At 33.8% G+C, this 60,948-nt stretch overlaps 6 protein-coding genes and 1 pseudogene across 13 annotated transcripts; 3 read left to right on the top strand and 4 right to left on the bottom strand.

The window, feature by feature from the left end:
• Nucleotides 1-1,054: 1,054 nt before the first annotated feature.
• Nucleotides 1,055-5,346, top strand: LOC109156736 (LEAF RUST 10 DISEASE-RESISTANCE LOCUS RECEPTOR-LIKE PROTEIN KINASE-like 2.3). Its single transcript, XM_019304570.1, has 3 exons — nucleotides 1,055-1,748; nucleotides 3,964-4,005; nucleotides 4,129-5,346. Exons 1-3 carry the CDS (start codon nucleotides 1,055-1,057, stop codon nucleotides 5,217-5,219), a joined length of 1,827 nt encoding a protein of 608 aa, XP_019160115.1. The 3' UTR covers nucleotides 5,220-5,346.
• Nucleotides 5,347-7,164: 1,818 nt separating this feature from the next.
• On the bottom strand, nucleotides 7,165-8,154 carry LOC109156784 (aldehyde dehydrogenase family 7 member B4-like). Its single transcript, XM_019304627.1, has 3 exons — nucleotides 8,005-8,154; nucleotides 7,601-7,687; nucleotides 7,165-7,412 (listed from the first exon to the last, which is right to left on the bottom strand). The coding sequence occupies exons 1-3, from the start codon at nucleotides 8,137-8,139 to the stop codon at nucleotides 7,335-7,337; spliced, it is 300 nt and encodes a 99-aa protein (XP_019160172.1). The 5' UTR covers nucleotides 8,140-8,154; the 3' UTR covers nucleotides 7,165-7,334.
• A 4,906-nt stretch (nucleotides 8,155-13,060) lies between these two features.
• LOC109156782 lies at nucleotides 13,061-14,480 on the top strand (annotated as a pseudogene).
• Nucleotides 14,481-27,797: 13,317 nt separating this feature from the next.
• LOC109156929 (probable leucine-rich repeat receptor-like protein kinase At1g68400) lies at nucleotides 27,798-31,405 on the top strand. Its single transcript, XM_019304828.1, has 2 exons — nucleotides 27,798-29,289; nucleotides 30,558-31,405. Exons 1-2 carry the CDS (start codon nucleotides 27,945-27,947, stop codon nucleotides 31,214-31,216), a joined length of 2,004 nt encoding a protein of 667 aa, XP_019160373.1. The 5' UTR covers nucleotides 27,798-27,944; the 3' UTR covers nucleotides 31,217-31,405.
• A 6,454-nt stretch (nucleotides 31,406-37,859) lies between these two features.
• LOC109156717 lies at nucleotides 37,860-41,696 on the bottom strand. Its single transcript, XM_019304549.1, has 2 exons — nucleotides 41,103-41,696; nucleotides 37,860-38,533 (listed from the first exon to the last, which is right to left on the bottom strand). Exons 1-2 carry the CDS (start codon nucleotides 41,643-41,645, stop codon nucleotides 37,871-37,873), a joined length of 1,206 nt encoding a protein of 401 aa, XP_019160094.1. The 5' UTR covers nucleotides 41,646-41,696; the 3' UTR covers nucleotides 37,860-37,870.
• A 5,884-nt stretch (nucleotides 41,697-47,580) lies between these two features.
• LOC109156878 lies at nucleotides 47,581-54,431 on the bottom strand. Of its 4 annotated transcripts, none has more exons than XR_002050124.1 (13): nucleotides 54,059-54,431; nucleotides 53,380-53,527; nucleotides 52,921-53,075; nucleotides 52,554-52,736; nucleotides 51,499-51,574; nucleotides 50,924-51,001; nucleotides 50,737-50,822; nucleotides 49,899-49,972; nucleotides 49,534-49,579; nucleotides 49,225-49,334; nucleotides 48,800-48,974; nucleotides 48,149-48,270; nucleotides 47,886-47,978 (listed from the first exon to the last, which is right to left on the bottom strand). XR_002050124.1 is itself a non-coding variant. In XM_019304755.1 (12 exons), exons 1-12 carry the CDS (start codon nucleotides 54,317-54,319, stop codon nucleotides 47,781-47,783), a joined length of 1,590 nt encoding a protein of 529 aa, XP_019160300.1. In that variant the 5' UTR covers nucleotides 54,320-54,431; the 3' UTR covers nucleotides 47,581-47,780. The 4 variants fall into 4 exon arrangements, 2 of the variants coding, with proteins under 2 accessions (XP_019160300.1, XP_019160301.1); XR_002050125.1 differs by having other exon boundaries at nucleotides 47,888-47,978; nucleotides 48,153-48,270; XM_019304755.1 differs by lacking the exon at nucleotides 48,149-48,270 and having other exon boundaries at nucleotides 47,581-47,978.
• A 530-nt stretch (nucleotides 54,432-54,961) lies between these two features.
• LOC109156876 (U-box domain-containing protein 2-like) lies at nucleotides 54,962-59,715 on the bottom strand. 5 transcript variants are annotated; one of them, XM_019304750.1, is made up of 6 exons: nucleotides 59,487-59,715; nucleotides 59,272-59,375; nucleotides 58,749-59,014; nucleotides 58,311-58,440; nucleotides 55,571-58,221; nucleotides 54,962-55,053 (listed from the first exon to the last, which is right to left on the bottom strand). In XM_019304750.1, exons 2-6 carry the CDS (start codon nucleotides 59,333-59,335, stop codon nucleotides 55,003-55,005), a joined length of 3,162 nt encoding a protein of 1,053 aa, XP_019160295.1. In that variant the 5' UTR covers nucleotides 59,336-59,375; nucleotides 59,487-59,715; the 3' UTR covers nucleotides 54,962-55,002. The 5 variants fall into 5 exon arrangements, with proteins under 5 accessions (XP_019160295.1, XP_019160298.1, XP_019160296.1 ...); XM_019304753.1 differs by having other exon boundaries at nucleotides 58,749-59,008; XM_019304751.1 differs by having other exon boundaries at nucleotides 59,272-59,369.
• Nucleotides 59,716-60,948: the final 1,233 nt, after the last annotated feature.

Here is a 60,948-nt window from a genome sequence, read left to right as displayed (position 1 = left end):
GGTTTCTCCAGCAAAGGAGTAGGCAACCAGTGGCAGTGGCCTTCTCCTTCGCTGGAGAAGCCAGGGATTTGGGTCGCCGGTTTCTCCAGCGAAGGAGAAGGCAACCATTGCCTTCTCCTTCACTGGAGAAGGGTGTCGCCGGCGACTAATTTTTTTTTTTTTTTTTTTTTTTAAACACAAATGCAAGTGGGATTTGCGTTTTTTATTTGACCACTTCTGACATCAAACGCAAGTCCCAAACTCGTTTTTCATATTTTTGTTCACAAAAATAAATATTCAAATTTTGGAAAATAAGTAATTCTATCTTCACATTTTAGTCTTTTTCCGGTGTAGATTCTAGTTCAATGGACTAACTTGCCTTTTGAAGAAGCAACCTGAGAAGATTATTATCAGGTGATGAATCAGTTCCCATCATTTGATCCTTACGGAAGGAGGGGGTGTAGTAACCGCCCTCAATGGTAGCAAGGAAGCCAAGGAAGGTGAAAGGGAAAAAGATGGAGTATGAGAGAATGGTACGTTGAAACTGAGATCCATCAACGTCGTCTTCCAGTGGCAGTTGGCTTCAGCTGACGACATCGCTGTTTAAATAAATTTCCCAGTTTTCATATTTTTGCGTGTTTGTTAATTGGTTGGGGAAAGAAGGAAATGTAATCTGGATTTTTTATGCCAAGTTTTGCAATACAGTTAATCTTCTTCACTCTCCAGTCTCTACTTCTCTCCTCAATCCTCAAATTCTCTTCTCTTCTTCTTCTATCTCTGTTCATTGTATGAGTGTGTTACATATAATTTGCCCCGTTAACTGCGCTGCTAATCAGTAGTAGTCAAACTTGGAAATTGAGTAGCAAATTGGTTGTTTGCTGTTTCTAGCTAGCTTCTAAAGTCACGGCCAGAAGTCCGACTCAATCTACCTACTCTTTCAGCGCTGTGGTTGCATACTCGCGTGAAATATGCAACAGAGTGACCTCAAGTCAAGGTTGACCCTTTAAGTCTTTCTTTTGTTCTCCTCTTTCTATAACTCTCTTCTTCCATTGATAGAGGAGCTGAGGAAGCTGCTATGGCTATGCCCTTCCATCCCTGTTTCTTCTTTCTGATTCCCTTACTGGCCTTCCACTTTGCTCATGGAAAACACGAGTACCTATCTAATTGTCCCAAGGGATTCTCCTGTGGAAATCTCGGTTCTCTGGAGTTCCCTTTTGCTCACCACACAAACCCTCATTGTGGCTTAATCTCAGTAGATTGTGATGCTAAACCACTTGCAACACTCCAGTTGGAAACGGGAGGAGATTGGTATCAGATTGTGAGTATAAGCTGGGATGGCAATACAATCACCCTTGAAGACTCGAAGCTTCAAACGCTCTTCCGTAGCCGTAATTGCTCAATTTCAAACTACAGCGTCAAGTTTCCCAATTCTCCTTCTATCACTTTTGACAATTTGGAAGGAAACAAATTGCAACATAAATATATAAAATGCAAATACAGTGAAGCTGATGCTATCTGCGATTATGAAAGCTATAACTGTTTTTCTGAATTTAGTTTGTATCACAAAGGTGAATTGGTTTCAGAGAATCGCAAATGTGATTCTGCTAACTGTACCCTGTATCCAACTCCAATTGTTGTTGAACGAACAAGTGATCTGTTAACAACTCAATTTGGACTGTACTTTGAAGTTTCACCTGCTTGCAACCAATGTTACAATGGAGGAGGCCAATGTACATCAGATAGCAAAAATGAATTTCAATGTGCAAAAGGTAAGCATTCTTCATTCTTGATTTCTTGTCCTCACAGCTCATCTGATCTGCATGTTTATCTCTTTATCTTACTCTTATTTATGTTCAAATCTCGTAATACAAGAGATAGTGATTTTATTGTTAGAAAAAAGCATTTACAATACTATGTTAAAATAATACCCAATGTTGTTGTAAAAAAATAATACCTAACATTCTTGAAAATTAACCAGCATAGTGATAAAAAAGAGAGGTTTCTATAAGCAATTCGCTTGCTCATTTCGACTAGATGAGTAGCAACCTCACTTGTAGGACCAAAGAATATAAAATTTCACCCCTCTATCAACTCTCTTGTCTTTTCTACTTCTTGCATCAAACTCAAGTTGTAAAAGAACGATATCCTCTATTCCTCTAATATGGAATCAAGTAATTGACTAGTCACATTCAAAAAAGTAATTGACTAGTCACAAACTTACAATCTCCATATATATATATATATATATATATATATATATATATATATATATATATATATATATATATATATATATTCAATAGAGTTAATCCCAGCGGAAGTCTTTTGTCTTTGATGCCAATTTTAAATTTTGAACACTTTTGATCTGACTTTTTCATTAAAACCCTATTTTAAGCAAGGATATTTTTTTTTAATTATTTTCCCAATTAGTTAATTCTAGTGAAGGTCCCTTGTCCATTTTTGCAATTCAACACTCCTAACTCATATTTTGGATATTTTGCAATTCAACACTCCCGACTCATATTTTGGATTTTTTTGTCCTTGCAATGATTTTTTTCCAATAAAACCTTATTTTAAGAAAGTGTATTTTCCGATGACCAAGAAGTAGCATCTTTTTTTTTAACTCTACAACTATAGTAGATGAATCGTAGAATCATGGACTAAATCAATAGCGGTTAGACTAAAGCCAACTGGGTGGCGATATCCTGAACTTTCCATCTACATTGCAAAATGATCACTACGCAACCGGAGGTCCTCAAGTACTTAGCGTCGCCATTGATGAAGGACGATTTGGGGTCAGGTTGAAAGAGATGAAGACACGAGCCAAGTGGAGGAGATGGTGCAATCTACGACTGAAGAGACAAAAACCAAAAAAAAAAAAAAAAAAAAAAAAAACACTGCGTAGAAAACCAAAAAATAATAAAAATTAACAAGACAAAAATGTCCTTACCTAAAATAAGGTATCATCAAAAAAGTCATTGAAAGGTAGTGTTTAAAATCCTACCATGTTGGAGGCAACAAGTTGATAATACTTGAATTGCCACTTGAAAAACTTCACTTACAACCATGCGGCCCTTGTCACAATTTTTTTAAGATCATTTGAATTTCTTCAACCTTACTAAGCATGATTTTGGAGTTCACCATTTTATAGTAAAGGATTTCTTTAACATTACTAAGCACTATTACTCACCGTTGCAAAACTCCCACCTAGGCATCGATTAATCGGTGGTCTAGGCGGCTGGCCGGCTAGGCGACCGACTAGACCACCTAGGCCACTTAGGCCTTCTAGGCGCCGACTAGGCCTCCTATGCACTGACTAGGTCGCCTATCCTAGTCGACCGATTAGTTATTGTTCCCTTCTTTTTTAAATGGGTTATTTCACTCAAAAGTTAAAACAACATCATTTAGAGCGAAATAACCTTAAATTGTTCAAACTTTAGATGTTTTTTAGGTTAATATTTAATATTTTACTATTAACTATTAAAATATTAAATAGTTTATAATTATCAAGTCTTAAAAATTTTTAAACAAATTTTTAAAAAATAAAAAATACGCGGACGTCTAGGTGCCAATTAATCGCTGCCTAGGCGCTCTAGGCTCTAGGTGCCTCGATCCCGAGCGCCCAGTGATTTTTTTCAATCAAGCTATTACGTATATAAGGAGTGTTTGGCGAAAAGATAAAAACTTCAATGAAATTTCTATTTTTCTGCATAAAATGGTAAACCTATTGAAGTTTTTTATTCATTTCTCCACTCCAAAATATCTTCTCAAATTTGTCTGATCTATTCCTTTTCAAAAGTTCCCAAAACCAGCTATTAATCTCATTTTTCAATGAGATCTTCACTTAATTAGAAGATGTTTTTGATTGACTACAAGGACTATGGCTAGATTAGTTTATTCAATTCATCACTAATGGACAAACACTGCACCTATCAAAATGGGATTTATCTAACATTATGTTTCACTTGTTTAAAATAAGAACAGGAAACACAAGAAAGAGAAAGCTGAAACTAGTTCTAGTGACAGGTAAGTTTTGTCCACGTTTAACTTTACCCTTCATGTAACCATCATCAACTGACAACATTTTCTACATTTATGATCGAGCAAATGAGATCGACCTTGATACAAGTACTTTTTCTTCAATCTCAGGCGGAGCAGCACTGGTCCTTATATTCATGTTCATCCTACTACTCTTTATTACCAAGAAACTGTCATTTTGTTCTAAAATAAAGAAGTATCAAGAGACACCAGAGTTTTTAAACGGCCATGGCTTCCTTGCCCTTAAAAGATTCAGTTATTCAGAAGTAAAGAAAATCACAACTTCTTTCAAGGATGAACTTGGTCAAGGAGATTTTGGCTCTGTATATAAAGGAAAATTGCACAATGAAAACCTTGTGGCAGTTAAGGTTTTGAAGGAACTAAGAGCTAGTGGAGAAGATTTCGTCAATGAGGTGGCAAGTATTAGTAGGACTTCTCATGTCAATATTGTCACTCTAATTGGGTTTTGCATTGAAGGCAAAAAAAGAGCTCTTGTATATGAGTTCATGCCTAATGGATCCCTTGAGAAATTCATTTATAACAGTAATCTTTTGACTGGTCGTCAATTAGGATGGAACCTGTTATATCAAATTTCAATAGGCATAGCTCGTGGGTTAGAGTACTTACATCGTGGCTGCAACACTCGAATTCTACACTTGGATATAAAGCCTCATAATATTCTTCTAGATGAAGACTTCTCTCCTAAAATTTCAGATTTTGGTCTTGCAAAGTTATGCACCAAAAAAGAGAGCACCGTGTCAATCTTTGGTGCACGTGGAACTATTGGATATATTGCTCCAGAAGTTGTCTGCAAAAACATAGGAGGAGTTTCTCACAAGTCTGATGTTTACAGTTATGGGATGATGGTTCTTGAGATGGTTGGAGGAAGAAAGAACGTTGATGTTGGAGTTAGCCGCAACAGTAAAATATACTTTCCACATTGGATTTACTCACGACTTGTGTTAGATGATGAGCTTGGATTGATTGGAGTAATGAATGAAGAGGAGAATGAGTGTGCAAGAAAGATGGTAATAGTTAGTTTGTGGTGCATACAAACTGATCCATCAACTAGACCATCAATGTCAAAGGTTGTGGAGATGTTAGAAGGTAACCTAGAAAATTTGCAAATCCCTCCTCAACCTTACCTCTATTCTCCTGCAAGATCCGAGGAACAACATTCATCAGTTGTGTTTATAAGCTAGTACTTGATCTTTGGGTGCACTATATATAGTAATGCTTTTTCATGCATCACATTCTAGTTTTATTGATGTATTATAGTCTACTGAAGTATTATGGTTCCAAAGGACTTATTAGTGCACGAAGATAAGAGTTGAAAGAACTAGTTTTGAAGTATATATGTGAGTGAATTCCATTTTTAGTCCTACTGTTATAGGGGCATTTCCAATTTTAGTCCATTTTAATTTTTTTTGCCACTTTATAACCACTATTATTGAATGTGTTCCACTTTTAGTCCCACCATTAGTATCTCCATCAAGAGGCCGTGTATCTAGGGGTATTTTGACCTTTCTTCTCATCCAAGACTATGTTTGACTAAAGAAATGAGAACATTAAACCTAAAACCTAAGAAACCTCGCCGACCCATGTTGGAACGAACGAAACGATGTAGCTTTGGCTTCCCATTCTCGTTGTTCGAAGAGCCATCTTCGAATATCGGAGGAGGAGGACGAAGCGCCTGGATTAAAAGAGAAGAGACAAACATAAAAAGACCAAAATACCCTTTGATTATACGGCCTCTTGACGAAAATATTAACGGTGGACTAAAAGTGGAACACATTCAATAACAGTGGTTGTAAAGTGGCAAAAAAAATTAAAGTGGATTGAAATTGGAAACGCCCCTATAACAGTAGGACCAAAAATGGAATTCACTCTATATATGTGTATGTTCATCAGTCCTGTTAACAATTAAAGCAAAATAATGTGTATGTTGCGAGCTTAAACCTTTGTTTGCATAAACTAGTTTTATGAGTTACAATGAACACTCAAGCTAAGACTGATGAATAAATGTCCTTCATGTGTCTATTGATTATTGAATTACACCCTGTGGAAATTAAAAGGTCGAGGTCGTTTTAATTAGTTATTTTCTTTTGGCCTACTCTTAAATGCCATCTCCATTATTGGTGGAAAGCTATATATGGCTCGGCACTTTTTTTTTTTTTTTCATTACAAAGAAAGGGGTTAGGGTTACCCACATATACAATCTATGCTGAATTTTTTCATTACAAAGAAAGAGGGTTAGGTTACCCACATATACAATCTATGCCTTCAGCGAGACTTGAACCATAGACCTCCCACATAAGGGAGCAATTGGATACCAGTGGACCACAAGGTCCTTGGTATGGCTCGGGCGCTCGGCACTTTGTTTCTTCTTCCTTCTTCTCTTTTACTTAAATGGCCTATTACACTACTGGAAATCTCGCGTTTTCCGTCCAACAAATGTTGGACAGAAAACGCGATATATTGGTCGGAAACGAAGTTTCCGTCCAACATACCGACCAAAAGGAACGTTCGGAAAAACCTCCGTGGGAAATTCCGTCCAACTACAATTTTTGGTCGGAAATAGCGTCCAACCAACAAAAATTCGACAGAAATTCCGAAAAATAACCCACCATTTTTAAAACGTGGGAACTTCCGACCAACTTTGTGCGTTGGTCGGAAATTCCGTCCAACTACGTGCGTTGGTCGGAAATTTCGACCCAACGTTGGACAGAAAACTCACCTATTATATTTTGTTATTTTCCTTCCAACTGTTGGTAGGAAAATCCTAAATCATATGGAATATTTTTATTATTTTAATATTACCACAATTTTATTTATAACTGTTTTTAATAAATTATGTCATCAACAAATTAATGAACACACTAAATTGAAAATTGAAAATATATTTAAACATCAAAATTATTTACAACAAAAATTATGTTCATGTTCATAAAAAAAAAACATAAAAAATATATACTACTTGATTGATACTCCGTACTACTTAAGTATGAAAATATACTTATTTGATACTACATAAGTATGCTCGCTGCACCCAAATAAGCCTTCAAATCCGGCACTGTTTCAATGGCTTTGATCAATGCAGCATCCACAACCTCTTCAATGAAGTTGATCAAGTGTAGACCTTCACAAAAATGGAATTAACTTGTACATTATTGTTGGCAGGAGAACAAGTCAAGGAACAGTTTCATTGTTGCAGAAGAATAAGACTTTTTTGTTACACCACAGACTTAGTAAAGTAGACATACTTGAACCTCCCCAATTCCTTCGGGTAGTATTTTCCCCATTTCAAGTGAAACAAGTCAGTCAAAGTAGTGAAGTTTTGCTCTAAGTGCATCACCAATCTGCCTAACAATATCACCTCTTTTTGGTGCTGGAATCTGAGACAAAATAGAAATAATCAAGACATTTAGTTTACACTAAAGGAGTCAAGAAGAGATCAAGTACAAAATTAAGATGTTTTTCACACTGTAGGCACACAACTATGTGAGTGACAATACTTTAGGCAGGTGATTTTGACAAAAGTGAAGATAGGGTGACAAGATTGATATCATCGTGATGAATATACCTGCATCCACAGCTTTGCTGCTTCGTTACAAGCCTGCATGCCTTCTTCATAATCTTCAATTGAAGCTTCAACAACTTCGGCTATGGTCTGAGTTAATGAACACAAAAATAAAGATAAAAATAAACTATCAGCGCCGCAATCCATAAAAGGAACTTCTCCTTATTAACAAATAATTATCAACCATACTTGTCGAATCAATGAAATTCGGAACAATAAACTTCAAACAAATTAGGAACTCCAAAATTTTCGTGTAAAAAACACTCCGAAGTTCACTCATAGAACCAAATCATTTATGCAATTTGCCGTTATTGCCAATCTCCATCAACTATTCACTCCATTTTCTCATAATCTCACTGCCTGCTTTTCAAAATCAAAACGAAGAAAACTTAACTAAATGAACTGACCTCATTGTTGGCCGGATTTACAGTGGAGACCGTAGGTCCACTAGCCTTCCACGCCCCATTGACGTAGCAGCTGAGGTTTGTAGGGCCGATTCCGATCTCCTTGAGGAACTCATGCTCACGAGTTATAAACCACATTGGCACGAGTTATAAACCACATTAATTCATGTCATCACCAAAAAAAAAAACATGTATGCTTATATGAGATAGAGATTCTCAACTACCAAGAGTAATAGAGCCAACCACCCCCACAAAAAAAAAAATAAAAATAAATAAACACACACACCAACGATAACATTTTTTTCTTCTTACCATGCGGTTGTGAAGTCACCAAATGCCTAAGTTCTTGATTGTCTCTTCTATTTCCAGTGGTAAAATAAAGGCTCCAGAACTTTCTCCAGATCCTGAATCTTAACCTTATATCTCTTATTAATTTATGTCAGATTCCATTGATGACATTGACATGTGTATAATCAATACGCAATAGCATGTTAAAGGTGACTAAGCAAAGGGCCAAAGGGCCAGCATGCAGTGCAATATTCCACCCATCTTTATGGATGATACAAATAAACAAATAGAAATGTATTGTAAGTAAACCAAATGCAATACTCAAAGAACCAAAACTGGAATAATCCCAAATAGAAATATGCAACGGTAAAGATAATTTGAATTTATTGGCAATATATCACACAACAAGTTTAACCACCCTACTAATGGTAAATAACTATGTGTTTACATCATTACCAAAAATGTACCTTAAACTCAAGCTCAATTAAACCCGTGCTATGTTCAGCATAACATCTTCGATTTGCACACCAGAATCTCTGAACCTTCAGTTCTGTAACCTGTTTACTTAAGTTAGTAATGCTGCTATATATATATATATTAAAACTTATTTCGTTCAGAAATAATATGTATGCATGTGCAAATGAAAGTATCACTTTGCTAGTAGGAGATCCATGAATCCTATGCATTTGCTATCCAATTAATTTCTTTTAGTGTTCTGAAGCCAAGCAATAGTGAATAGCTTTGTTCTAGTGGAATGCATTAAAACTGCAAATGCACACATGTATATATACTAATGTACACAGCTTACATTTCAATAATCAAAATATTTATCAACAAATGCTATATGCACATCTTGTAGAAAATGTTATTGATGCAACTTAAGATACACTATAAGCATATATTGACATCCTCAAGAATAAATATTTATATCAACAAATCAATATGATATATGTATTAAATACACATTTATTTCAAACAAGAGGACATAAACATTTGTGTATACATTTAAATTACTATGTAAATTGCTCCTTATGAAAAAGTTAGCAAAGCCTCACCAGAATGACCAGATAAGAAGAAAAGATGTTCACATACATATTACTTTGCCCTTGGAGAACCAATCGTTATGGACCCGTGTCCAGCATGCTTGCTGGACACGGGTAACAGTGCCGTTAGGCACTGTTATCTCTCTCTCTCTCTCTCTCTCTCTCTCTCTCTCTCTTTTTTTTTTTTTTAAATTTCAGACCGCTTCGTTATAGGAGTATATGTTCACAATTTTATTACTATATGTTAATAACTGTACATTCATAACTCCATAACTGTACGTTCATAACTCCATAACTGTACATTCATAACTCCATAACTGTACGTTCATAACTCCATAACTGTACATTCATAACTCCATAACTGTACATTCATAACTCCATAATTGTACATTCATAATTTTCGAAGCTCTATGTTCACAATTTTAGAGCTCTATGTTCATAATTTTATCACTATATGTTCATAATTGTAAGTTCATAATGTTAGAGCTCTTTGTTCATAATTCGATCAATAATTGTACATTCATAATTCCATAACTGTAGATTCATAATCTCATAACTGTAGATTCATAACTCCATAACTGTAGATTCATAACTCTATAACTGTACATTCATAACTCCATAACTGTACATTCATAATCTTTGAAGCTCTATATTCACAATTTTAAAGCTCCATGGTCATAATTTTATCACTATATATGTTCATAATTGTAAGTTCATAATGTTAGAGCTCTGTGTTCATAATTTCATAATTGTATAACTGTACATTCATAACGGCATAACTGTACATTCATAATCCAAAAAAAAAATAACGCCGTTAACGACAAAACACGCGAATTTTTTTTTAACTAAATGACGCGTTTTTTTTTTAAAGAACGACGTCGTTTTGGGCCCGTGTCCACAATTCAGTGTGGACACGGGTCCAGGGCATAATTTGCCTTGGAGAACATACATGATTTCCTATCTAATATGAACAAAAAAAATGAATATATATGAAATGACTGCCTGTTTGATAAAATTTATTAAGGTCACATTTTTTTAATAGAATTGAAGCAATATATTGATTAAAATGGCACTTTTTTCCCCTAAGTTATATACTTATAGCACTTTTTCCCCCTCAATTATTTAAGTGGCTCTTTTTCCCCCTGAAATGTTAAATGGACATATTTACCCTTAAAATAAATATTTCATTTATTTTTATTCTCAAACAAATTATTACTATAATTTGGTTCAAACCAAACAGATACTATAGCAACCAAACCAAAATATTTCAATTACAATTTATAATCAAAACGCGATATTTAGAGTTTATTAAAATCGCGAACCGGAATGACCGGTTCATGTTCCAAAATGAAAAAATAAAATACATTTATTGTTGAATTTAGACTATTTTAAAATAAAAAATAAAATTTTAAAATAAAGACGGTTCAAAATCACGAACTTGATCCGGAACCGCCGGTTCACGGTTCATGATCCAGTTTTTTTTTATTCTTAAATTTAATAAATTGAAATCCAAATATTGGGTTCTAGATATGAATCATAACTGAAAACTTTTAATTCGATTGCTATAGTGTCTAGTTCAGTTCGAATCGAACCGTGGTAATCGCTACATATACGCAATAATTTGTTGGAAAAGTAAAATAAATAAAATGTTTACTTTAAGGGTAGAAATGTCAATTTAATATATTTGGGGGAAAAACAACCACTTTTAGGGTCCGTTTGGAAAGCAGGAAAATGACTTCTGGAAAATGATTTCTGAAAAATGAGTTAATTTTCGGAAAACATTTTTCTTTCTCGTGTTTAGCTGCACAGTGGAAAACTGTCTTTGTGTGTTTGGTTCATTTTCTGGAAAATGAGGTAGAATTATATAATTAAATAGTTTATATAATTAATTATTTTATTTAAAATATAAAATATTTGTTTTTTGAAATCAAATAATCAAATAATATTATTTATTAAAAAGTAAAAAAAAAAAAAAAAAAAAAAAAAAAGAGACGGCGACCGTGTTCTCTGGTTTCCGGCTGGAAACCAAAGAGCACTGCTCTCTGGTGTCCGGTCGGACACCAGAGAGTAGAAGAGAACACTTCGGTACAGCCACAAATTGAAAACTAAATTCGAAGATGAGAGAACCGTGCGCAATAGGGGTTGGTGCGGAAATTCTCTAGCCAAAAGATGAGATCTAGCCAAAAGATGAGAGAACAATGAATGGAAAATGACTTCCCCCAAAAAAAGGGGAAGTCATTTTCCGGAAAAGAGGCCTCATTTTCCATTGACTATGTGGCATTTTCCTTTGACTTCTATTTTCCTTGCACAGCCAAACACCAAAAACTCGAAAAATGATTTCCAGAAATCATTTTCCGGGTTTCCAAACACACCCTTAAAATAATTGAGAGGGCTAATGTGCTTACATAAATAATTGAGGGGGAAAAAGTGCTATAAGTATATAACTTAGGGGGAAAAAGTGTCATTTTCCCTACAATATATTACAAAGTTAATTAATAAATTAATAATTACAATATAATCATCGCCATGGTAACAATTAATGATTATTAAATATAACCTTTCAAAATGATGGGGATCGGAACTAAATTAAAAATGTGTTGCCATTAACTCACAGGAAACTCTAACTCACATATTTATGAACTACAAGTCTACAAGGCTATAACTAGATAAGGGAAATGAGTTAACTGAAGTGACCTTTTTTTTTTTGTTATAAATAGGAACCCACTAGGCCTACTCTTAATTAAATGGCAAATTATGTTGTCGACTCGTGTCCATAATGCATTGCGGACACGAGTCCAAAACGACTTCGTTTTCAGGGAAAACGCGGCATTTCAATTATTAAAAAAAAAATTGATTTTCTCGCCGTTAACGGCGTTATTCATTTGTGCCATTGTGAATGTACAGTTATGGAATTATGAATGTAAGTTATAAAATTATGAACACAGAGCTCTGGCATTATGAACTTACAATTATGAGCATATACTCCTATAACGAAGCGGTTTGAAAAAAAAAAAAAAAAAAAAAAAAGTGAAAGATAACGGTGCCACTAACGGCACTGTTACTCGTGTCCACAATGCATGTTGGACACGGGTCCATAGCATAACGATTGTAATTACATGTATAAAAATATTACAAATTTACTCGATACTTCCAAAGAATGTAAACAACTTTTTATAGAATTCACAAGATGAAGTTGTCATATCTAACATTGTTACATCAGTTTGGCAGGGCAAGTTGAACAAGGACCATTGACCCAGTCAAGCCATCCTCAATTCCTTGATTCGAGCTCTCATTCATTAAAATATACTTCCATGTTTATCGAACTTCTACTAATCAGCTATTCATCAGTATCACAAAATCACAAATAATGAACCAAAAAATCATATGCATCTTCATAGTGTTAAATTTTGTCCTTCTGCCACAAAAATCTTCTTCTTCTGCTGCTGCTGATGATGATGATCTTCAATATCAAGCCTGTGAGACAAAGAAATGTGCCCATGGTCCAGAAATAATGTATCCCTTTTATCTTCAAGGTCGATCAGCAAGAATCTTATTGTGGTTTCCCAGAGTTCAACATCAGTTGTGATGGGCAGGGCTATCCGATTCTTCGCATACCTGAAAATGATTACGTAGTCGACAACATTTCCTATGACAACAATTCTTTAAGTGTTTATAATGCTGCCGTTTCAGGACCGAAGGCTGGTTGTCTTCCACCACTTAACGCAATATTTGGCTTATTTTTATAGATGCCGAGACCACGAGAAAGAGCAAGCGGAAAATAATTATAATCACAGGTTAGTTTTGTCATTATCTATCATTCATGGGAAATTATAGTAGCCATCATATATTGACAAACAACATTTTCCTACACTATATTCATGAGGAAACAAGACCTTAATTGATAAATGCTCTTTACAGTTATAGGTGGGGCAGCACTGAACCTTATATTCATGTTCATCCTATTACTCTGCATTACCAAGAAACTGTCATTTTGTTCTTCCGTGGATCTCACAACTGAGGTAGAACAGTTTCTTAAGAGCCATGGATCTTTAGCTCCAAAAAGATTTAGATATTCAGAACTAAAGAAAATCACAAACTCATTCAAGAATGAACTTGGTAAAGGAGGTTTTTGATGTGTATATAAAGGAAAGTTAGGCAATGGAAACCTAGTGGCAGTTAAGGTTTTGAAGGAACTAAGTGCCACTGGAGAAGAATTCATCAATGAGGTGGCCAGTATCAGTAGGACTTCTCATGTTAATATCATCAACCTTATTGGATTTTGCATTGAAAGAAGAAAAAGAGCTCTTGTTTATGAGTTCATGGTTAATGGATCCCTTGAGAATTTTATTTATGACGATAAATCTTTGATGGGTCATCAATTGGGATGGAACATGTTATATAAAATATCAATAGGTATAGCCAGAGGGTTAGAGTACTTGCATCGCGGCTGTAACACTCGCATCCTACACTTGGATATAAAGCCTCACAATATTCTTCTAGATGAAGACTTCTCTCCCAAGATTTCTGATTTTGGTCTTGCTAAGCTATGCACCAAACAAGAGAGCATTGTTTCACTCCTTGGTGCACGAGGAACTATCGGATATATTGCTCCAGAAGTTGTTTGCAAAAACATTGGATCGGAGGAGTTTCTCACAAGTCAGATGTTTATAGTTATGGGATGGTGGTTCTCGAGATGGTTGGAGGACGAAGGAATGTCGATGTTGGGGCTAGCCGCAATAGTAAAATATACTTTCCACATTGGATTTACACACGGCTTGTGTTAGATGATGAGTTTGGATTGAATGGAGTAACGAATGAAGAGGAGAAGGAGTGTGCAAGAAAGATGGTAATAGTAAGCTTGTGGTGCATACAAACTGATCCATCAACTAGACCATCAATGTCAAGGGTAGTGGAAATGTTAGAAGGTAAAGTGGAAGATTTGCCAATCCCCCCTAAACCTTACCTCTATTCCTCCACGGAATCAGAGGAACAACACTCATCCCCAAAACCTTACCTCGGTTCCCCAACGAGTTCCGAAGAACAATCCTCATCCTCTGTGTTTATAACTTAGTACTTGATTCTTGGTTTCATTATAGAATGTTTTTCATACATTACAATCTAGTTCCATTGGTACGTTGTGAGCTTAAATCTTGTCTTATTTAAATTAATTTTATGAGTTGCAATGACCACTCAATTCAAAATTGAGGGAATGTGATAAAAGTACATTATTTTGTATAATATACTGTGGACCGCGGTCCACAATGCATTGTGGTTCAAGCATCAAATATGCACTGCAGTTTCATTTCAACACAACTAAAGTATCATTTTGATATAACTACAGTTTCGCTTGACAATATACACTCAAATATGTGAAATTGTCATTCAGTTTCATTTTGTATACGCTACATTTTCATTTCAACACAACTAGAGCTTCATTTCAAATCAATTGCAGTTTCATTTGATAATATATTCCGTAATTAATAAAAATAATACATGAGACAGTGTCAGTTTAAATACACTATAGTGTCTGCAGTTTTAGATCATGGTTCATAAAGCTTTGTGAACCACGGTCCACAGTATATTGCTGCTACACCAATTACTTGGCTCATGTAAGTGACCAAATACGGGCTACTGATCTTCGTTTGTGCAGTTTACTTGGGCCGGAAAAGAGTTTGTATATTAATTGGGCCAATCAAATAAATAATAGCAAGTTATGCTATGCAACCGTGTGCACCATTCTATGTTCATAGTTACTGAACTATATATCATAATCATAAAGCTTTATATTCATAATTTTTGAACTTCATATTCATAATTATTGAACTCTATATTCACAATTACAGAATTCTATGCTTATAATTTTCGATGTTCATATTCCCAATTGTTGAACTCTGTATTCACAAATCACAGAACTATATGTTCATAATTTGATAATTATACAATTTAGAAATTATGAATCTACAGTATAGATATTATAAATCTGCAGTATAGAAATTATGAATTTATTGTGTAGAAATTATGAATCTACGGTTTAGAAATAATGAATTTACAATATAAATTTTATGAATCTACAATATAGAAATTATGAATTTATAGTATCGAAATTATAAATCTATAGTATAGAAAATATGAATTGGAATCGTGTTCATCTTGCATAGTGCACACGGTTGCATAGGATAACGTTCCATAAATAATTTAGCAATTAAATGCTTAATTTCAATTTTAGTTTCTTGACTATTTTTTCTGACTTCAATTCTCGAGTTTAAAATTGATTAAATATTGTCATCAATTTTTGAAAATATATCACTTTTAGTCTTCACAAAGACCTAAAGCGATACTTCTTATAACTTAAAAAAATTTGTTGATTAAAATTAATGCCAGCTTGAGAATATTATTTTAGATACGTACTAATTTTGTTGATAATGAAGAAGAAATTAATATTGTTGATATGGTCAATGAATTTTTAAAAAGATATATATAAACGATATAAAAAATTGTTGTCACATAAAAAAGGTGACCTGCAATTAACCTAAAGAACCAATTATTATGATATAATTTTACGATTTTAACATGTTTAGCATTTTAAATACACCTTTTTTTTTTTTCAATTCAATGGTCTAATAGACTAAAAACATGTTTGTGTGTAGCTTGATGATTTATTTGAACATTTTTCTTTTAAATTATATTAGCGCTCGTCCTCTCATGGAACTAAAGTGATGATACCTTAAAACTAAAAAGCAACATATTTTAATAATCCGGAACCAAATCTAATCCATTCAAAAATTAAAGGCAAAGTGAAAAAAACAAGAAGATTAAAATTAATCCATACCAAAGCGCTCCAGCGGGACAATTAGAGCAAAGAAAAGTGCAAGCAGTCAAAGGGGAAAAAGAAATTGTAGCTTTCAATTCAATAATGACATTATATTCCCTTTTGAATTCATATATACATTGGAAAAGCTCCATGGAAGCAAAACCCACACTAGACAAACATTAAAAAAAGTTATTAAACAATCATAAACCTAATGAAAACACTCCTAACCTTTCTCTTTTTTGTCTTTAGACCGAATAATTACAGTGCAAATAAAGCAAATCCTTCCTAATAATGCTAAACTTGGTTTCCATTACAAAGGACAAACTCACACCACTTTATCCTCCCCTCTCTGCCCACTACTTTCTTTTTAAAGCTTTTGCTTTATTATGTACTTCCCTTTTTCCATCTGCCACTCCTCCTCGTTGAATTCTTGCAACTTTACATGGTGTAGGGGTGCCCTACACATTTTGGGCACCTCAACTCTTTGTGTGTGACAAACATTATGCATGTCTCCTGTGGTTATGGCTCCTTCCAAAAATGGGAAGACCATAAAATTTGGATATGACAATTAAGTAGTACAAAATTAAGAAAATTTAATTTGGCATAACTAACTTAATTAAAAGCTAGTAATTACTAGACGTTACTTAAATTTTGTTTTGTAGAGCTTATTTTACAGATTATAAATTATTTTAAGTTACAAATGAGCTATAATCTCTGTTTGGTAAAACATGAAGAACTTAAAATAATACTCCTTATGTCAAATTTTGTTTATTTGGTTCGGTTAACGAGACTTGGCTAAAATTATTTTGAATTTAATTTTTTTATAATATTAAGTTTAGTATTAGTATATAAAATTTATATATTTAGAAACTACATTAAAAGTATTATTAAACACAAAAAACAAATTTAAAAGTAATTGAAATTACTAAAGAAAATAAGTAATGAAGAAAGAGTTTATTGACCAATGAATAATAAACAGGACAAGGCAAAATAGGACAGATTTAGTAGCTTATTTTGAAACGCATCCCAAGTAACGTTTCAAAATAAGCTCCTAGAGCTTATTTATAGGCTCTGTTTGGCAAACCTAACTGAAAAATCATAAGCTAGGAGCTGAAAGATGAAAATGAGCTGAAAGCTATAAGCTAGGAGCTAAAAACTTAAGAGCTGTTAAGCTAACTGTTATGGTTGAAAGTGTTTGGTAAAATTAGCTTTTTGATAAACTGATTAATGTAAAAAGACTAAAAAGGACATCTTTAAAAAATTTAAAGTAGTTTGTTTACATATTAAAATTTAACATTTTGAAATAAAACTATTAGTATAATCATGATCTAGCATCATAACATCTTTATCCTATTCACCGTATATTATTAGATAATCAATTTTAAAATAATAATAATAATAATAATAATAATAATAATAATAATAATAATAATAAACGATAAAGGTGTAGATAAAGGATTTGTCATTTCTTTAAAAATGTTTAATAATAATAATAAAGGATTTGTCGTGTGAATTGTAGAGACAAATGAGAAGTAAAGAATTTTTAATTGGGAAGGATAAATGATATTATTTCTTTAAAATAATAAGGATAAAAATAGAAAAAAAAGTTAGGAAGCTCCTAGCTTATTTTGAAACGCTACCTAAGGTAGCGTTCCAAAATAAGCTCTTATTTTAAGCTAGGAGCTTATTTTGAGAACATTATCAAACAAAGCTTATAGCTTATTAGTAGCTTAAAATAAGCTATAAGCTCTGTCAAACAGAGCCATAGTTTAAAATAAGCTATAAGCTCTACCAAACAAAGCCGAGAAAAAATTAATTTTCAAAAATTAGGATAAAACATGATAATGTACAATAAATAAAAAGAAAAGGATAAAATATTATGGTATATTTTAAATATTTATTATTTAAATATGTATAAATATTAATTGTCTATTATTTTTATAATTAAAATTAATATACCATATTGATGTATACCCTATAACTAAAAATATATGGATATATATGAGTCGGAATAATGAATCATATTTGTGTTTCTTTCAACTCATATTTTTTAATTAAACCCTTGAAACACGTTCTAAAATTTCATTTAGTGTGACATAAATAGCCCCAAAACGTTTTGAAAATTCAAAAGATGTCCAAAATATAATAATAATAATAATAATAATAATAATAATAATAATAATAATAATAATAATAATAATAATAATAATAATAATAATAATAATAATAATAATAATAATGTACCTCCATAATTGTTTCCTTGCATTATAGTTAAATAAAAAATAATAATTCTCAATATAAAAGAACAATACTAAATTAATAATGCCTTGAAACTAAAATTTTCAACTTTAAACCTACCAACTTAATTGAAAGCCTTTATTGGCTCTTTTTTTTCGTATCCATTATATTTCTTGTGTATGAAGAGAAATCTCTCGATTTCATATCTCTAGTGTTGACAAGAGAAGAAATATATTAACAAAAAAAATGTTATTTTTCAAATATTATATTGAGGTGGAGCTGATTTATCCAAAATAAAAAAAAAAGAAAAAAAAAAAGAAAAGGCAGAGTGGAGAATTTTAAAAAGAGCAAAAGCAGGAATTGAAGCTTCCTTTATTCATTTCCAGCTGCATCAACACAACTTTCCTTCTCATTCTCGGGATACATGTTTCCTTAATCGAGTTTTTTTTTTTTTTTTTTAAATCACCTTAATCGAGTTAATACTCGATTTGGTCTCTCGACTATTAAGATTCCACCACTTTGATCCTCGACTTACAAACTTGTTCAATTTAATCTCTAGCTAGGTAATTGTTAACCAAAATAGTCCTAACCAAGACTATTTTAATTTGGACAAATAACTATTTTACGTAAAATCACATAGTTGAGGATGAAATTGAGCAAGTTTGGATGTTCATGACCAAAATGGTGAAACCCTTATAGTTGAGGGATTGTAATTTCGTAAAAAAAAAAAAAAAAAAGAATAAAGTAGAAATTTAAATTACATTGTTTGGTAGTCAAAAAATAGAATAATTGAAAATTGAAATAGAAGTGAATAAATACTAAAATGCACTTGTATAATAATAATAATAATAATAATAATAATAATAATAATAATAATAATAATAATAATAATAATTCACAATAAAATTACAATTTCACAAAGTATGGAATTGCAATTCCAAAATTGGAAGAAAATACAATTCTGTAAAATTACAATTCCTTCCAACCAAACAATGAAATTACAATTTTATGAAATTTAATAAAAATAAAATTACAATTTCATCCTATCAAACGCTCCATATAATTTATACATTGTTGAACCAACAACCTCATATATATTGTTCCCAAACTACAACCTCATATATATAGTGTTACTGTGTTACATCTATCATCTATGCACGTGATCCTGCTTTTAATTAATACGAGAATTAATTCCAATCAAAATCGAGAATTTTTTAATGCATACAAATAATATTTAAAATTCAGTTGGCGTGGGCTCTCGGTTTCCGTTCTGGATCGATCTTTTGACGATTATATTGGGGAGTTTATAATTATTTATGAATTTATTATTATTATTTTGCATGCACTAAAGGAAAAAAAAAAAAAAAAAAAAAAAAAAAAAAAAAAAAAAAACAATCGTTTTAGTAAATGAAAATCATAAAATCAAGAAAGAGCAATTAATGTCTCATAGCATTGATCCAGTGAGTTCTTATTTAATCCTTAATTTTAGTGACTGGGTAGAAAATTGATTTCTATCACAAACATTAGAGTTTGAGTTTAGGTTGAGTTCCTTGTAGAGACGTCAGTTTTCCTCGTCTCCGTTGGTGATTCCAGATCCCTACCCTAACGGGAACAGGAATAGGGAAAAAATTTGAGGAATGAGGGCGAGAATGTGGAATGTTTTCAATTCTCTCCGGGGGACAGGGATGCAGATGGAGATACCCTTTCTTTTACAAAAAAAAAAAAAAAAAAAAAAAACTAGTTTAATTAAAGTTTAACTGGGAAATGGCCTGGGATTCCCTTTCTTTTACAAAAAAAAAAAAAAAAAAAAAAAAAAAAAAAAAAAAAAAAAAAAAACTAGTTTAATTAAAGTTTAACTGGGAAATGGCCTGGGATTCCCCGTCCTTGAAAATTCCATGCGGGGATAGGGATGTGGAAATATTTCTAATCCCTGCATTGTGATGGGGAAGGGGACATGGATCGGGATGGGATTTTGGGGCCGGGACGGGAGTATACTCCCCGCTCTCTTCTCGTTTCACCCTGCTGCCCAGTTGACATCCCTACATAGTTTGATAACTTATTAATGGGCTAAGTACATGTTTATGAAGTACATGATACCGTTCAGCGGAGTTGAAAATTTTGGTTATAACAAGTAGGATATAAAATAAAAGTGGAGAAAGTGATGGAGCATGCTGGTCACAAGAGAAGATTGCATTAAAGTGCGGAAATAGCTAGCATGCCTCCATGGACAAATCAAGCCTTTGAGCTCTGTGTATCTTATAGCTCCACTTTTTGGACCATTTTCATGCTGTTCCAACTCTTACATCAAATCCGGCCTTCAATCCCCCTCAAAATTAACTACATTTAATTTTGTACTTGACTATTGTGATAGTATTGATTTTACAAGGCGTTTGGTTGGAAGGATTTTAAATTCCCTTCCCACTTAATTCTCACATAATTCCAAAGACCATTAAATTCCGTAATTTGGTTGGTGGGAATTGCAATTCCATGGAATTGCAATTCCCCCATTTTAATGGAATTAAAATCCCATGTCCCCCCCCCCCCCTGGTATTTTAATTCCTGGGAAAAAAAGATAGTGATGAGTCAAAATTACCCATTCCTTTTTTTAACCTAAAATTAATGTCTAACAACAATAATGGACATTTTTGACTTTATACTACTTATTCCCTTTCAATTCCCATGTATACCAAACATTGGAATTGAAATTCCCAGTAATTTTATTCCTGTCAACCAAACACTGGAATTTAAATTCCCACTTTATTCCCAGTAATTCAACTCCCATGGAATTACAATTCCTTTCCCACATAATTCCCTCCCTCCAACCAAACGCCCTGTTAATGTTTTTTTGGTTAGCTTTTTTATTATATTATTACTATCAAAAATAAGGTCAAAATTGTAATTTCACTTTCTCACAAAAAGTTAAAACAAAAATTGAAGTGAAACATTAAAGATGGTCATCAACCTCATAGGAATTTTACATGGTGATGTATTGAAGAAGAATTTAACATTATTTTTCTAATCCTAAGCCCATAGAACTCTGCTCTTAGAGCCACTGCAGAGGTAAATCACGAATTGTGCAATCAATCCATTTATCAGACCCTAATCTTTATATGTGCACAAAAACTCCCAATACACACCTTCCATCATCCTAATTCTTTTTCCATTCATGTTTCTAGTAGGATTCGGATCTTTACCATACTATCTTCAATCATGACTTCAAGTTAGATGACGAACTACTACACTACGAACCTAAGTGTTGTAAGTACATGGAGTTTTGAGTAGTGGGCAGCAATGGTCACCTCAACTTCACAAAAAAAAAAAAAAAAAAAAAAAAAAAAAAAAAAAATCCTTCACAATGTGATAATTCGTTGCTATCAAGGTCAACCGGGCCGGGCACTAAACCACTTGTTGGACATGCATCAATTATTTTGCAACATTGAGTGTCCAATCAATCAAAGCCGTACTATGTGTTTTGTAAAGAACCCAAGCTTTATTTATTGTTTTGATTTTATTTGTTTTCTTGTCTTCTTCTACCTCTTCTATAAAAGAACAATTAGATCGAGGGGATAATTGAAAACAATAAAGTAATCCCCCATGCACAAATTAAAATTATTACATTTTATGTGCACGAAAGTGATTACTTTACTCCCATTTAAGCATCTCATGCAATTGCATTAAAGAAGTAGCGATAAAAATTAGAAACAATAATTGAGGGTGTCTAGCTCTCTTACAAGGTTTTGCCCCGTTAGATCTAACACTGCTTTCAGAATGGTCCCATGAGTGATAATGAGGGCTCATAATCACTTGGTGGTTTCAAGGGTATGGTAGAATAAGAAATAAAGTTGAGTTATGGTCGAGTAGGTATAGTGTAATTTTCGTACTAATAATTACGAGTTTCATTCTTGTCACCAGTTGAACCCGTTACACATGGTCTTACAATGTGATTTACTTCTCTTATGTGATTTACAGCTGAGTTGTAGACTACTATTTATTATGACTTGTTCATGAGCTGGTCTAGAAACCTCAAGCCTGTGGATATTAAAAGTGACTTTTGAATTATTGCGACTTGCGATTGGGAAAGTGAATCGAGAAATTGAGGTGAGGAACCTTTATTATAATACTATTCAGACAATTAATGACCTCCTCCGTAGAAGTTGGAGTTACAGTGGATCATACTGTGCACACAAGCTTATCTCATTGATTCAATATACCATATTTAAGAGAAGAGATTAATGTTTGAACTTGGGCAGCGGCAGTGTGAGGATTATGTCTAAAATGGACAGATTTCTTGTGTGCACCGGCATTTGACCATGTCTGCTGAGTTACTGAGTCACCGTGATTTACATTCTCTCAAATGCTTTGTTGGGTTGAGATGTGGAAAACCCTTGAGGTTGGGGATTCAACCATTTGGGAGAAGAAGAGTTGCATCATACCACAATCCGTTTTGACCTTTCCTTATGTGAAAATTTCCTCCTCTCCTAAAAACATTATCCTTCAATTACTCAACATCTTAAAAGTCTCAAATCCTGAAACACAGCCCTTCAATAGTGATCAATATAATTGGAGTAGGGTTAGGGTACGGTGGGTGTGATTCGTGTGAAGTAGAGAAGAGAAGATGAAAAGAGAGGAAGAGGTTGTGCATTTGTTTGGATGGGTCGCTCTTGCTAACCTATCAAAGGAAAAGTGTAGGCCACCATTTTCCTTCCATAATTATATATAGTTCAACATTAAAAATCATAAATGTAGTAAGAAATTAATCGTAGTATACTTTTGGTTCCGAAATTTAATTTGAATTAGTCTTTCAATTATAATCTTAATGTAAATTTAATTTATTAATGTAATGAAACAAAACTCTAAGATCATTGATTAAATCCATTATTTTTGTTTGGTGCTTCAAAAGATTTCAAGACGGCCTGATGTTAAATTCTAATCCTGCAAGAGGCAACTACATCTACATCAAACAAAAGATGAGTCTTGATCTCTTTTGGTGCTTTGTTCAACACCATGGTTCTCCTTCTCCAGTTGCCTGTTTGACCCAAATTGGCAAGAGTGTTAGTACACTTGTTTCCCTCTCACATGTGACAAATTACCTAGTTAAAAATTTTGGAACTAAAAAATTATAATATAAATAACTTAGAAACTAAATTTCAATGTTGAAAAAATCGCTAGGCGCCCTCTAGGCGGACGCCTAGAACGCCTAGGCGAGCGCCTAGGATGCCGACCGCCTAGCGCATAGGCGTGATTTTTGCAACACTGCTAAATTTACATCACGAGTATATTTAAGTGAGGGAATAAAATGTCATTTTTTTTCCTCTTAAAAATTGTATAATTATTTGCACAAGCTCTTAGAAAGTATCATTTAGGGTTTAGATGAAAATTTTGTTGAATTATTTGGATGACACCATTTTCAGTTTATTGCGTAAATTATAATTTCCCCCTCCAACTTAGGATTTAGGGTTTATATGAAAAATTTGTAGAATTATTTGGATGAGACCATTTTCAGTTTATTGCGTAAATTATAATTTTCCCCTCCAATTTTCTTTTATAAAGAAATTCCGTAAAAATGTCATTAAACATTATTGGAAAAAATTTCCTATAAATAACTAGGCAAAAACTTGTGTGTCTCACCATGAGACATGTCAGGTCAATATGAAATTATAATAATACTTATATGTTCAAATGTAATACTAATCAAAAATAAAATTTTTGTTACTTATAAGGGTAATGTAATACTTTTAAAGGAAAATCTAATAATTTAAATTTTGATTTAGAAGTATTACATTTTTCTTTAAAAGTATTATATTTTCCCTTATAAATAAGGGGCGCTTGCCAACATTACTTATTATAGAAAATATAATATTTTTGATGTAAAATATAATACTTTTACATCAAAATGCAAAAGTATTACATTTTTTTTTTCAAAAGTATTACATTTTTCCTTATAAGTAACAAATTTTTTATTCATGATTAGTATTACTTTTGAGCATATAAGTATGATATTTGCGCATATAAGTATAACATATGCATGATGATCCAACCCGTATCACGAATAAAGATCCGTGAGAGGTCTCACGCACGTGTCAAATAACTAACCTTCTATTCTTGCTTGTCGATTGAAATCTCAGTTTAATATTGGTGAATTTCTTGCTTAATAAACCTTAAGAAAGTATGTACTCTGTAGTAGTTAAGATTTTTATTAATTTAGCTTAATAACACAGTCAGAGCACCTCACAAGGTTCCAAATTCAACTTGTTGTGAAAGTTTTTATTGGCCTTCTTCTCGATTTGAACCAGACAACTATAAATCTCCTGTGATCTTTTGCATCTTAAGGTTACAAGAAAACTTCACTCAAAACACACATTCAAATAGTAACCACAGGTTTTCTCATAAATCAAAAGTCTTTGGGGTCGTTTACTTCATTTCTCTGTTTTTCTATTTCCAGTTTTCCATTTATCCATTTCTCCAATTTTCCTTCTCCATTTCTCCAGTTTTTCATTTCTCCAATTTTCTAATTTTCATTCCCCATTCCTCTAGTTCTTCATTTCTCTAATTTTTTGTTTTTATTAAATACAATCATCTCATATATCATTTTTACATTTCTACAACAAAATAATAAAAAAAAAAAATAATAATAATAATAATAATAATCTTCTGAAGAAGGGGGAAACCTGAAGCAATAATAATAATAATAATAATAATAATAATAATAATAATAATAATAATCTGAAGAAGAGGGGAAAAACTGAAGCATTAATAATATTATTATGAACTGGGAAGAAAGTCAAGAAACTGAAGGTGAAGAGGCGGAAAGCTAAAGGAGAAAAATTCAAAACAAAGAGCAAGGCAGTGTTCGAACCAGCGACATATTGGCCAAAGTTACTGTTCACCCGTTTTTTTTTTTTTCATTCTTCCATTTGGAGATATCCAAATTTGTTTTCTCCAAAAATGTACATGAAGTGAAAAAATGGAGAAGAGTTAGGCAATTAGAGAATAGATTTTAGTAAACAAGTTTTCCATTTTCCATTTTTCCACTTCTCCAATTTTCTGTTTTTCCAGAAAATTTTCCATTTTTCCAGTTTGGTAAATGACCCCTTTGTTTCTCTTTGTTTTTATTTTCTTAGTTATATATGTTTGCAATAAATTTCTTCTTGAAAAAAAGTTCAATTACATGTCATTAAATTTGAACCTAATAATCGTTCTTATAAATATTTTTCCCTGATTTGCATAGTTCTTATAAATACTAGCCCCCCCCCCCCCCCCCACCCCCGCCCCTCTACTAATATAAATTAAGCATTTGAATACTCTTAAAGTGAAGGACTTCTTGTTCTGCGCAGTAAGTAAATGTCTAGTCTTTGTGATTCATGTTCAGTTGAATTACCATGATTTACATCCTCCCAGATGCTCTATCGGGCCGGACTGTGGGACTCTTAGGGTTGGGGTTCAACCTTTTGGAAAAATTAAGCATTTGAATATATATGACTAAATGAAAGTTATTTTGGAAAGTCAATTATTTTTAACATGTTAAGTTAATTTAACCATTTATATCAAAACTTTTATTAACAGGAAAGCTAGTAGATACCTGAATATGCATTATAGGTAAAATTTGCATTGTAAGCCTAGCCGTCAAAAGATCACAAGAGAGATAAACTAGTCTTACGTTACCCATAATTAATCGACTCAAATAATTTATATCAAAACTTGATCATTATAAAAATTAAAATACAAATACTATACAACGTATACATAATAAATAGAAAAGTTAAATGAATTATATTTCATATTACTAATTGTTAATTTATTAGTAAATTATTTTTGACCCACTCTGTGAAGTTTTAATTTAAGAAAGGCTCATAACCTTCCCAACAAATTTAACATGTTTAGTTCACAAAATGGATAATGAAAGAATATAAATATTATTTTGTAGTGAATGGAATATATAAGTAATATAAATGAATTATATTTGACTGTTTGTTTGTTATATGAATAGACTTCAAACATTATATTATATAAACATTTGTTTGCAAAATGAAAAGGGAATGAGAATTTAAAATGATTAAAAATAATTATTTATGATGATGGAGTATATTAGCTAATACTAGCGGACCTTTAGCAATAGCTAATGCAAAAGGAATAGCTCAATCTCAAGAACATTATCATTAAAAATAAAAATTTAAAACAAATAATAAAATAAGTCTATTCATCAAAATGTTATTGAATAATGCTAAGATGAAAATTGTATGGTACACAAAAAAATTTTGGTTAATAAAAATGATAAAAAAAATATGTAAATTTATTATTCATTTTGTCACATTTTATCTGTCCTATTTATCATTTATTGGTCAAATCAATTCTTTCTTCTTTGTTTATTTTCTTTAAGTATTTTTTATTTATTTTTAAATTTAATTTTTTCTATTTAATAGTACTTGTAGTGTAGTTTCTAAATACATAAATTTTGTATACTAATACTAAACTTAATATTATGAAAAATTGAACTAAAAATAACTTCAGTCAAGCCTCGTTAACTGAACCAGACATATAAAATGGGACAGAGGGAGTATTGTCTAGCTCTGTTAGTAGAGCGCAAGGCTCTTAACCTTGTGGTCGTGAGTTTGAGCTCTATGGTGGGCGTAAGTGTGTTTTATCATCCCCATCCTAAAGGATGGGCAAGTCGGTGTGTTTTTCCGCTTCGAAAGGGTGGCACAGGTATTTATATGGTTGTTTGAAATAAATTCATTGGAGAGAATTCTAAGAAAAATTTATCTCGAAATGTGTACCTATGAAACCTTTTGCCTTGGTAACATTTTCACATAAAAGCTCATGACTTTTAAGGTTACGAACTGTTTGCTCAAAAAATGTATCGAACAGTTCATCTAAGTGGTTAACTCTTACCTTTCGAGATAACACTTCGAACTTTAATCTTTATAACCTTTTGTTCAAATAATTGTCCTTACTAATCGACATGCTACAAGCCTACAAATCCCTACTACTTGGCAATGTTGACCTTTCCGCTCTTTGGCCATTGCTACCTTCTAGTCTTCAATTATTATACTTTTCAACTCTTCGTCTTGAACTCTTCACAACATTCACTCTTTGCAGTTCCATATCTTCTTCGACTCCATGGCTGGAGACAAAGATACCTTCTTCGTCCCCGGCGTAGACGATAATTTAAAATAATTATATATTTTAAATTTAGATGACAGGTAACAAATTGGAAAAATATGCAAATTGGACGAATGGTATGAAATGATTAATTTAAGGATTCAATTGTAGTTTTGGAGGTTCAGTGATCTAAGATTAAATTTACAAATCTTAATTATTTTAGGTAAAAAAATATTTTTCAGAAAAAATAAAATAAGGTCTTTTCAGTTTTCATATTACCGGGGGAAGTACACGTTACGTGGTTTTCAGCTTCCTCCTCCCCAAAAATTATTCTGCATTTATTATTCACCAATTGTCCCATTGCTTTTGCATTAATTACACTCTTAACCCTCTTTCTTCACCCTTCAACCTGCTCCCTCCCTCCATACGCCATTTCTTCTCCACCTTCACCTTCTCTCTCTACAATGGCGAGACTGAGAACGCTACTGCATTTATCTCTCTATCTCTTGCTTCTCATTCTCTTCCATTTCTCCTTCCTAAACGCTGCTTCAAACCCAGACGCTGAGACGTTGCTGTCCTTCAAAGCCGCTGTGGACACTTCTAATAAGCTGTGGGATTGGAACTCCAGCTCCGACCTGTGTGGGTGGACTGGTGTTTCTTGCCAAAACAACCGGGTTTCTCGCCTCGTTCTTGAAGGTTTCGACCTCCATGGCTCGTTTCAGCAGCTTAGTTCGCTCACCCAGCTCCGGGTTCTCAGTCTCAAGTGGAACCGGTTCACGGGTCCTCTCCCCGACCTTTCTAAGCTCACTGCACTGAAGCTGTTGTTTCTTTCGTACAATGAGCTCTCGGGCGAGTTTCCGGCGTCTCTGACGTCGTTGTTCAGGCTGTACAGGCTTGATCTGTCGCATAATAATTTCTCCGGTGAGATTCCGGCGAGTGCGAGCCATTTGACTCATCTGCTCACCCTGCGCCTCGAGGAAAACGGGTTCTCCGGTTCGATTTCCGGCGTCAACCTCCCGAATCTCCAGGACTTCAACGTCTCCGGGAACAGACTTGTTGGGGAGATACCCGCTTCTCTCTCTGGTTTCCCCGAATCCTCATTCGCCAACAACCCCGTTCTTTGCGGGCCTCCTTTGCCGAAATGCTCGCGGGTTACCGGAGATCCGACCCGCCCCGGTGGTGCAATAGCGTCGCCTGTGAGCCAGGGGACGACGGTAGCCTCTTCCCCAAGCTCATTGCCGGCAACCACTATGCCTATGAAACCGGGAAACAACAGTCACCGGAACGGGGCGAGCAAGATCAGCAAGCTGGCAATAATCGCCATAATACTCGGCGATGTTTTAGTCCTCGCCATGGTCTCCCTACTCGTGTACTGCTACCTCAATGCAAGAAAAAGCTCTCAATCCAGCAAGTCCCAAACCCTAGAGGGCGAAAAAATCGTCTACTCCTCAAGCCCGTACCCGGTTTCCTCCCAGCCGGGCGGGTTCGAGCGAGGGAAAATGGTGTTCTTCGAGGGGGCAAAGCGGTTCGAGCTGGAGGACTTGCTGAGAGCCTCGGCGGAGATGCTGGGAAAAGGCGGCTTCGGAACCGCCTACAAGGCGGTGCTAGACGACGGCAATGTGGTGGCCGTGAAGCGATTGAAGGAAATGTCTACTGGTGGAAGGAAAGATTTTGAGCAGCAAATGGAGGTCTTGGGAAGACTAAGGCACAATAATTTAGTAAGCTTGAAAGCTTACTATTTTGCCAGAGATGAGAAGCTGTTAGTCTATGATTACATGCCAAATGGGAGCCTCTTTTGGCTTCTTCATGGTAAGAACTTCAATTCCCTTGCATTTCACAATATTATCTCATAGTTCTCATTACATTCTTGAAATATTCTTTGGCATTTGTTGAATTCGATACCCAGTTTCTTGAAATTTGGCTATTAGAACTGTAGTTGTAGCACATTATCACATGAAATCTGGGTCCATCTATGATGGGTAGAGGCCTGAAGGGCCAACCGAGCACCAGGTGGCTAGGGGATTGTTGGGCCGAGTTTTGTGGCCTTTAAAAAACGTGGTGTTAGTTGCTAAGCAGGTATAAGGAAATAAAGTTGTGTCTTTTGGAGTAGTTTGATTCTAACAATATAAATATAGTGTCTTCACTTGTTAGTGGTAGAAGCTCATTGATTGAATCTACATGTTTATATAAACGAGGATGGCGGTTTAGGTGGAGTTGTTGAACTGCTCATAGGTTTTCCATTATCTGTTTGATATGCTTTACTCAGACTTATTCTGTCTTGATAGCTGCTTATTTATTTTGCTACGACAGATTCTTTCTTGTCATTCAAATAAATAAGTGATTATCATAACGGTCTCTTTGTTTGTACATCTTTGTTCTCTTCATTACCACTTTTTAGTGGCCCGGTTTCTGGGTTCAAGGTGAATTCTTTTGACTCTTCAAAGAAACACATGTATTTTCCTTTGTTATGTAGTTTGAGAGATTCTTCTTTGTTTAACATGGGGTAGGTAGGACCATAGGACCCTAGGATGCATTTACTATTAACAGAAGAAAATGGCAAGACAAGATGTACCTGCTTTATTTTTTTGAGGTGGGGTATATAGACAAGGGGGGACCTATGTCTGGTACAACTGGTAAAGCTTCATGGCCATTATTTCTCTCCTTTGTTGCTTTCAAGTTTTCGTGAAAAGGATGCAATGCTGCACATTGTTGCCTCAATATGGGGAGATTGATGTTGAAATAAGCTCGCACTTCGATTTTGTTGTGATATATGGCACTGTTTCGCCATTTATTGCATTTGCACCTTTCATGAGGGAACAGTTACAATGGTGCAATTAGGTTCATTGACTATTTCTTGTTTAGAACGGCTTAAATTGCAAGTGTCACAGATTCAGTGTTGCCTAACCCTTAAATCTGTCTTATTCTCTTTCAAGATTTGTTTTTTTCATTGGAGACAGATTTAGTAACTTGTCAAATGGTTATCTGACAGCTCTATTGGGTACTAATTTGTAATGAATGGTTTTTATGGTTTTTATGGTTCTGGTAATATATGATTGTATGGGTATTTCTTGTAACAGGAAACAGGGGACCTGGAAGGACACCATTAGACTGGACCACACGGCTAAAGATTGCAGCTGGGGCTGCCCGAGGAGTAGCTTTCATTCACAGTTCTTGCAAGACCCTCAAGCTTACACACGGTAATATCAAATCGACAAACATTCTCATTGATAAGGCTGGTAATGCCAGGGTCTCTGATTTCGGGCTAGCCATCTTTGCATCACCCTCCACCGTGCCAAAGTGCAATGGCTACCGGGCGCCTGAAGCAGCCTTGGAAGGTCGCAAAATCACCCAGAAATCTGATGTCTATTCGTTCGGGGTCCTGTTACTGGAGCTGCTAACCGGGAAGTGCCCCAACATTGTGGACAATGGTGGCCCCGGGGCAGGCTATGGGGGAGTCATTGATTTGCCGAGGTGGGTGCAGTCTGTGGTGAGGGAGGAGTGGACAGCGGAGGTGTTCGATCTGGAGCTAATGAGGTACAAGGACATCGAAGAAGAAATGGTGGGATTGTTGCAGATAGCGATGGCGTGTACCTCGGCCTCCCCGGATCAACGGCCCAAGATGAGCTATGTGGTGAAAATGATAGACGAACTGCGCGGTGCAGAGGTGTCGCCGTCCCACGATTCTGTCTCGGACTCCCCGGCCGTCTCAGAAGACACCTGCGGAGCTAGTCAGTGATGAGCACCATTTAGTGACAAAAAAAAAAAAAAAGTTTTTTCTTGCTTATAATTCTCAGCTTTGTACATTAGGCCTGCATCTCTTCATCATTTTCATCTCTTCCTCTATTTTTTAGCATGTCCTAAGGTCTAAGAACATGATTTATAAAGGAAGTCTCGCCTTAAAATTTGGATTTCTCTCTTGCATTTATTTATTTTTTTGGTCAGACCACAAGGTGTCTTGAATAGACCTTAATTATAGGAGGTATTTTTAAGCTCGTATCATATTCGGACTAATCTTTGTTCACATCAGGCTTGCCCAATTAAGGACAAAGTGATGGCTAGATTAGTTTTTCCATACAAGAGGGATGGTCACCGACTGAACTCTGTGTATATTTACCAAGTTAGAGATGTTAAACAATCTCTTGCACTTGTTCGCTTCCAAGTTTATAAATATTACCTTTTTCAGCCTATTTTGGAATCTCACACTAAAAACTTTGTACACTTCCCAACCTACTCCTTCGACACTATATGCCCAGTGTCTTGCGAGTTATCAGGTGGTTGGTATTTCATTGGTTTCCAAAACTGTGATTGAAAATCACGTAGTCATGAATATAATGTCTGACACACATGTTGAAGAAGACTACAAGCAAGTCGGTACTGGTAATTGTATATGTGTAGGTTCAGGATTAGGTGCGAAGGTAACTTTTGGTGTGAAAATGTGGATAACCATGATCAATGACTCTTTTAAAAAAAAATTATACGAAATGTGCACGTGAAAGCTCAAAATCATGGACTCGAAGGTATAAAAATGTGCATTTGAAGGCAAAAATTCTGCACTCGAAGGTAAATAGATGTGCAATTGATGCAATTTATGGTACCAAAAAGGGAAGTTATTCAACTTAAGTGTTATTACAGCAATTACCCGCACAAATCGTTTGTAAATCTCACAAATTTAATTGGAAATTTAGTTATATGTTATTGAAAAGAATGCAAAAGATATAACAAATACTAGCCCAGAATTGTGTACTACTTATACAAAAAAATATGCACTTAAGGACATCAAAATGTGCACTTGAAGGCAAAAAATATGCACACGAAGGCAAACATGCACTTGAAAGCTAAAAACATGCACTAGAAGGAAAAAAAAAAAAAAGGTTTACTTGAATGCTAAATATTTTTTTTCTTCTTCTACACAATAGTAAGACACGCATATACTTGTAGGCATGAAATTGAGCACTTGAAGGCATAAAGAGTTCACTAGAAGGCAATGAAGAGAAAAAAAAAAAAAAAACACTAAAAGAGGAAATTCGAATGAAATTAATTGCGCACTCTTAGAAAGGAAAACATGTACTTGAAGGCTACAAAACGTGCACTTGAAGGCTAAAAATATGCACTAGAAGGGAAAAAAATAGGGTTCAATGGAATGCTAAGTTTTTTTGTTTTTTTTTTTTTTTGTTTTTTTTTTTTTTTTACACAATAGTAAGACGCACATGCACTTGTACTTGTAGGCATGAAATTGAGCAAAAAAGACTCTAAAAGGGAAAATTCGAAAAAATTAATTGTGCACTCTTAGAAAGGAAAACATGCACTTGAAGGCTACAAAACGTGTACTTGAAGACTAAATTTTTGCACTCAAAAGCACAAAGATGTGCACTCAAAGGAGAAACTATGTACTGAAACAAAACAGATGCACTTGAAGAATTGAAGAGAAATATGAACTTGAAGAAGGAAACATGTGCACTCGAAGAAGAAAAATGTACACTCAGATACAAAGACAATCTGACTTACTCAAAATTACAATATTGTCACCGCCATGCATTTTTATAATTAATCTACCAGTACCATCTAGGTTGTTGATTTGGACTATATACCTGCAGAAGAATTTGCATTTGATCTAAAATGGGGGGGGGGGGGGGGGGGGTTAGAACGTTGCTAATCCCATCCTTATAGATAAGTGAATATGAAATCAGATTTATTAGGAAATTCTACAATAGGTAGTCAAATCATATACATAAGCCTTTGGCCCTTAGAGTTGGAGTTCAGCCTTTATTAGAAGAATATATATAAGCCTTTGAGAAAATTTTGGATTCACATAAATATCCATAAGATTTCAAAGATAAGGTTGTTTATCTCAAAATTTAGGAAACACTTCACCTTCCATTGTCATGCATGCATGTGTTAGACACTTAGAAAATGAGAGAGAATGGAAAAAGATAAGGTAAAGATTAGCCAGTTATAGCAATTGTGAATGTATTTCTAGTAAGAAATATATCGTAACAGGTAAGTTTTATTATTTCAATAGAAGTATTAATCGTAATTTCTACTACTAAGTCTATATATGGGTAGAGTTTTTCTAAACCATTACAACATATACAAAGTCATATTTCCGAAAATTTTCATATTAACTTATTAAGTAAATCTTAATATAAATGCAAACAATATCTGGTGTATATGATCGAGTTCGTGGATCAAAACGGCAAGGTGCGTGCATGCATGCATGAAATTAAGCTTTGTTTATCTTTGCAATACTCTCACTTTAAAAGTGGATCTACTAACCTATCATTATATTTACAATTCACGCACTATTTTGTATACATTAGATTTTTCAGCTTACGCAAGAGTGCGGGCAGTGTTGGAGGAAAGCTTTAGAGTGATCTGTCAAACTAATTAGGCTAGCCCTACGGGTCCACTCACTATTTTTTTTGCATCCTTACAATTTCAACTCACTTTCAATAATAATAGGCTGTGTTTGGTTCGCACATGAAAATCGGAACTGGAATGAGAATCAAATATTGGTAAAAGTATTTTGCATGTTTGGTAGTATGGTGGAATTGGAATGATTACTAATATTGATGTTTGGTTATGTATGACCTTATACTTGGAATACAAGTTTTAAAAATAAAAATAAATCAAAAATTCAAAACAATTATTGATCATAATATAATGACATCCAAAGCACCAAAATGAACAAAAAATTAAAACAAAAATCTGAGGGATATAGTAAGGAGGCGACAGATTAGAAGGTGACAGAAGATGAGTGTGAAAAGATGGAATGATACCCGTTTTTAATTAGGAAATATGATTTTTAATTGAAGGATTAATTAAATCCTATAATTGTGTTTTTAAAAATTGTCAACCAAATAATAACTATAATTTTCATTCTCATTCCCGATGTGTAAACTATAAACCCATGAACCAAACACACCTTTAAAATTTTTAATGTGATAAATAGACTGATAGGATTGTTACTGGACCTCATTTTGATATTGATTTTTGAGATAGTTCAATTAATTGGGGCTAGCTTGCTCAAATAATATATTGGGTTTATTAATTAAATTGATTGTTTGGTCGGCCCAAGTGAGACTGTGAGAGTGCGTTGTGTACCATTTGAGAAGATTAATAGCCCAAAGAGGTTTGGATGGCAAATTATGCTATGCATTCGCATACGGATGCAAAAACGACGTCGTTTTATTAAAAATGTGCATCTCACTTAAAAAAAAATAAATCAGTTTCAATTCCCAGCAACAACATTATATTGTGCATAATTTGAACTATATATCCAGAATCAATGAACTAAAATTCCAGAATCTATGAACTAAAATTCCAGAATGAATGAACTAAAAATTCATAATGAATGAACTAAATATCCATAATAAATGGACTAAATATCCAGCATGAATGAAAAAAATCAGTTTCGATTCACGTCTAAATATCCATAATCAATGAACTAAAATTCCAGAATCTATGAACTAAAATTTCAGAATGAATGAACAACATAATGCTGTTGAGGAGAATCAAAATTGAATTTTTTTTTTTTAAAGTGGGATGCGCGTTTTTATTAAAACAACGTCGTTTTTGCATCCGTATGCACCATGCATGGTGCATACGGATGCACAGCATAACGATCCGGTTTGGATTATATTTAAGCTCTTTAGAAGTTCTCTTCGAGTTCACCATTGAAAAGTAGACATTAAGAGAGTTTTTGGTAGCCACTGGAGTTTGAACTTTTTTCATAATTAAAAAGATTTAGAAAAATTAGTGTCACGTTTAATGCGATCTTTGATTTAGAAAAATTTGAGTCAATGAAAATCACGTTCAATGATATCAATTTTTTTTCTCAAATAATTACGATTCTATCAAATTTTAATAATAACGTATTTATCTTATTTAGAGTCAGATTAAAAGTCTCATATAAATATAAAAATTTGTTCTTCCAAATTTATATCCATGCACGTAGTTACAATTATACATAATTGTTACGTGCCTAGAAGCATAGATAAGGTTCTACCAAAAGTGTTTCAATGAGTTCTTATTCAAACATTATATTCACTCTTTTTTTTAAAATACTAATTTTCCAACATATCTATGCCTCTAAATTTCAAAAGTCTAGATTTAAACATCTCCATTTTTATTTTTAAATTTTATTTTACTGTTAGACGTCCAAGTTTGGACCTCTATGTTAGACAACCATAGTTGTCTATATAAAAAATTCAATTTTTAAAAAAAGATAAATCATTGCAATGTTCATTCGATTTATATATTTTTGAACAAGCACGGTTGTCTAGTGTAGGAAACAACCGGCGATTATCTTTTAATTAAAAAATAATAATTTAAGTTGTACACTTGAGATCCAGGAAAAAGAAGAAAAATATTATATGTATTTCCATTGTTTACTCCTAATTTTTATTCAACACATAAAATTTTGATGTAGGCACTTGTATTTAAATTCATGATGGATGCAGGACTATTTTGTCAACTTTTAATTTATGCTCAGTTATTTTTGTTCCTAGACTAGATAATCTTGTGGCGCATTCTTTAGCATCACATGCTTTTACTCAGACTCATGCAATGTACTGGGATTCTATCCCTCCGGATTTTGTTGCAGTTTATCTCTAATATAATCACCTTCTATGGTGGCTTTCAAAAAAAAAAAAAAAAAAAAAAAAGATTCACATGAAAAAAAGTAGCCTATCCGTGCCCGCTATATCAGGAAGTAAAATTTAAGGAGTATGATTTTGGAGTATATAGTATAACTCTAAAATGAATTAAGATGGATGACACGTAACCCACATCAACTATAAGAGTAACCCCAATAGGAGATTGTTCATGTTTTTAAAGAGAAATTGCCACCTTGGATGAGAGAGAAGCATTTGAGAGAATGTTAGAGGTCTTTCTTCTAATTTGGGGATTTTGTCAGTTTGTGGGGTCCAGCTATGTAAAGGAAGAGCCGCACGCCATGTGCGTGAAGAATAATTCGCGCCCAGTGCACGCGCCAGCTGGGCGCGTTAATTATCTTCTTTTTTTTTTTTTTCCTAATTCAGTTTTATTTGCTTTTTTTTCCCTATTTTTATTTCCTCTTATTTTCTCTTTCTTAATCACACTTACAAAAACTGCTCAAAAATCACACCAAAATTCCCACTATTGAAGATGCCCTAACATGCTAAATAGATAGTACTCCGTATTTGAATTCAATTTTATTTTTTAAGATTAATTTAAGGGGTTCCAATGAATTTGCTTTTAAGTTAGGGCTGAATTTTTTTTTATTTTTTATTTTGAAGATAAAAGCTTAATACATTAAATCACGAATAAGACAGTTTATAAGAAAAGTAGGAGGGGCATCAAACCACTCTCCACAACCTGACTCTGAAAAGACCTCCCTAGCAACAGTGTGGGCGTTGCAATACGCAGATCACTTCACAAAACGGAATTGTACTTCATCAATCATTGATGCCAATTCTTTAACATCATCAACTAAAAGACCGAAAGTAGAGTTAAAAGACGAATAAGAAAGGGAGTAAAAAACAGTTTCGTGAGTCCATTTTCACATGATCAACACAACCCATACCCGTATCTTTCAGCTAGCTTAGAGCCTCTCTCAAATTGATAGCCTCGACTTCATTAACACTGAAAATATCGTTTATACGCACATTTTTTGCTGCCAAAAGCACACCTTCATGATCACGAAGTACCCAACCTAAACTCATAGAATTATTTGGTATGTCTAGCGAAGCATCCGTGTTCAATTTCACGTTTCCAATTTTGCCAAAAAATTATGGCACGCCGCAACATCACATGAGCATCAAAAGCAATTATATTCCTTTCCATACATACTCATTCCTACTTACACCATAGTCCCCAACAAACCATGACAAACTTAGCAAGGATTTCACCATTCAAGACTTTTATAAATCCAAAAAATTATGGGACTGAATTTTATTATTCGTTGGATTTATAGATTTATTTGCCACTTGTTTGAAATAATGGTCTTATAATTAGCCACAGAATCAAATACAAAATTACAATTATGCCAAAAAGACTAATTGATAATCAAACTTATAATCTTGTGATTACAAGTCAACTGTCCAACCAACTTGGTTGATGTGTTGCCCCTGTATCATAATTTTTTTTTACCAAACTATTTGATCGGCATGATCAATAATATATCACAAATAATATTCAATTCATTAGTTGAATTGTTTGATTCAAAGTTAATTATTGCAATTCTGTAAGTATTCTCTTTACAGTAGGATAGATGTACAAAATAATATTTTCTGTTTCAAAGTAACAAAATAATTAAATGATACAAAGGTATCCATGACATGGTATGATATATGAATGTACGAGTCCGGCCTATGAGTGTCTTAAAAGACAAATTTGATCTGTACAAATTAAATTATGAATTCATTTTCAGCTTTTCATCGAACCTCATAAGTTTAGGAGCAAATCTCAGCAATCTAGTTAAAGAATGCAGACTAAACTTTCTAGCAAATAAGTAACACACATTAGTTTCCTCCCCGTTGTATTCGCACTTATCACCGGTCCTTAACGTCTCCAAAAACGACACAGTCACATCATGCCTTAAATAACGAGCTGGGTGGGACCCACCGTGAGACCAGTCAACCCAAGTCAAACTTCGGTTTGAGTTCCCTCGCCCAAATCTAATGTTCACAAACGTTGGCAAGTAGTGCTCATCAGCATAACAAGACCCTTTACAATAATATTGAAAAAGTGAAAAATATCTGTCATCCGAAATGACCTCGATGGCTAGGTCCCGGTCCATTTCAAACCACTGGGACCCTTTTCGCCATTGTCGAAGCTTGATAACTGGGCTCATTCTGTGCTTGTAACGCCCACGGCCAGTCGAGCCTGGAAGATCGTATACCTCAATGAAATTTGTGGTGGAGTTCATTAGGTAAGAGTAGATTGTAGGGAAATTGAACAGAGGAATACAAGATTCTGAAAGAAGAACGAAACGTTGATTTGAAAAATCTAAAAGAGCGTTGGCAAGTAATCTACGTTCCGCTTCAATCATATTAACATCTCCCCATTTGACTTCCTGCAAAATCATAGATAAAAAAAAATGGAAAAATACTTTAAAATAATGATAATAGTACATAACAAGAATTTCCTACCCACCATACTATATGCTCAAAAAGGGGAAAACAAATGTTGTATTTACTCTACCCACCATTTATAGCAATTGATATTCATACTATTATTCATCAGTATATAATTTTTGTCATATTATAATTTTTAATTGTGTTTTTGTTAAATATATTATATAAAATAACAAATATTTGAATTTTTAGTTGGTACTAAATACATCTTTTCATTTGTTTTGCATACAAATTTTTTTTTTTAAAAAAAAATCCTTTCTTTGCCAGTATTTTTGTTAAAAACTATGATGGTTCTCTGTTAAGACACGTAGAGCCCACCATTTGAAATGTCAATTAAGGATGAATTGAAAAGTTCAATTCTTGAAAGTATACAATACTTTAAAATAAAGAGATTTTAAATATAATAAATAATAAGTAATGTGACAGTATTCCAGTTACGATTCTAAATAAGTGATTATAGACTAGATTAAAACTCTGATGACGAGGGTTTAGATTCTTTGGACTAAAAACGTTTGAGAAAATATAAAACAGATATTATTTTATAAAAAAAATCATGAGTATTTATAAAAATGATAAATACATACATTTTAACAATATTTATAACTATGAATGTTTAAAAACAATTATTTATTTTGTTTAAAAGAGAGAGAGAGAGAGAGAGAGAGAGAATTTAAGGAAAAATCAAACCGACACGCATTGGGCGGCTCGTTAATGAGCATGGTTGTTTCGTTAAAATTAACGTAGCTTGCAAATATCGCTCTTTCCGCATGCAACTCAACAAGCAATCTAAGCCAGTGGTCAACTATTGATTAGTCGTTGCCACTCCTTTTCACTAACGTTTTCTGTCGTCTACTACTATACATACAATATATACATGCGTGTTAATATGGTTTACTTTCTTCAAATTCTTAATTATTTCATTATCATTACTCTATTATCCACCAAAAATCATTAGTTTAAATGGAAATGGTCTGAGACGTTTAACCGTAAAATCAAGTCTACTACGATTTCTTTTTTCTTTTTTTAAATGAAGTACTGGATTATCTTCTCTAAGTTTTAATTAATAAAATAGTAATTAACTAAATTTGCATATTCCAAACAAATGAAAATGAAAATAATTATTTCGTCAAAACTAAAAGATTGTAAATGCTATTCTTCCAATTACTTAGTAGGGTAGACCTTATATTTTCTTTCGACATAAGTAATAATATTAATGAGGCCATGAGCGGTGGGTCTGATATGACATTCAAGTCAGACTTAACTCTACCATAAAAATTAATTTATGAGTGAAAATTTAACCACAACTTAATATTATTCAACAATCTCTTATAAAATTAATGTAGAATCTTATCAGTACCCTGACCTTATCAAAGTACACATGCATGCGTGTGCCCTAAGAGCACAACCATCTTCATTTATTCATGACTACAAATTCATTTTTATCAAATCCAGCTGATTATTTTGTGCATTGCAGATGAAATAGGGAATGCTATAACGTATGATGATTATATAATCTTTAAAGAAAAATTGGTATAAAAAATATACTTTTTTTGGTAAATGAAAACACAATTTCATGACTTGATGATTATGCAAAGCACCTGTGCGCATCTCCAGGCGTTTATGCTCTTTCAAATTTCTGGATTACTATGCCTTCACCTCTACTCAATGCTTTTCTTCCTATCAATGCATACTTTGCTGAACATTTACAACAAAAGTTTTCATTCTTTTTAGGGGATTTTTTTTCTTGATTTTTTTTTTTAATAAAGGGGAATCTATGTATATATTGCCCGCTTAAGGTGAAAACAATAGAGCTGAGCTTGAACTTGATTGAGTTTAAGTCACAAATTTAACATGCTAATTTTTATAAGACTAACATGATTGAATTGGCTCAATTTGAACTCAATTTCGAACTATATATATATATATATATATATATATATATATATATATATATATATATATATATATATATATAGCTCGCGCGCAACTTAATAAACCAGTCAAAAAAATTTAAATTCAAACACAGCTCAATTATTACTTATCAAGCCAGCTCGAGCTTGAATTTGACATAACTCAAATCAAATTTTAACTGAATAGCTCATAACTACTTGAATCGTTTCACCCCCAATTATTAATGCGGCACAAGTCTTACTATATATTTGTCACTTGTATGAAGTTATGTAATATACTTTATTAGAATTATCAAAAAAAAAAAAAAAAAAGGGAGAGTCGTGGGATGAAATCACTTAATTTCTAATGCATTTTGTACCATTTTAATTTGCAATAAACATGCAACTAGCTATAACTTTACTAAGATTGTTCCTAATTAATGATTAACATAAAAGAGTGAATCAAAAAATATCATTCTAATATTTCATATTTGATAATAAATCATATAAAAACAAATTATTGGTGGTCCAAACTCCAAAGTTGATTTTATTGTCAGCATGCGTAGTTGCGTACCAAACAAAGGCTACGAAAAATAAATGAAGAATAAATATGACTGACCTGACTGGGAATTCTTCTGCCGTGAAACACCGACCCCTCCGGCGCCGATTCATTACACGACGGATCAGAATGAACGTAGATTGAGTAGAACCCTTCGTTCCCCTGGAAGAACATCTCCCACAGCGGCGCTAAAGTCACCGCCCCTCTCGTCAGGAACATGAACGCCACTTTAGGGACTCTCGAGAATGGATATTCTTTGATCTTAGGAACCATTGACGCCCTCCACAGAAGCTCTTCGTCGCTCATGTCGTGCATAGCGTTTTCCGGCGGCTTCAGGAATTCTTGGAGCCCGACGGCGGCGACGGGGGTTCTCTCCGGCTGCGGCGGCGGGAGGAGGAGTGGTTGGTCGGCGGCGGCGGCGGTGATGAGCTGGAGGTTTAGCGAGAAGGATTTGAAGTAGGAGGAGAAGATGAGGCCGCAGGTGAGGCCGCAGGCGAAGAACAAGAACGCAGAGAGGAGATTGATGAGGTTTAAGGGCGCATTATACAACTTAATTGAGGTTAATAATGGAGGATTATTATTATGGTTTTGATTCTTCATCATATCATATATTGCCTTTACAGAAAAAGAGAAGAAAATTTTTGATTGTTTTACTTCAGAGAAACCAGGCTTGAAATATATATATATGTAGAAAGAGGGTGGGGGTGGGGGTGGGGTTGGAAGGGGTGGGTAGGGAGGTTTTAATATCTAGTAAGTCAATGTGGAAATATATGAGAAATAAAACTTATTACGAAATTTCATATAGTCCAGTTATATAAAAGATTTAATGTAATTTGTGAAAATTTAACCAAGTGTTTTAAAAGTTGGTAATGTAAGATCAAATAATAATAATAATAATAATAATAATAATAATAATAATAATAATAATAATGCCAAATCAGCCCGGCCAGGTCGGTTTTTGGATTTTGGTAGTCCCGTTTTTATAAATAAATGAGACATTACCAAAAGTGTAAATAAATTTCCTTTTTTATTTTTAAGTAGCTATATCAAAAATAAATATTAATCTCTTTTAAAAATTGAGACCTATGTGCTGTTGTCCATCTTACACGGTCCCAATCGGGCCATGCAAATCACGATATACACAGCAGCCCTCCTATAAAGATTGTGGGAAAGGGTAAGTCGTCCATGCATGTTGGTTGCTACTTTGCTGACAACGTAATTGAAGAATGACGGAAGCAATTTTAACCCATAATTTCGTTACTTTATTTATTTGATATTTTGATATGAATATTATACAATTTTTTTTTTTTTTGGTAATGTATCAACCGCTCATGCAACTCGAGCACCTTCATGAGAACCAAATAATTATTGGCTCTTTAATTTTTTAAAACTTTTTAAAGTGCTTTTAAAATTATGGATCAATTTTGGTGAATTAAAGTATAATATAGAACAAATTGTACTTTTGGTCCTGTGACTATTAGGGTACTGATAATTTGAGTACGTGACTTTCAAAACTCTCAATTTAAACCTTTAACTACGCAATTATTAACAGATTTGGTCCTGCCGGCCAATTTTGACCGGAAAATGTAATTCTTTTAAAATTATTTATTTATAAGGGCAAAATAGTCATTTAATGTCGACAGAGCATTTGGGAGGATGTAAATCATGGTGACTCAACTGAACATGAACCATAGAGGCTAGACCGGTGCTCTCAACTGAACATGAACCATAGAGGCTAGACCGGTGCTCATTGCGCACAAGGAGCCCCCCTCACTTTGGGAGTAAAGCTAGACCGGTGCTCATTGCGCACAAGGAGCCCCCCTCACTTTAAGAGGTTACTCCTACACTGCCGCGGGTGAGACTCGATCCCTGATCATTATTCCAAAATTTCACCTCTATGACCAGTTGAGCTACCCACGTAAGCTAAAACATAAGTTTAAGGTTTACCTCATTATTCATAATTATATTAGTTGTGTATTATTTAAAAGATTATATTAGTGGTCTTTACCTAAATTTTTAATTTGTACTGTAAAGATGTTCTGTTGATCATAATATGTAAAATAATAAATATACAATTTAACTATTACTTTAGCCTTTAATTTTAATTAAAATAGAGCACACTTTTTTTTTTAGAAATACATATGATTTTTTATAAAGTAATATCTATTTTATACTTTCTCGAACTCTGTCAACCCAAAAAATCAATGCCTATATGCCTCTAGCACTAGGGTTCGATCCTGTGGCCACCTAATTGGCAAACATCTTCTTTAATTTAGTATCAGAGTTTGATTTCAAATTTAGACATTTAGTTGATCGAGACCAAACTATCGTTCAATTCATTCCAAAATAAATTTTAAATGTGATGAATAGATTTGGATGTAGTCAAGTATATTCTTTATTTACATGGATTAACTTACTTGATTTACAAGTTTAAAGGTTTAATTAATTTTTTTTTTTAGTTCGAAGATCTAATTACATTTGTTATAAAGTGGGAAGATCTATTTCACATTTATCTCTTTAAATAATATTCTGTAATAATAATAATTCACTCTTGAGAATTCACAAGGAACCTTTCTTTATCGTCTTTTCATTAAAATTATTGAAGATTTGAAGATTTTTTTTTTTTTAAATACTCAATATTCTTTGCAAGGTAGTATATGTTCTATATATACTTTTTTAATTAATTTCAGCTCAAAGAATCTAAGCCCCCACCATCGGAGTTCAAACCTATGACCATCCACAACCCATACACATTGCTCACAGCAAAGTTAAAATTCCATGGAACTTAATTCCTATAGTTAAAAGTCTCTTTTCATTAAATTAAAGAGATAATGTTATTAGTTCATGATTTTTTAGTATAAAATAAAATATTTTGTTAGTGTTTATTTAAATTTTTGTGATGATGCATGCTTCCAAATTAAAATAAAAAGTGATGAATAGATTTGGACCTATTCAACTATGTTCTTTATTTACATGGACTAACTTGATTTCAACTCTGGGATTTGTAGAATTTGACCTACAGATTAATTAACAAAACAAAAACTCGTGACAACATACGAACTAATAACAAAAAATTTAATATAATATATATTAAAAAAATTTAGGGGTTAGGAGGGCAAGGTCCCCTAAGGCATAAACATGCCTCCGCCTTGCTTATCAACACGCTCTCAATCAAATTTGTCACAAACTAAATGCCATTATTGTAACAATTATTAAATAATTAATATTTTACCAATTCAATAGAAAAAATAATTTTAATTAGTGTTGATGCGCAATCGTTCTTCGTGACTTCATAATTTACTCCACCTATAATAATTTAATCTGCAAGACCGACCGCAACGTTCTGGCTGCTGCTATATCATTCGCTTAGCTCGTTAATTACATCATTTCCAATAAGTGCATGCAACGAACCATCATTCAAATATTACAAACAATATAATACATAATAATTAGGTCACGCTCAATTTACATTTAGGTAGCACGAAAACGAAACTAAAATGGAAACATGCGACACAAGAAAATGACAATTTTTAAAATATAAGGTGCAAATTGTCCGATCCTAAAACGTGTAAGTATAAAATATAAGGATATATTTGTAACTAGATTTTCTTAACTAATATGCTTATTTAAGATATTAATTTTCTATTAGTTTCATGATTGAAAATAATAATTATAAGGTTATATAGAGTATATACACATAATAATAATAATAATAATAATAATAATAATAATAATAATAATAATAATAATAATAATAATAATAATAATATAAGCAATTTTGAGAGCATATATTATCACGCATTGTGACCAACAGAAAACTATATCCAACACATCCACGATGGTCACAACATTGACTCAAATGAATTAATCTTATCCAACGAGATACAAATTAAATACAATTGCCAAAAAAAAAGAAAAAAACAAAAACAAAAAAAAGGCCAATTCATTCAACTTGTTCAAACCGTGGATGACCGCTTTCAAGTCACCTCCAAGGGATTACATGAGCAATATATGTTTATCACAAGTTGCACACATTCACCAATAATCATGCAAGTGTAGTGTTTATTTTAAAATTTTAATCTAGACTAATAATAACAACTTTTCATTATTTCATCATAATCTCATCTGTTAGTTATATGTCATAATCATACGATGTTTAGAAAATCATGCATGAATCTTTATGTATCTAGTGTAGGTTCTTTTCAACTAAGTAAACCATAATTTTAAAATTAAATAAATATAACTAACACCTCAACAACAACTAGGAACCTAATAGCAAGCCTAATCAATGTTTCTTGCATAATCACCATTAAAAATTAAATTTCGTATACAAACTGTTATTATTTGATTCAAATTTTTAAGTGGCATTATTTGATTCAAGTGGCATTATTTGATTCAAATTTTTAACGTCTTTAAATTAGGTAGAATTTGATTCATATTTTTAAAAAATTTCTAAAACTTCTTTAATTTCGTATTTAAAAAGTTATAAATTTTTATAGACTCTTTTATATTATAAATTTTTATAGACTTTTTCTTTGTATAAATAGTTAAAAACCATCTCCTAAACCCATAATTCCAAACTTGGCAAATTTTATTGTGAACCATGGTCTATGTAATAGTGTGGATTATGAAATAAAACTGTCTTTTGATTTTAATTTTAGAAAAGATAATTCATTACCGTTTTTCTAGTCCGTTATCTTTGTTTTTTTTTTTTTTTTTTTTTTTTTTTTTTTTTGTTTTCCACACACATACATTGGTTTCATTATAGTAACGTTGACGTATCATTTTAATCACATTTCATATTCATTTGATAGTATACATATATGTATGATTCTGCTATCCAGATTCATTTATATACACAATAGGTTCATTACTGCAACAGTAACATATCATTTTAATTTCACTATAAGTTCATTTCACAATATACATATATGTAAGAGCTCTGTTATTCAATTTTATTTTATACATACAATATACATGTTCATTATAGTAATACTAAAGCATCAATTTAATTATAAAAATATTATAAGTATCATTTTAATTTTACTAAAGATCATATGACAATATACATATATGTATAAGCTTTGCTATTTAGTTTCATTTTATACACACAATAAGTTCATTATAGCAAACTAAAATATCATTTTAATTCTACTATAAGTTCATTTGACATCTGTAAGTCTGTAAAGTATTACGTCATTGGGTCACAATAACAACAATCTTTTCTTTTAATTAAAAGAAACCGTACTGTATTAAACCATAATCCAGAAAGCTGTGTGGGCCATAATCCACCATATAACAATTGTCTAATTAAACCTTTTTTCCCTAAACTCTACAAACCAAACCTTTTCTCCGGCTTCTACTGTTGCCAAGAACATGAAAAAACACATAAAGATGAAAAAACACATCTACTCCCTGCCAACACCTCTATATATATTATCTGCCATATCATTTCCTTTTTTAAAAAAAAAAATATTGTATATTTGTATGTTCCATCTTTTTTCATACAGGTGTATGTATTAAAATCTTGGGCATTGCTCAAGATAAGAGCAACCTCAATAGTGGGAATTTTGTTGTAATTTTTGATGAGTTTTTGTAAGTGTAATTAGGAAAGAGAAGATGAAAGTAAAAAAAAAAAAAAAAAAAAAAAAAAAAAAAAAAAAAAAGTTGTAAGTAGTGACAGAGGGTCCCACTTTTGCTGTAAGGTGTGAGGCATGAATGGTGCAAAATCTCCTTAGGAGTAGAGGGTCCCAATTTTTTACTGCAAAATCTCTTGTTTTGCAGGAGGAACTCATCTTCAAAAGCTTGATCTTTCCATTACTAAAAATCTATCACCATTAGATTTTACTATTTGAAAAGCTTGGAATGATCCCCTGTTCGGGTTGCCCTAATCAATTCTATACCGGATGGCGATGTAAAAGCTTCTAAGGTAGTAACTTTATACCTTGTCACAGCTCTTTCCAATCTATGTTCTCATTTGTTTGATGCGATAACCGTATTTATACGATGTTTGATGATTAATTGAGTAAATTAATGGCTAAAGGAATATAGAAGAGGAACAACCGAGCAAACAAAAAAATCACTCGGCCGAGTTAGGCGCCCAACTCAGCACTTAGGACGCTAGCTATTTCACAATTAAAAAAAAAAAAAAAAAAAAAAAAAACATTCGGCCAACTTAATCGAGTTGGCACCAAGTTGATCGAGTTGGGTGCCTAGTCAACTGATCGACTAAAAGCCGCTTAGATATGAATTGAAATCTCCTTGGCATAGGGGGGCCTAGCGCCAAGCGCCTAGGCCAATTTTTACAACATTGTCCATATCAAACACTTCTCTGTGGAGTTTTATCTTCTCACTCCCACTAAGTTTCAACCTTCCGAATATCATTTCTAGGAAGATGTAACAGCTCTCGAGGGGAAAAATCCCTATTAGTGTAAAGATTCGACACATGGTAAGTTCCTTCTACGTAGACTAATTCACAATGAACACTTGTCGAGTTAATAAGATCTAAGGTCCCCTTGACATCAAATCAAAGAGACGATTTTTACCCAAAACCATCCTAGAAAGGGAACCATAGTTGATTCATATTATAAATGGTATATATAATCCCTAAGAGTAGGGTGATTGTAGTATATTGTACATACAACATAAAACATAACTGAGGGGAAGACAATCTATGCATCAAAAACAAGATTTTCTACCTTCCTTAATCCATGTACTGCATAAATGTATTGGAATTGCTCACCCATGATTGTGTTGCTCTCTCATAGACAAGAACATAGCCAAGCTAGCCGCTGCCACCGCCACAGCAGCACCATAGAAGAACGGTTTTCTTGGCATCCTCGGCTTTATTGAGAGTGTGCTACTTAGATACACCGGTACCCATCGCAACACAAAATGCAATCCACAAGTCTTCCCAAATTTATGAAGTGAGAAGTCCTGCAAAAGATGCAGGTTAGCCCCGAGAAAATGGAAAACCTCTGCAAACAAACAAAAGTTTACTATGAAAAACGATCTCTTGCAGACAGCAAATCAGTTTATTTAATGGTAAGACGTTAATATGTAGGATTTGCAAAGTTGTAAGGGATGTAAAATACAAGCTGTCCAACCTACAATAATACTGATTCTGTTCCAAGTCTTAGAGAGCAGCTTTTCCTATGTTCCCTTACATTCTAGCCACTTGGCTGGCAAATTCAGCGCAACTGAGATTGAAATTTTCTAACGAGAAGCCCTGCACAAATAGTAGTCAAGCATGGAGTCCTAGTACTCGTTATGTAACATACAGAAGTCACGTCAAGTAGGCATTCCAATCCCAGTTATGAAAGTATAGTTGGAGTTATAGTGAGGCTGTGCCAATTCAAAAATAATTGCTCAGTAGGGGCCAAGGACCTTGTGATCCAGTAGCACCAAGTTGCTCTCCCATATGGGAGGTTGTGGGTTCGAGCCTCAGTGGAGGCGGTATTGACTCTTTGTGCTTTAGTAGGTTGAGAAAGTAGTTATGAACAGATACTACATTGTAACAGAGTCAGTAGCACTAAAAAAAAACAAAACAAAAAAATTGCTCAGTAGGGAAGGAAAATGGTGCATTTGTCCCGTGACACCCTTCAAGGCACATTTTAAAACTGCTCTAAAATATATAGACCTATACAAATATAGATGGTATAAGAAATGGCTCTGAAATACTTTCTAAGTTGTTGAGCAATGGAATAATGCAGTTAACGATAGTGTTAAAGGATAGAAAGGAAAGTGCGTAACGCTACCTTTGGCAACTTATCCTGCTGAGCTAGATGATCCACATGAAGCCTTACGTTGGACGAAGCATGAATCCAGAAACTTGGGTTGACATCATGGTACGTATAAGCAACTACATCGAACAGTGTTTTGGCTCCATTCTCAATTGCTTTGAAGATGGTCGACTCTCTGTTTCTCCGGTTTCTAATAGGCAAAAATATATATAGTAAGGTATACATACATCCCGCAACCATCTGTATTAAACATATTACCACAGTAATCAAGAAGATTTGCACGACTCTCATTTGCTCAAATTCTGGAACTAAACAAAACTCACATGCCCGGTTCTTTCAACAAGGCAGAACTCAGAAGCATACACTGTCAAAAGCGACTATTGATTCCGCAAATCTGTAATGAAATTATATATATACCAAAAGCATTCTGGATTTCATACCTGAGATATCCACAGAGCATATGTTTAGGCCACATATTAACTCGTCCATGCATGGGAATCAAGGCATGAGGTGAAAGCTCCAGAAATTTATAAGTTGTCTGGAAGTAATCCTGTGCAGCAAAATCAAAGTTTCAAGATATATGATTTCTTCAAAGCAAGAAAAGTTCTATATCAAGCACGCAAATTTCAGAACTAGATATGTATGCATAATTGCATATGGATTCCTATCTAATCCTGTCGTAAAAAGGTGCTCATTTATCTATTTCAATAGTATGTGTGAGTATAAATGGAAAGCAATGATTCACTTACACCCATATTTCCACCAGAATTAATATCTAAAATAGCACTTCCTTGCCTGAAAAAACCCGCAAATATATCAATTTAGATCGCTTGGAGAAAACCAAAAGTGAAATGAACAGATTACAAGTGAGGAAAGACAGAGCAAGGAAATGTTAGTAAAATGGTTGAAATTTGGTTTGTAAAACACTGAAATATAAGAGTTAGATCTGGTGATAAGAACAAACTAAAAAGATCATTAATTATAATTATAATTCACAGTTTTCATGGAACAAATCCTCCAAAATCAACCTAAAAGAGACTGTATTATGTCAAAAGCACATGTTCATATGAGGAACGGTGCCTATTTGATAAAGAGTGGAAGAACCAGTGCTTACCCAACACAATGATCTCCCACAATCAAAGAGTTGGTATTGACATGAAGTAATCCCAAGTGCCCATCAGTATGCCCCTGATAAGAAATTACTTTCAACAAAAGGAGCAGAGCACTTCTTGAATAGTTTCAAGAAAAAAAAAAAAAAAAAAAAAAAAACTAACTCCATTGATGGGTTCAGAATTAGAAAGAAAATCCAAGTTTAGCAGAAAGAGGCAGTTTTGACAAAAACAGCCATAGAAAGAACTTGATTTAACAAGTCACGACAAAGACAGCTATGAACTAAATTACACTTTTCAGGATCTGCAATGAGGATTGCATAATTGACTCTACATCACAAGCTAACACAGTATCATCATGATCACTTCCCCTCCCCCAACACAGACATACATAAAATGTCAAAGAAATGACAGAAAGAAAGAGAGAAAGAAGAAGAAAGGAAAAAATGGTAGAAGATCTTTTGCTTGGGAAGATGTCTAATGCATTTTAGAATGAATTTAAATGAGTTTCACATTTGAAAGAACTTTTCCTGCCAGACCTAAGGGAACTTGAGACAGAAACGCAAATATTCATTATAAGGATCAATGATATGAATAGAGTATTTCCTTCAGGGAGGCAACAGATGGTTTGAACATGTAGATGAATTCCTGTTAGATTATGCTATGAATTTTAACTTTTTGGATAAATTTTTATGTAAAGATTAAATCAACTCCATCCATCAATGGTTACTTCTTTGCAATAGCAGCATTCTAAAGGTTATCACACTTGTAAATCCTGCCAATAAGTTTGAGCAAAAAATAAGAAATCCTGTTTAAGGAAATTAGTATTTGATCTCAGAATACCGGTGCTGAGATGATTCTCAATCGCTGACCACCGATGCAAACTTCCTCAGATCCAGAAACTGAAACATAATCAAGAGACCAATCACCTGCACCATATGGAAATTTCTTTAGGTACTTGCAAAACTTCTCATCAACTTGATGCACTCGCAAAATAAGATACAGCAGACCATTGGAAAAATGACCTAACCTTTTCCAATTTGGCACATGGTATTCTCATGAGCTAAAAGAGTAGCATCAGGGTTGCATTTCTGGACTACTGAAAGACCTGGTGGAGAATGTAGACAAAGTGTACCAAATCATGTCACTTGGCAGGCAAATGAAGAGCACAAAAGCATACCAGTCCAAGGAAAAGACACTATATTAACACTTTCACACGAAAAATGAAAAACAAAATCTTCATTTGAAAAATGTTGTCACCCTCTTTTAGGGTAAAACGGCATCCATAGAAACCAAACAAAGACTGGTTTTGAATTCTGTGTGATATATAACATCTAATAACCATGGGAATTTTGGTACCCTAAAACATGTAAAAAAAAAAAAAAAAAAAAAAAAAAAAAAAAAAAAAAAAAAAGTGAAAGAAAGTAGCTATTTACATTTATGTGAAACATTTATTTCGTCTTTAATGTATGCATTGGGATGTTAATCAATGAACATGATCCCAATATTAGTTAACTACCACTCAAAAAGTAAACTGGAAACAAATAGATGTAAGTAAATAAACATTTCTATTGTTTTGGCAAAATGCACCTCAGACTTCCTTACCATCAACATGATCATGATGATGATGGGTTACAAAGACGACTAACTTTCTGGGCAAAGCAGAAATTATCTCCCTCAGCTAATCATCCCAGCATCACCATTTAGCACAATGGAAATGGAGAGAAAAGAAATTAGTCAGAATAGATAGGCACCCATTTGCCAATTTTGAGACAATTAGTAATAGCCAGTTAAATTCTTGAGCTTAGTTAAAGAGGAAATACAAGCCAAAACACTATTATATGTCTATATCCCATTATTCCCATCTAAAACCTTTTCTATAAAATACTCATTTCTCCTACTACCTTTTACTGTACAATGCAGATGGTCAAAATTAAACTTTAAATTTGATGCATTAACGTTATTCCTCATTCCTACAGTTTTTTGAGAGATTTTCATGATGTTTCACAACAATAAATTACCAAATCCAAACTATAGTTGCAGGTTCTCAGAATGTGGAAACAAATATGGAGGAACTGGGGAAGAAAAGCACTAATAACAACTAAACAATCTAAAACCTGAAGGAATTCCTTTAGTTAGTAGTTTGATAATATTAACATTTGTCACCTAGATATATCACCTTATCCTCAAATGCCCATGCCCTGCCTTATTATAGATACACACAGGTAACTCTAAACATTAGGATAACTTCTGTCCGAAAAGATGACTACTATCATACTTTGGTCTTATAAAATACTCCATACATGCTATCATCTCACATTTAATCATAATTTAGTTTTACCAAATGAAGACATTTCATATTGCTTACGCAGGGCTCTGGGCAATATTGTTGAAATACTGAGAACTAATTTGGTTAGGTCTAATTTTATTCTTTGACGATACATTTATTCAGAAACAAAAAAAGGACAAAATCTGTTTGTAGATTTGCACATGGAATATTTCAATCATTTACTAATTGTGGGTGCACATTTAAGTCTATCAGGACATAAATTCAAACAAAGTGAAAAAAGGTAAAGCAATTGATACATTGGCATCCCCACTGTGACCTGAAGTTGATAACAATTAAAAGAAGTATACAGAACTTCAATTTAATATGATACCTCTTCGTAGAAAGCTGACTTGCAACCTGGATCTACTATCAGTGCTTCTCCATGAGCAGCAAAGTTATCACCAGAGCATACATCATGATTCTTCTCAGGTACAAGCACAATTAAATTTGTTGTGAGAAAAGGCTTTGCAGTTCTACTTCCCATTGGCACAAGTTTAAGACCAGTAGGGTATTCCTGAAATTTTAGAAGAAAAAATAGTTTAATAGGCAGTAACGCAGACTGGAGAGAGGAAAACAGGTTCTATGGCATGCTCTTAAGAATTAAGATTATCGTGGTCAAACTACCTATCTAATTAAAATCAACAAGTTATTACCCGTAATCAGGAAAACACTCAGGCAGAACCTGAGTCCTGACAAACCTGAAAATTCAAAGTTTGAGGGATTTTGCAGTATCCAGATTGCTCTGAGGTGTTGAGAAGACCAACAGCAACCAATAATCCTATACGGTCATCACCAGGCTTTACATCAATAAGCTTATCAAGGCACCTTTCAATGCTCATCCACTTAGAAAGTTCTGCAAATGACAAAACATGAAATGCATAATAGGAACTGGAAAACCTGAGAAAATTTGTTATCTCTAGCCAAAAAACAATAAACAAGACAATTAAAATGGGGATTGAAGGAAATAATATTTAAAAACTCAATTTAGCCAAAATAATGTTAAGCTCCAAGGGTGAACAAAGTGTCTATGATCCTCAAAAGCAAAATAAGGCATCTGAATAATACAGAAAACACTACAACTTCCTAATTGGCTAATTCGTACTCTATCACAACCAAGGGGAAAGAAAATGTGTTGTTAAAGAAAAAGCAGATAATACCATTCAATTTCTCATCTTTAAGACCCAAGGTTCCTATAATATAGACTATTTTTGCAGGCAATCCTGGTCCAAATTCAGGCTCTTCCACACACTTGTGGAATTTCCATTCTACCTCACTGGCCTCCCCAAATCCCAGCTGTCCCAGAACCTACACAAATCCTCAAAATTATTAGTTTACAAGTGTGTCTCTATCTGTGATTTATATGAGTATAATTTCATCCCCTTTCCATTTGCTGGATAGAAAGGATAAAGCATTTTATGCAGCCATTATAAATTACACACATGAAAAGTGTACAGCATTTAGAACTGTCAACTCTAAAAAGTTGTCACACACATAAAAATAAAAAAGGGTCATCTGCCATCCATCATTAGTAATTTAATGCAAACTTGTAATGCAAAAACTTACTTTAAATATCCCAAAACGGAAAATTTATACTGAAATGAAACAATCTGTCATCATTTGTAATTTAACCAATTAAGCACTAAGGAAAAAAAAAAAAAAAAAAAAACTCCATTGATGGGTTCAGATTTTTTAATTTCGACGTACCCAATACAATATATTTGCTGCCTATAAATCAAATATTGAAATCATTTTTAAATTTTACATATTCCAAGAAGACAGGATTGTATCAAGCTTAAAGGAAAGCAGTAAAAACTATGTCTTGGGTAATTTAATTGCCTGAACAAGAGCTGAATTGAGGTCGAATTTACTGAAATCGAAATCATGGGAGGAACTTCCGTCGGCAGTGACGACGACATTGGACTCCGACGGCGATGTGAGAGGGAGCAGCTGAGCGGACGGCAAGTCCCAGAGGTCGGAATCGACGAAGGAATCGTAGTCGGGGTCATTGAATAGTGGGGGTGGGGTCTGTTTCAGGAGGAGAAATTCTGCGCTGTTTAATGGGTTGTTGATGATCACAGCTAGAGTGTGAGCCGCCATTGAAGAACAAACAATGTGAAAGTTGGATGAAGCTTTGGGAACTTCGGGGTTTAAATATAATGGTGGACCGATAGTTATAAATTGGTACGTAACCGTTCTGAGCCACCTTTGTCGTTGCAGCTGCTTTTAATTATAATTATTGTTGTTGCTGCTGTTCAAAATTTAATGATCTAATCAACAACTTTGTATACTTAAGTATTTAAGTAGGTAAATTTGTATATAATGAATAAATCATTTTACTATTAATACTAGGTAAACTTTTATACTGCCAGTGCTATATACAATTATACATAATACACTTATTCTGATAATACACTGACCAGTGCTTTAATTGAATTATAAGTCTGAGTGCTGTGTTGCATTGTTTTAATTAAATATTGTTATTCCTACTTGTAATTCGTTGGTTCTCCAAATTTCTGAAAAGCGATTGCTGTCTTCGCGCTGCAGTTAAGGTGTTCGTAGTTATAAATCTAATTAAAAGGCCGGAAAAGTTAAAGTTGCACGTTGTATGTAGTTGCTATAATGAAACTAGTGTGTAAAAATGAAACAAAAGAATAAAGAAATATTGTCAAATGAAACGAATATGTAATTAGAATGATACTTATTCTATTCTCAAAAAAAAAAAAAAAAAAAAATTGATACTTATTTCATGAACCACATTATTACATGGACCATGGTCCACATTAAAATTTGCCCTCATTATCTTGTCTGAGGTAACTAAGAACTGCCTCAGCCTGTAAGTAGCCCAAAAAAAAAAAAAAAAGTTGTTAGCCCAATCCAAAAAAGATATTTTTTTAAAAACTTTTGGTTCAAGAAGTTTTGTGACATTTCCACCTATAGTCTTTGACTATCATTGTTTTCACTATTAGCCCCTCAACATTAAATTTTTACCACTTTTAATCCTTCCGCCAAGTTTTACCGCCAAACGGATGTTGTGCACATACTGATTTTGGATGATGTTTAGCTAAAAAAAACACGTCAGAAAGACTAAAACTGTTAAAAGAAAATGACACTAGACCACTTTTAGTCCTTCCGGCAACTTTTCTAGCCAAACAAATGTTGTGCACGTACTGGTTTCGGGTGATGTTTAGCTAAAAAACTCATTAGAAGGATTAAAAGTGTTAAAAGAAAATGACAGTAAAGGACTATAAGTAGAAATGCCACAAAAGTCGAAGGACCAGGAATGGAAAAAACTCGAATCCAAAACAAAGAAAGAGATGCTACATGTTATATATATAGTTAGTATCAAACCTTTTCTCTTGCTCTGGTGTTGCCAGACTGCAACAGTGCTTCTAATGAAGGGATAGCTCCTTCATGGAGAATTATATTGCGGAGGCTATTACTGTTGGTGCATAGTAGCAGGAGAGTAGCAGCCGCGCTCTCCTTACCTCTTGCTGTTCCGCTGTTAACAACTTCAACCACAACGGGGATCCCTCCTTCCTCAACAATTGCAGTTCTTCCTTTATGAATGGTAGCAAGATTGTACAGAGAAGCAACTGCATCATCAACCATCCAAAGAGCAGGGTCTAACAGCTCTATAAGGTACTTTACAGCACCTGCATGTAGGATTTGAGCTTTGTTTTCATCGATTAACGACAAGCTAAACAAAGCTGATGCTGCATCTTTCTTGCCTCTAGGAGTTCCATTTTTCAGTAAATCTACAAGTGGCTTTATTGCCCCAAGCTTGGCAATCTTGACCTTGCTATCCATGCCAATTGATAGACTGGTAGTGTTGAAGCATAATTGATTGAGAGCAGCAGCTGCATACTCCTTACTTCTTGCAGATCCAATTTTGACAACATTCACCAGAACTCGGATCCCTCCTTCCTGATCAATTGATATTCTTCCATCATGAATGGTAGCAAGATTAGACAAAACAGCAACCGCTTTATCAACCATCCTGTCAGCAGGTTGCATCAACTTTATGAGGTGCTTTACTGCACCAGCCTGCACCATGCGAGCCTTGTTCTTATGAAGTATTGATAAGTTAAACAAAGCTTTTGCTGCGTTTTTCTTGCCCCTAAGAGTTCCATTTCCAAGGAAATTAACTAGAGCTTTTATTACCCCAGATCTCCCAATCTTGATCTTATTTTCCTCGATAACTGATAGGGTAAAAAGTGTGGCAGCAGAGTTTTTTTTAGCCACGCGGCTCCCTGTCTCAAGAACATCAATCAGTGGCTCAACTGCACCAGCACTCACAATCGTGTACTTGTTGTTGTCATTATTTGATAGTTTGAGAAGTGCGGAGACAGCATTTTCCTGCACTTTATGCAGTAGGTTTGAAGCACCAGTTAACCTAAGCATAATCTGGTTCTCCATGCTATGCTTGGCTTGTAACTGGAGTTCAGCTGCTGCATTTCTCCGCAGATCAATTGAAGTCATCTTCAAGTCCACAACAAGCTTTCTAACTTCCTTCTCAACTTCTGAAAGACCAGCCATTGTTTCAGGGACAGTGGAAGAAACTATTCTTGGATTAAACCTCTCAAATAGCCTGTGCCAGAGAGAGGGAGGACAAGGTCTTTCTTTGAGTGGGGATGGGAACCCAAACTCTCCCCTTGAAGTACTCAAGGTAGAAGCGGCGTAAGATCCTGATGCAACACCACTAGTCACACGAGACAATTTTAAATTTGACATTGTGCTGGATGCAGAAGTAGTTCGGTTATGGCTGAGATGGCTGCCTCCATCAACTGATGGCGCATTGTTCATGGATAGCCACATAGAATAGTTAATTGAGTTCATACTTCCATAACTTGAGTACGCCATCCAGTCTTCAGAACCATTAAGAGACACCATCTCAACATCCACTCCCAACCCATAACTACCAACTCTGGACAAAGATGCATCTGAAGATGAGCAGACAAGAGATTGAGAATATGTTTCTCTTTGAGATGCATAAGATGAGGGATAACTTGTAGGGGAACCTAAAGAGCGAATTGAATCAGGTGTTGCATAAGCAGTTTGACTATGACCCCGAAGGAAGCTTTCAACAGTTGATGACACACTATTCATAGACAGCTGCATAGAATAGTAGCTAACTGAGTTTATACTTCTATCTTCTGACTTTTGCAGGCCATCTACAGAACTCTTAAGAGACGCTGTCTCAACATCCAACCTCAGTCCATAAATGGCAGCTCCACAAAAAGATTCCTCTGAAGACAAACAAGATTGAGATGGAGATGCTGCCTCTCTTAGAATTGCACTGGATGATATTGATACTTTCCTTGAGGAACAAGGGGATTCAGGTGATCCGTAGTTACAGTCCCATGAAGTTGAAACTATGTGATTATCTATGGGTGCACCAGATTCTCCATGCAGTACAACAAATGAGGGCCGGTTCAAGCTCAAAGCCTTCACTGGAACGGGTAGCTTTACACTGTTTGTTTCACACCAATCTGTAATCTGTGCCTTAAGAGAGCAATTAGGAATAAGATTTGTGTGTGCCAAAGTTTGTCGTGTGTTAGGGCAAACTCTGAGGCCAAGATCAATCCATTTTCGAATGCAGGCCCACTCATATGTCTGTCCAGATGCTACAGTTACAGGGTCCCTCATTAATTCAAGTGAGAGAGGACAGCAGAAATCTGCCGGTATTGAGACAGAGGTAGAATTCTCAGACTGTTTAATCATAACAAGGGCCACATGCATATGAGTAACAAGAACAATAATCTGTTCAATGTGTTCAACTTCTTCACTCTTTTCATCTTGTTCAGAATTTTCCTTCAATTTTTCAAGGGCTAATATCTCCATAAGAAGATCCTGGTTTGACTTTAAGCACAGGCGATCAGCAATTTTCTCCAGGCTATCTGAGCTCACCCCAGAACTTTCCACTTGATCCTTTATAGTCTCAGAGATGGTTGTTGATAAGAGTTCATAATCAATAGACTTGATTTCCAGCACATAGTGCTACAAACCAAATACAAGACATGCACATGAACAGTTCAAAACCAAAGTTGTAAATAAAAATTAAACAAAAACAAAAACAAAATTTTGCTTTCCAGATATCCTACCTCAAGCAACCTTAAACTTGATTCACCTGGGAGGCACCTATAAGAAGATATGAGTAGCTGAAGAATTTTCAGGCTGCAACTTTGAACTTTTGCAATCAGAGATTCAACTTGCAGGACCTGCTTGACCAAACATCAACTAGATAAAATCATAAAAAAGTGAAGTGGTAATTGCCTAAATTCAGAAGGATTAACATCAATCAAAAAGTTTAACCACATGAAAACAGTTAAAGAGAGTTTCAAAATATAATATTTTACAGTTTTAAACACCAGATAGAAAGATCTCTTTGAATTAGTCTAGTAGGTTAATTTTTTAAAAATCCGTATATATTTAATTTGCTGCTGGCCTGCTGAAGAGAGGAAGTAAAAAAACAGCTTATAAACAGATTCACAAATCATAAATGGAAAGCAAAGATCCAAAGACGCACAAAATAAATTTTGCTGCTCCACGGTTGCCAGGTTTCAAATAGCTCAATCAGCTCATCAATTGCACGACCCAATTCGGAAAACACATTTTGAAGCAGCCTATCAGAAGCAATTTGAGTATGAACAATGCCATTGAGAATTGGCTTTAAAATCTTCAGTACATCTTCAGCCTCCCGATAATACTTACGAACCAGTTCAGAATTTAAGTTTTCCAGTGACGATAAAAGGAAAAGGCTGTTTAACAGAGAAATCTCTACCCCACCTGTTACTGACGAAGAGCAATGAAACTCAGTGAAGATAATATTACCAAAATTGAAGCATAAAGAACTTGAGAACTACAGAGGTGAAAACGTGCAAGTTACACAAAAGTACAGAAAAAATATAGCCAAAAGTCATATATGACTAGACAGAACAAAACTCAGTAGCATCAACAACTAATGCTTGATTAATCAAGAGGAAATCTAAATTAGTTTTCATCTCTCGAAAATGAAAAGGAACTGATAAACCAGACGAAAAATGGCCTACCAATGCGACGCTCATGGGGTCGTCGACTCCAGGAAACAAACGGGCTACGCAAAAACTTTCTCATAGAGCTGAATCCTCACCTCCGACGCTGTCCCGTGCTTCACCTTGCAAAAACAATATTCGGTTTTAAATTCAATTGAAAAAAAAAAAAAAAAAAAAAAAAAAAAAAAAAAAAAACCTTCAGCAGCCGTTGCAATTACTCCAGATTCTTTTACCTCTGTGATTCCTGTGTTGAGAAAAGAGGTTAGAAATGAGCAGGTTTTCAGGAGGATGAATCTTTATCCCGTAAGAGTAAGACCGCCATAAATGAAAGAGGTCGGAGCTCCAAAAGCACAGCATGGCGTAGCTTTCGCCTGTCACCATTGTTGGTCTCCTTCCTAATTTCCTTCTGGTTTCCCAAGTCTTGACTTCCTCTTTGCTTAACGGGGCGTTTGACTTCCTCTTGACCCTTATCAAATATCAAATAAACACCAACGACTCTTTATAAAATATGCGTGGAATCATGCCTAATCATTTACTACTACAAATTTAGTTTTTCATAATTTAGTTTCTATTGCCTACTCTCAGGCTAGCTTTATGGTTTGGGACTCAGTTCCTCATGACTTTGTTTCTTCTTCTTTTGTATTAATATATAGCCCTTCTTTTTTGTTTTCAAAAAAAAAATAATAAAAATTACTAAATGAGTCAATTGCACTTTTTTTTATCAACTTTTAGAGTTTGAAATTTGAATGGAGTTTTTTTTTTATTTTTTTTTTTAAAAAAAACCTCAATTGCACTATTCTAACTAATCTATTTTGAAGACTTATTTGACAATTATCCATTTTACTAAACTCTAAGGAATTTAAAATAGAATTATTTTTAAAGACCAAAGGACAAATAAAAAGATCTATTACTCTATTCACAAGAGTTGATCTATAAACACTAGCTAAGAAATCCCAAATTTTCTTTATTCATATAATGATGCATACTATCTTCACTCTCCAATGTTTAGTTTTATTATGCTAAACAAATAAGGTTTTCCAACTCAAGCCAATTTTCTCTATTTTATTCCTTTTGTGAATCAAATTTATCATGTACAAACAAATCTGAAAAAATTATTTTCAAAACATAGTCTAATGGTAATATAGAATGAGGAGTTCAAACCCGAACTTAAATAGTAGGCTCCTTTATAAACCACAGTTACATTAACATTTAAATTCTATTGAAATCTATTTATCTCTCTAATTAAACTCAAGGATAGATCAAAGACTTAGGGACCTCAAAGTTGTTACAACCTTAAAGAGAAACCTCTCCTTCAAAATATTCCATAAAAAAAAAAAAAAAAAAAAAAAAAAAATTATAGTGGCCACTGGCCAGTCATGATTGGCCAATGGAAAGGGCTTCTTATCCCTCTTTAGGTTGTTTTTATTCCTGCAATGAAGACATTGGCAAGATGACATGGAATTCTTTTTTCAATTTTAAAATCTATTCGTATTGCCATGTGAAATTAAAGCTTTCAAGTTATAAAAGACTACCACGGATGACATTCTTTTCTACTTTTATATAATTGTAATAGAGTCAATAGTACTAAAAAGAAAATATAATTTCACAATTTTTTTATTCATGAATTATTTTATAACGCATTACACATGTTTATAATTAGTAACCTATATGAGAGTCTTGAGAAATGAGAATGAT

The sequence above is a fragment of the Ipomoea nil genome, unplaced genomic scaffold (genome assembly GCF_001879475.1).
Source record: "Ipomoea nil cultivar Tokyo-kokei standard unplaced genomic scaffold, Asagao_1.1 scaffold2759, whole genome shotgun sequence".
NCBI classification, from domain to species: domain Eukaryota; kingdom Viridiplantae; phylum Streptophyta; class Magnoliopsida; order Solanales; family Convolvulaceae; genus Ipomoea; species Ipomoea nil.
The sequence above is the reverse complement of the archived record's forward strand: the minus strand, read 5'-3'. Positions and strand labels throughout refer to the sequence as shown.

Excerpts from the sequence above, each read along its gene's own strand:
- LOC109156929 (XM_019304828.1), top strand. The coding sequence starts at position 27,945 with ATGGCGAGACTGAGAACGCTACTGCATTTATCTCTCTATCTCTTGCTT. Across the intron at positions 29,290-30,557 it reads CCTCTTTTGGCTTCTTCATG|GAAACAGGGGACCTGGAAGG; the intron begins GTAAGAACTTCA and ends TTCTTGTAACAG.
- LOC109156784 (XM_019304627.1), bottom strand. The coding sequence starts at position 8,139 with ATGTGGTTTATAACTCGTGAGCATGAGTTCCTCAAGGAGATCGGAATC. Across the intron at positions 7,688-8,004 it reads TAAATCCGGCCAACAATGAG|ACCATAGCCGAAGTTGTTGA; the intron begins GTCAGTTCATTT and ends TCATTAACTCAG. Across the intron at positions 7,413-7,600 it reads CAGCAAAGCTGTGGATGCAG|ATTCCAGCACCAAAAAGAGG; the intron begins GTATATTCATCA and ends ATTTTGTCTCAG.
- LOC109156878 (XM_019304755.1), bottom strand. The coding sequence starts at position 54,319 with ATGGCGGCTCACACTCTAGCTGTGATCATCAACAACCCATTAAACAGC. Across the intron at positions 53,528-54,058 it reads TCAATTCAGCTCTTGTTCAG|GTTCTGGGACAGCTGGGATT; the intron begins GCAATTAAATTA and ends GGATTTGTGTAG. Across the intron at positions 49,580-49,898 it reads GTGGGAGATCATTGTGTTGG|GCAAGGAAGTGCTATTTTAG; the intron begins GTAAGCACTGGT and ends GGGTTTTTTCAG.
- LOC109156717 (XM_019304549.1), bottom strand. The coding sequence starts at position 41,645 with ATGATGAAGAATCAAAACCATAATAATAATCCTCCATTATTAACCTCA. Across the intron at positions 38,534-41,102 it reads GCAGAAGAATTCCCAGTCAG|GAAGTCAAATGGGGAGATGT; the intron begins GTCAGTCATATT and ends ATGATTTTGCAG.
- LOC109156736 (XM_019304570.1), top strand. The coding sequence starts at position 1,055 with ATGGCTATGCCCTTCCATCCCTGTTTCTTCTTTCTGATTCCCTTACTG. Across the intron at positions 1,749-3,963 it reads TGAATTTCAATGTGCAAAAG|GAAACACAAGAAAGAGAAAG; the intron begins GTAAGCATTCTT and ends AAATAAGAACAG. Across the intron at positions 4,006-4,128 it reads GAAACTAGTTCTAGTGACAG|GCGGAGCAGCACTGGTCCTT; the intron begins GTAAGTTTTGTC and ends CTTCAATCTCAG.
- LOC109156876 (XM_019304750.1), bottom strand. The coding sequence starts at position 59,335 with ATGAGAAAGTTTTTGCGTAGCCCGTTTGTTTCCTGGAGTCGACGACCC. Across the intron at positions 58,441-58,748 it reads GGAGCAGCAAAATTTATTTT|GTCCTGCAAGTTGAATCTCT; the intron begins GTGCGTCTTTGG and ends TTGGTCAAGCAG. Across the intron at positions 58,222-58,310 it reads GCTTGAGGTAGGATATCTGG|AGCACTATGTGCTGGAAATC; the intron begins AAAGCAAAATTT and ends TATTTGGTTTGT.